General features: G+C 35.1%; 2 long non-coding RNA genes and 1 pseudogene across 4 annotated transcripts; 2 read left to right on the forward strand and 1 right to left on the reverse strand.

Annotated features, from left to right (window-relative positions):
* Window positions 1–41660: 41660 nt before the first annotated feature.
* Window positions 41661–42070, forward strand: LOC139857315 (uncharacterized). Its single transcript, XR_011762478.1, has 3 exons — window positions 41661–41681; window positions 41773–41888; window positions 41974–42070. It is a non-coding gene; the product is annotated as an uncharacterized lncRNA (long non-coding RNA).
* Window positions 42071–42698: 628 nt separating this feature from the next.
* LOC139857314 (uncharacterized) lies at window positions 42699–52218 on the forward strand. 3 transcript variants are annotated; one of them, XR_011762476.1, is made up of 6 exons: window positions 42699–42763; window positions 42868–43105; window positions 50535–50620; window positions 50777–51431; window positions 51527–51670; window positions 51903–52218. It is a non-coding gene; the product is annotated as an uncharacterized lncRNA (long non-coding RNA). The 3 variants fall into 3 exon arrangements; XR_011762477.1 differs by having other exon boundaries at window positions 51238–51431; XR_011762474.1 differs by having other exon boundaries at window positions 50535–51431.
* Window positions 52219–53442: 1224 nt separating this feature from the next.
* Window positions 53443–55885, reverse strand: LOC139856963 (putative receptor protein kinase ZmPK1; annotated as a pseudogene).
* Between the last annotated feature and the right edge of the window lie 16204 nt (window positions 55886–72089).

Raw genomic sequence — 72089 nt, forward strand, 5'->3', positions numbered from 1 at the left:
CATGAACAACATCTTCGTCTAGTGTTGAAACTCTTGAGACAAGAGCAACTTCATGCAAAATTCTCCAAGTGTGAGTTTTGGTTGAAGGAAGTCCAATTTCTGGGTCACGTTGTGAGTGATCAAGGTATCAAAGTTGATCCCGCAAAGATCGAAGCTATCAGCAAGTGGGAAACCCCCACTACTCCGACTCACATCCGCCAATTTTTAGGCCTCGCCGGTTACTACCGAAGATTTATTGAAGGTTTCTATCTGATTGCGCGTCCTTTGACCGCGCTGACTTACAAAGGGAAGAAGTTCATTTGGGAACCCGAACAGAAATCAGCATTTCAAACCTTGAAAAAGAAGTTAACCACCACACCTATCTTATCACTTCCTAAAGGCAGTGACGATTTCGTCATTTATTGCGATGCTTCAAAAAGTGGTTTTGGTTGTGTACTGATGCAACGAACAAAGGTTATCGCTTACGCCTCTCGTAAATTGAAGATTTACGAGCGAAATTACATAACGCACGATCTCGAGCTTGGAGCCGTTGTCTTTGCATTAAAGCTGTGGAGACACTATCTTTATGGAACTAAGAGCACTATTTTCACCGATCATAAAAGCCTCCAACACATCTTCGATCAGAAGAAACTGAATATGAGACAGCGTCGATGGATCGAGACGCTGAACGACTATGATTGTGAACTTCGTTATCACCCTGGCAAGGCCCATGTTGTAGCTGACGCTTTGAGCCGAATGGAGAGGATGGCACCTCTTCGTGTTCGGGCTCTGAACATCACCATTCATTCGAATCTCAATGGCCAGATCCGAGCAGCCCAAGAAGAGGCTCTCAAAGAGGAGAATATATCTCATGAATACTTGAACATTCTCGTTTCTCGATTCGAAGTTAAGGAGACTGGACTCCGATGATATGCCAGAAGAATATGGGTGCCTCGTTATGGAGATTTACGGAACCTTATACTAGATGAAGCCCACAAGTCGAGATATTCGATTCACCCAGGAGCCAGTAAAAAGTACAACGACCTCAAGGAACAGTATTGGTGGCCGAATCTTAAGAAGGATGTTGCAACTTATGTTTGTAAGTGTTTGACTTGCTCGAAAGTTAAGGCCGAACATCAGAAGCCCTCTGGATTATTTCAACAACCGTAAATCCCGCAATGGAAGTGGGAAAGGATAATAATGGATTTCATTACGAAGTTACCAAAGATGGTGGGCGGATACGATACCATCTGGGTTATCGTTGACCGTCTCACTAAATCTGCACACTTCTTAGCCATGAAGGAAACTGATACAATGGAAAGACTAGCTCAACTATACATAAAAGAGGTTGTATCTCATCATGGCGTGCCCTTATCAATCATCTCAGATCGCGATCCCCTTTTTGCTTCCAGATTTTGGCGTTCTTTGCAAGAAGCCTTGGGGACCCGTCTCGACATGAGTACTGCGTATCACCCACAGACCGACGGGAAAAGCGAACGCACGATTCAGACTTTGGAGGACATGTTGCGTGCTTGTGTTATTGATTTCGGAAAGACTTGGGAAAGGCATTTGCCACTAGCCGAATTCTCTTACAACAACAATTATCATTCGAGTATTAATGCCGCATGAAGTGTCCCATTCATATCGAATATAAACGTCACGTACTCATTGGTGTCATCGCGAGGTATTGACCTCTATATGTGACATTTTTCAAAATCTGCATACGTTTTTATAATACAAACCATAACCTTTATTATAATCAAAGGTTCAAACAGCATAATAATGATTATCGTTTAGCGATAATCTTAGTTTTACAAACTTTACATTTGATAATAACAATACGATTTCCAACATATTTCACATTACAAATCTTCCGATATGCAGTTTTATTTTTGACACAAATATGCATACTCCAAATCCTTCTTAAATTCGGCATAATGCAGCGGAAGCTTTTAATTATCACCAGAGAATAAACATGCTTAAAACATCAACATAAAGTTGGTGAGATATAGGTTTAATGCTAGCAGCGTTATAAATATAGACCACAAGATTTAATATACATAAACGTTTTAATAAAAATATTCTAAGTGGTTGAGCACTTGATAACCATACTTAACATTTAATCAACGTCGCATATTCCCTTTATTATGAAATCTCACTACACCGTACCAAGTGTAGTCACCGAAACAAAGTACTGTGCAACCGTTGAATACTGGTCGTCCAGTCCGGTTGGGGTTGTCAGGCCCGATAGATCTATCAACAGGATTCGCGTTTACAATACCTCATGTAAATAGTAGTTACCAAGTTACAAGGAAGTATGCCAGTGGTACAACTCAACGTAGAATATATATTTTTAATCACTTGTGTCCATAACGTAAATCATAAAATGCATGTATTCTCATCCCGAAATATTTAGAGTTTAAAAGTGGGACTATATACTCACTTTTGCTTTGAAGATATTTAACACAACTTGGTCTCCGTTAGATATCACGAACCTAACCATATATATAATATATTAACATATTTTCTTTTCAAATAATCGTTACATATATACTTATAATACTTTTAATATCTATTAGTTCGTAGTTAGTAGTCCGATATTAGTGGTCCACAATTAGTTGCTCAATAAAATAAATAAAGACCCCATCGTATTCGTATTGATCAGAATTAATCTTGACCCATGGTACCATGTTGTCAAATGACGTGTTGCGTACATAAAGTACCGTGTTGTCAAATGACGTGTTGCGTACAATCATGAGGTCTTATAATTAATCTTCTCGTGTTGTTTACGGGTGGTCCTGAAATATATAAAATCAATCATAAGTAAATATATATAAAATATCATATTAATTAGCAAATATATGATTAGTTTAGTTTTACTCTAATTAATTTCGTAGCTAAACTAGCTTCGAATACCCAATTTTGTTTTAGCCGTAGTTTCTTCAATATAACTCCGTTTTTGTTGGTTCAACTTGCCATTCCCTTGGATCGAGTTATTATTTATGAATATGAACTGTAAATACCTTAGTTTGCATTCGAAATCATAGGTTATAGGTCAAACTTTGGTGAATCTTATGAAAGTGATCATTTCCGTTGTAAAAACAACATCTAGATGATCATTTTTACAAAAATACTTACACTTTGAGTTACACCATGAGATTTTTATATATTAACATATTCATAAGAAATATCATTTTTCCAGAATATAAACTTCTAATTCAAAGTTTAAGATGGTTCTTAATTATCCAACCCAAAACAGCCCCCGGTTGCACTCCAACGATGTAGATTCAGTTTTAAGGTGTTCTTTGTAAAATCAAGTTGTATCTTGGTAAGTTAGTATATCATTATGATATATTACAGGTCTTGAAGTGTTTTAAAAGTCAAGTTAGAAGGATCTATTTAGTTTGTGAACAAGTTTGAAATCATTCAAACTATGTTCTTGTTGTTATAATTTGTATATTCTTAGTAAGATAGTTATAATTGAACAAGATGATGAACAAAGGTTATACCTCAAGTATGATGAATAAAGTTACTGAATAAACAAGATATGAACTTGTTCTTGATGACTTGGAAGATTAAGAAGTGAAATCATGAAAGAAACAAAGGTTGTAAGTAAGTTTATATCTTGATTTAAGATAATTAACTTACATGAATTGAATCAAAGTTTAAACATAGTTTTACCTTGATTATGAAGCTAGAAACTTATGAAGACCTTGAAGAACACTTGAAGGTTGAAGATGAGAGAGTTTAGAAGATCATTTATCTTAAAATAAAGTTGATATGGAAGTATATGTATGTATATAAAAAACGTTTATATGTATGTATATATATAGATTTTAAGTTTTGATTTTTAGCTCATAAGTCTTCCTAATTGATCCCACATGTTGTTGACTAACAACGGCTGCTAAGAGAAGATAATTGAGGTCTAATAATTGGTATTTATCAATAGTAAATACATCTAGAAGCTACGTATAATACGGGTACATATACCCTAGGTATACGTGTAGAAATCTTGAGAAAACGGAACGAGAATTCAAATATAACTATCTTTTGTGAATATACTTATATTGTTTTATGTATTTAAGTCCTTTAAAGTAATTAAATACGTATTTATATGATACTTGTATAAACATTATAGATTATAGGTATATATGTCAAAGAACGTTACGTATAGTTACCGTTTTGAAAACTTAAGTTAGTAATCTCAAAGTATACTTATAACTCATTGTTATTAGTACACAATAACATGTTAAACCATCCTTAGATCATGTTAAATATGTATAAATACGTATATGTACACAATCGTATAATTATCGTATGTTATATAGTTCGTGATATCATCGGTCAAATTGGACGGTCAAACATTGTGTAAAACTCTTTTCAAAAACACAAGACTCAACAATTTGGATTGCTTATCATGTTGGTAATGTTTAATTTATGTAAATATTAATCTCATATGTATAAAACGTTCGGAAAAATCCGGGTCGTTACAGTACCTACCCGTTAAATAAATTTCGTCCCGAAATTTTAAAGTTGTACCTATTTTGCGTTCTCGGGAAACAAATGTGGGTACTTTTGTTTCATCTGATCCTCTCATTCCCAAGTAAACTCGGGACCCCTTCGAGCATTCCAACGAACCTTAATGATTGGTATGTTGCTCTTCTTGAGCTGTTTAACTTCACGATCCATGATTTCGACTGGTTCTTCTATGAATTGTAGTTTCTCGTCGACTTGGATTTCTTCAAGAGGAATGGTGAGGTCTTCCTTTGCAAGACACTTCTTAAGGTTTGAGACGTGAAACGTATTATGTACTCCGGTGAGTTGTTGTGGTAACTCGAGTAGATAAGCTACCGGTCTAATGCGTTCGATGATCTTGAACGGGCCTACATACCTTGGGTTCAGTTTACCCCTTTTGCCGAAACGTATTACACCTTTCCAAGGTGACACCTTTAGCATAACCATGTCACCGATCTGAAACTCTAATGGTTTCCTTCGGACATCGGCATAGCTCTTTTGGCGACTACGGGCTGTTTTCAATCTCTCCTTGATTTGTATTATCTTCTCAGTAGTTTCGTGTATGATTTCGGGACCAGTTAATCATCGATCTCCTACTTCATTCCAACAGATAGGGGATCTACACTTCCTTCCATACAGTGCTTCGAATGGTGTAGCTTTAATGCTCGCATGATAACTATTATTATACGAGAATTCTGCTAATGGTAGATATTTATCCCATCCGTTTCCAAAATCGATCACACATGCCCTGAGCATGTCTTCAAGAGTCTGAATTGTTCTTTCAATCTGCCCGTCAGTTTGCGGATGATAAGCGGTGCTCATATCCAAAAGAGTTCCCAGGGCCTCCTGTAGTGATTGCCAGAACTTTGATGTAAATCTACTATCATGATCGAATATAATGGAAATAGGTATTCCATGCCTTGAAACAATGTCCTTTATGTATAATCTTAATAGTTTCTCCATTCTATCCGTTTCCTTTATAGGCAAGAAATGTGCAGATTTGGTGAGACGATCAACTATTACCCAAATGGTGTCATAACCTCATGCAGTCTTGGGTAACTTCGTGATAAAATCCATGGTAATACCATCCCACTTCCATTCTGGGATTTCTGGTTGTTGAAGTAACCCTGACGGCTTCTGGTGTTCTGTTTTGACTTTGGAATAAGTTAAACATTCCCCGACATATGTTGCAACGTCTGTCTTTAAATTAGGCCACCAATAATGTGTCTTAAGATCTTGATACATCTTTCCAACTCCAGGATGTATCGAGTATCTTGTCTTCTGTGCCTCGTTCAATATCAACTTCCTTAATCCACCCAACTTTGGTACCCAAATACGTTTTGAAAAACATCAAATTCCGTCTTCCCGTATAACGAGTTGCTTCCCATACTTCTTCATTATTTCATTTCCTATGTTTTCCTTAGTAAGAGCTTCTCATTGAGCCTCTTTGATTTGTGAGTTGAGATTCATGCGAATTTTTATGTTCATTGCTCGTACTCGAATTAGCACTCGTTCCTTTCTGCTTAGAGCGTCAGCCACTACATTCGCTTTCCCGGGATGATAGCGAATCTCACAATCATAGTCGTTTATCAGTTCAACCCACCTACGTTGCCTCATGTTCAGCTGTTTTTGATCGAAAATATGTTGAAGGCTTTTATGATCGGTAAACACAGTGCATTTAACCCCATATAAGTAGTGTCTCCATATCTTCAATGCAAACACTACTGCTCCCAATTCTAGACAATGCGTCGTATAATTTCGCTCGTGAATCTTCAATTGTCGGGATGCGTACACAATAACTTTCTTTCGTTGCATAAGGACGCAACCAAAACCTTGTCGCGAAGCGTCACAATATATCTCAAAATCATCGTTCCCTTCAGGTAACGATAAAATAGGCGCCGTAGTCAACTTCTTCTTCAGTAATTGAAATGCACTCTCCTGCTCAGAGGTCCATTCGTACTTCTTCCCTTTTTGCGTTAACGCTGTTAATGGTTTAGCTATTCGGGAAAAATCTTGAATAAACCTTCTATAATAACCGGCTAAACCCAAAAATTGACGTATTTGTGTTGGTGTCTTAGGAGTCTCCCATTTTTCAATGGCCTCAATTTTAGCTGGATCAACCTGAATTCCTTTGCTACTAACAACGTGACCAAGAAATTGCACTTCTTTCAACCAAAATGCACACTTAGAAAATTTGGCGTAAAACTGTTCTTTTCTTAACAATTCTAATACCAACCTTAAATGCTGCTCATGCTCTTGCTCATTTTTAGAATAGATGAGAATATCGTCAATGAAAACGATAACAAACTTATCTAGATACGGACTACAAACTCGATTCATGAGGTCCATGAATACAGCTGGCGCATTCCTTAATCTAAACGGTATGACCAAAAATTCGTAATGACCATAGCGTGTCCGAAAAGCAGTTTTCAGAATATCTTCTTCTTTGACGCGTAGTTGATGATAGCCCGATCTTAGATCAATTTTTGAATAAACACATGATCCTTGCAGTTGATCAAATAAGTCATCAATTCTCGGTAGTGGATACCGATTCTTAATAGTTAACTTATTTAATTCACGGTAATCTATACACATTCGGAAGGATCCATCTTTCTTCTTGACAAATAAAATCGGAGCTCCCCACGGTGAAGTGCTCGGTCGAATGAAACCACGGTCCAGTAATTCTAGTAACTGGCTTTGTAACTCTTTCATCTCAGATGGTGTAAGTCTGTATGGAGCACGAGCCACTGGTGCAGCTCCTGGTACTAGATCTATTTGAAATTCTACAGGTCTAAATGGAGGTAATCCCGGCAACTCTTCCGGAAAGACTTCAGGAAAATCTTTTGCTACAGGCACGTCGTTGATGCTCTTCTCTTTTTCCTTCGTTTCGACTTTATTAACATGTGCTAAGATTGCATAGCACCCTTTATTCAAGCACTTTTGGCCTTTCAAACAGCTAATGAGTTTTAGCTTTGAGTTACCCTTCTCTCCATAAATCATTACTGGCGTTTTATCCTTACGAGGAATGCGAATTGCCTTCTTGGCACACAACTTCAGCTCCTATTTTGGACATCCAGTCCATGCCGACTATTACATCAAAACTTCCTAATTCTACGGGTATCAAATCAATTTTAAACGTTTCTCCGGCTAAATTTATTTTACAATCACGGCAAATTTTATCGGCTTTAATTAGTTTACCATTATCTAACTCAATCATGTACTTAGCATCTAGAGGTAATGATGAACAATTCAATTTAGCGTAAAAATCTCTACACATATAACTTCTATCGGCACCAGTATCAAATATAATAGATGCTGATAAGTTATTAATGGTAAACGTACCCGTAACAAGCTCCGGGTCTTCACATGCCTCTCTAGCATTAATAATAAATGCTCTTCCACGTGCAGGTCCGTTATTCTTCTCTGGATTCGGGCACTGGCTCTTATAATGACCCTGTTTCCCACACCCATAACAAGTAACAGTGGCCAAGGCAGTTCTATTTGCATTGGTGGCAGGAGTCTTGGTGTCATTTGTAATTGTAACGGGAACCCTACAATCTTCAGTAAGATGACCCCTTCGATTACAATTGTTGCATACCACATTACAATAACCAGAGTGATGTTTGTGGCATCTGTTACATAAAGGATTTCGTCCCTTGTAACCTGAGCTTGAACCACTACCCGCACCTTGCGTGGTTTCTTGTTTCTTGTTGGATTGTTGATGATTACCTTCCCACTTTCTTTTGTTTTCCGATGTCTTGACATCAGTGTTCTTATCCAGAATAATCTGGTCCATCAACTCGTTTGCTATGGTGATGGCTTCGTGAATAGTCTTGGGTTTCGATGCTGTAACATTTGCCTTGACATTTTTAGGCAAACCATCTTTGTACAGTTCTATCTTCCGTTCTTCCGTAGGTACCAATTCGGGACATAGCAAAGCTAATTCCATGAATCGTTGATTAAAGTTGGTGAGTTCAGTACCAACAACTTTCAGGCTTTGTAATTCAGCTTCCAACTTCCTAACCTCGTACCTTGGACAATATGTAACATCCCGCGTTTTTCCGTTAAATTTATTTTTAACACTGTCTTTTTTTTTAAAATAATATCTTTCGTTATTTAAATTCGTATTTTCCGTTGACTAACGTTCATAATATTCCCGTTATTTAATTATAACATCACTCGTTTACTCTAGCGTTTTAAAAATATTCGCTCTGTTAATTCACACACCCGCTTTGAAACTTGAGGGACTAAACTTGCCAAGTGGGCAAAAATTTGACTAGGTCAAATAGTCAAAGTGGCCTTCTCCTCCATCCATTCCACCTCCCTCATTCTTGCTACTTCCATATTTTCTTTCAAACCCCAACATCAAAGATTTATCATCTAAATTCAATCAAGGAAGTTCATCACAAAACAAATTACATATTCGTGATCCTCTCTTCATCCTCTACATTTTGGTACCAACTTCATCTCGTTTGGGTAACGTTTTTAAAACACTAGATTTCTCTAAATTCGTTTTATATACTTGAAATGGTGTTAGTTAATGTCTATGGCTCGTGTCTAGCATGAATACATGTTTTGTTTGCTCGATTTGTTGTTTTGAGTAACTAGTTTGAACATTTGAAATGGGTGTGCTTAATCTTGAGTTTTGGGTGATTAAATGTTGTTAAATTGTTAAAGTTCTTGTTTTAATCATGTTACTCGTATCACTAGCTTCGTTTTGATGTATAGGTTGATTAAGAAAACTTCAAACACGTGAATATTGATTTTGTGAGTTTTGATTAGGGTTTGATAGCTCTTAAAATGGACTTTTGATGATTTGAATGCCATGAAACATTGTTGATAAGTGTTTAGTTGTATTGTATGTTTCATTACCTTCAAAATGGCGTATCGTATGTGTAAATTGGATTCCCGAGTCAAGAAATGCGTTTTATGAACTCGAAACTTCGATTTTGAACATTTAACGATCATTTATTGAGGTTTTCATTATTGTTAATGATGGAACTGATTCATGAAATGTGTTTAGTTGTATTCCTCTTTAAATTACCTTTCCAACGATATAAGATACGTGTTTTGAATGTTAACGAGTCAAAAGTTATGATCGTTTGAAGTTGAAATCGTATAAGTGATAACTGCCCCAGAATTGTTGAAACAGATGCAGATGCGGCGCATCTGCCTCAGATGCGGCACATCTGAGGCAGACTGCCCAAAAATGTCAATTTTCGCTTAATTCTAAGTATGCTAAGCACCCCCGATCAACATGAAACTTGGCCAACATGCTCATATATGATTTCTAAGCTCAGAAAAATAGTTCGGGACCCGACCCGACCCCGTTGGCTTTTTCGTTGACTTTGACCAAGTTTGACTTTTAGTAAAACTTAACAAAACACTTATGCAATCGTTTTAATGTGCTTTTATACTTGATTCTTGCATGAAACTTGATAACGTGACTCACATGCTATATATTCGAGTCGTAACGAGCCATAGGACTAATTGAACACATTTCGCCCGACCTTGTGTCGTAACCAGTTAATTGATACAACTTACTTGTTTAGGTCAAGGCTAAGCAACTATCATGCACACGTTTACTTTGTGAAGTACCTTTATACTCGTGCACTCGAGGTGAGATCATAGTCCTACCTTTTCAAATACTTTTATACTTTTAAATTGTGGGCTGAGAAACATATACATTACATACTTATATACATTTCATTTGTATACATTCTTTTCATACTTTTATACTTTAAACAAATACGAATACAAGAGCAAAGATACCTACGAGTTAGAACAAAAATCCTCAAGTCCAATTACCATTAGTTACACTTGTAGGGTGTGAGCGAGAAATTATGTTGTGTGGCCATACGGGTATGACAAACCCTCATCTGACGGATGAAACGTATTTTTGGTGTATAGTGTAGGTTCTAACACTATTATGCAGAGGTAGGATTCAGTTAAGTTTTGGTAATTGGGTGCTCGTGATACATACAACATCCTTTGGGATGTATACGCTTGATATTCACTTTATACTAAATCTTGTGGTTTACAAATAACATCTTTTGAGATGTATACACTTTAATACAAACACATCTTTTGAGATGTATACGATTTGATACTAAACCTTGTGGTTCAAAAACATACTTTTCCAAATACACTTATGATCTCACCAACGTTTTTCGTTGACAGTTTTCTACATGTTTTCTCAGGTTCATATTTGGCTATTTGATACATGCTTCCGCGTACATTCATACTTGCTTGGGGTCGAGCATACATGCATACACTCTGATTACTTTCTTGGAGTCAAGCATGCATACATACTTACGTTATTTATAGCAACTGTGATTTTCAACTTATATTATGTCGCAAGTTATTTCATTTATACTTTATACTTTTGTAAGCTTAAACTTGTTGTCCATTTGGTTTGTAAACTAAACTTTGTAAGTCTTGTACTTTTCAAATGAATGCGACATAATTTTGGTCAAACGAGTCTCAGATAGGGACTACGACCACGTAACGGGACCTAAGTTAGCGGCGCCGTCAATGACGATTTTTTCGGGTCGCTACAGATGGTATCAGAGCATTGGTTGTAGGGAACTAGGATATGCATTAGTGTTTCTGACAGAGTCGTTAGGACGCATTATTGAATCTAGACTACAACCGGATAGTTAACCATTGCATTCTGACATACATTTGCTATAGATAGAGCTTACTTGACTACTTGTGCATTATACTTGAATCATTCTTAGGCAAACTTCTTAATGGTACCAAGTTTTCATCTTACGAACTCGTATTCTGCAACTTTCTGGTAACACACGTAAATTCAAGATTCATACGCGTAAGGATGACGACGACTTCATTAGTCACACTAGTTCGGGAACTATGTCTCCCACGTTGTTATTCGCCAACCGTCTCAACTTACTATCGTTGTCACACCGGTGTTCCTTACTATCTACCATTTCGTGTTACTACCACCACTACTCTAGGTGAGTCTCGTCATATTATCACTACGGTTGCGTACTATTCGTTATCATGATTCGTTACACTTCTCGTACCGGAATACATTATTGTTTGACTTGAACCGCATTGACGTGACAATCATTTATACATTTCCCTCGAGGAACGCTTCTTTAGAGTTGCACTAATTATTTCGATTCAATACGAGTCACGTTAGAGACATCGTTACACTTTATTCATTTTAAATTTTCACGATTACACGAACTTGAATCTATGGAGTGATGTGGGAATGGAGGTATGAGATAGCGTAATATAACAACACTCGATCAACGTGGTTATATTACGGTAATTCATACCAAAGTTCTAATGACACGTGATGGTGGTTGGACTCGATCAACCTAATCACCACCATGTGCCATGTACATGATTTCATTTTTCTTGTTTGAACATCTGACAACTCCGAGAATACTGATAACAACCATACCCGGGACACATCGTCGATTATTGTCGAACCATATTTATGCTTCCAAATGAATGGCAAATTCTTTCAACATCAGACGTATGTTACACGTGTATACTATCTCGTTTTCACACAGTTTTATCGACGAACTACAAACTGCTTGTTATGCTCACATCGAGGCAGAAATTTCTCTCACATTACACTCGTACTTCCATTTAAGGAAATCTTTATTCTACATTCTCAATTGAGAGAGACTCTTCACGTTATACTAGTATTCACTGCAGGGTGAATAGTCCTAACGAATGTTTTCGAAAACCGATAAATCTTCCGTGGCGCGAAATTCTTGAGAAACGAAAACTTGTTCAAAATATATCTTAAGGAGATATACTTCGTTTCAGATCGAGATCCTCGTTTCACTTCTAGATTTCGGAGTGCCTTACAAAAAGTCTCGGGACCACGTTTAGACATAAGTACTGCGTATCATCCACGCACCGACGAATAAAGCAAATGTACGATTCGAACCTGGGGAACCATAATACGAATTTGTGTTATCGACTTCAAATATACTTGGGAAAAGTCTTTGCCTTTAACCGAATCCTCTTACAACGATAATTATCACACGAGTATTAACGCCACACCTTCCGAAAACTCATATAGCCGCAATTGTCATTTTCTTAATCGTTGAACCGAAGTAGGTGACAAGCAAACCACCGGACCCGAACCCATTATGAAACAACCAAGAAATTGTTCAAATCCAAAAGACTCAAAACGACCGTAGTCGCCAAAGGAGCTATGTCGATGTTAGACGTAAACCTCTCGAATTCTAAGTGAGTGACCGAGTAATATTAAAAGTCGCACCTTGAAAAGGTGTAATCCGTTTCGGGAAACATAGAAAGCTACATCTGCGATATTTTGATCCTTTTGAAATCTTGGAGCGTATTGTGCCCGTTGCTTACCGTTTCGAACTCCTGACTCAATCGAATTCCGTTCATCCTACATTCTGTGTATCAAACTTAAAGACGTGTCTTGCGAAACAAGAACTTGTTATTCTTTTCAATGAGCTTGCTATCGATGATAAACTTCACTTCCTAGGAGAACCGGTTGAAATTATGGATCGTGAAACCAAACTCTAAACAACGTAAAAACCCCGATTTTGAAGTTCGTTGAAACGCCCAAAGAAGTACCTTCACTTACTCGTAGAATCTGCAACGCAAGGTTTCGAAGAAAAAACAACAACTACTACTTCCAACTAAATTTCGGGACGAAATTTCTTTTAAGGTGTAGGTAATGTAACATCCCGCGTTTTTCCGTTAAATTTATTTTTAACACTGTCTTTTTTTTTAAATAATATCTTTCGTTATTTAAATTCGTATTTTCCATTGACTAACGTTCATAATATTCCTGTTATTTAATTATAACATCACTCGTTTACTCTAGCGTTTTAAAAATATTCGCTCGGTTAATTCCCGCACCCGCTTTGAAACTTGAGGGACTAAACTTGCCAAGTGGGCAAAAATTTGACTAGGTCAAATAGTCAAAGTGGCCTTCTCCTCCATCCATTCCACCTCCCTCATTCTTGCTACTTCCATATTTTCTTTCAAACCCCAACATCAAAGATTTATCATCTAAATTCAATCAAGGAAGTTCATCACAAAACAAATTACATATTCGTGATCCTCTCTTCATCCTCTACATTTTGGTACCAACTTCATCTCGTTTGGGTAACATTTCTAAAACACTAGATTTCTCTAAATTCATTTTATATACTTGAAATGGTTTTAGTTAGTGTCTATGGCTCGTGTCTAGCATGAATACATGTTTTGTTTGTTCGATTTGTTGTTTTGAGTAACTAGTTTGAACATTTGAAATGGGTGTACTTAATCTTGAGTTTTGGGTGATTAAATGTTTTTAAATTGTTAAAGTTCATGTTTTAATCGTGTTACTAGTATCACTAGCTTCGTTTTGATGTATAGGTTGATTAAGAAAACTTCAAACACATGAATATTGATTTTGTGAGTTTTGATTAGGGTTTGATAGCTCTTAAAATGGACTTTTGATGATTTGAATGCAATGAAACGTTGTTGATAAGTGTTTAGTTGTATTGTATGTTTCATTACCTTCAAAACGGCGTATCGTATGTGTAAATTGGATTCCCGAGTCAAGAAATGCGTTTTATGAACTCGAAACTTCGATTTTGAACATTTAACGATCATTTATTGAGGTTTTCATTGTTGTTAATGATGGAACTGATTCATGAAATGTGTTTAGTTGTATTCCTCTTTAAATTACCTTTCCAACGATATAAGATACGTGTTTTGAATGTTAACGAGTCAAAAGTTATGATCGTTTGAAGTTGAAATCGTATAAGTGAAAACTGCCCCAGAATTGCTGAAACAGATGCAGATGCGGTGCATCTGCCTCAGATGTGGCGCATCTGAGGTAGACTGCCCAAATATGTCAATTTTTTCTTAATTCTAAGTATGCTAAGCACCCCCGATCAACATGAAACTTGGCCAACATGCTCATATATGATTTCTAAGCTCAGAAAAATAGTTCGGGACCCGACCCGACCCCGTTGACTTTTTTGTTGACTTTGACCAAGTTTGAATTTTAGTCAAACTTAACAAAACACTTATGCAATCGTTCTAATGTGCTTTTATACTTGATTTTTGCATGAAACTTGATAACGTGACTCACATGCTATATATTCGAGTCGTAACGAGCCATAGGACTAATTGAACATATTTCGCCCGACCTTGTGTCGTAACCGGTTAATTGATACAACTTACTTGTTTAGGTCAAGGCTAAGCAACTATCATGTACACGTTTACTTTGTGAAGTACCTTTATACTCGTGAACTCGAGGTGAGATCATAGTCCCACCTTTTCAAATACTTTTATACTTTTAAATTGTGGGCTGAGAAACATATACATTACATACTTATATACATTTCATTTGTATACATTCTTTTCATACTTTTATACTTTGAAAAAATACGAATACAAGAGCAAAGATACCTACGACTTAGAACAAAAATCCTCAAGTCCAATTACCATTAGTTACATTTGTAGGGTGTGAGCGAGAAATTATGTTGTGTGGCCATACGGGTATGACGAACCCTCATCTGACGGATGAAACGTATTTTTGGTGTATAGTGTAGGTTCTAACACTATTATGCAGAGGTAGGATTCAGTTAAGTTTTGGTAATTGGGTGCTCGTGATACATACAACATCCTTTGGGATGTATATGCTTGATATTCACTTTATACTAAATCTTGTGGTTTACAAACAACATCTTTTGAGATGTATACGCTTTAATACAAACACATCTTTTGAGATGTATACGATTTGATACTAAACCTTGTGGTTCAAAAACATACTTTTACAAATACACTTATGATCTCACCAACATTTTTCGTTGATAGTTTTCTACATGTTTTCTCAGGTTCATATTTGGCTATTTGATACATGCTTCTGCGTACATTCATACTTGCTTGGGGTCGAGCATACATGCATACACTCTGATTACTTGCTTGGAGTCAAGCATGCATACATACTTATGCTATTTATAGCAGCTGTGATTTTCAACTTATATTATGTCGCAAGTTATTTCATTTATACTTTTTACTTTTGTAAGCTTAGACTTGTTGTCCATTTGTTTTGTAAACTAAACTTTGTAAGTCTTGTACTTTTCAAATGAATGCGACATAATTTTGGTCAAACGAGTCTCAGATAGGGACTACGACCACGTAACGGGACCTAAGTTAGCGGCACCGTCAATGACGATTTTGTCGGGTCGCTACACAATACTCGTTGATTAGCATTGTTTTGAATTCTTCCCATGGAGTATCATAAGCTACATCTCCTCCTACGGCCTTCACATAGTTTTTTGATCACGTGAGTGCACTATCTTGTAGGGTGCACGATGCATACTTGGTCATGTCCTTCTCAATACAACCACTGATTTTAAACAAAGACTCAATCTTTTCGATCCACCGGGTTAAACCGACCGGTCCTTCTGTTCCACTGAATGATGAGGGCTTGCAACCTTGAAAAGTTTTGTAGGTGCATCCCACACGAGGATTTGGGTTAACTGCAGCACCTCTTGCAGCCTCGACCCATAACATGCTGTCGTTCACTCGCTGATTGATGAGTTCCTCGATTTCTTGTTCCGTCATTCGGTTCAATCGCGCCATAATCTTCAATAAGAATGAAAAAAATAATTATTCACATGGAATATTATAGATGTAGTGTGTATTTACAGTACATCGTAGCTTATTAATAATATTAACCAATTATTATTATAAAAGCCTTTTCTTCTTATTAGCGTTTTATAATTATATCTAGGGTAGTACTGTAACGACCCGGATTTTTCCAATCGTTTTATACTTATGAGATTAATATTTACATAAATTAAACCTTACCAACATGATAAGCAATCCAAATTGTTGAGACTTGTGTTTTTGAAAAGAGTTTTACACAACGTTTGACCGTCCAATTTGACCGATGATATCATGAACTATATAACATACGATAATTATACGTTTGTGTATATATATGTATTTATATATATTTAACATGATCTAAGGATGGTTTAACATCTCATTGTCTACTAATGACAATGAGTTATAAGTATATTTTGAAACTACTAACTTAAGTTTTCAAAACGATAACTATACGTAACATTCTTTGATATATATACTTATAACCTATAATGCTTATACATGTATCGTATATATAATGTATTTAATCACTTTTTAAGGACTTAAATACATAAAACAATATAAGTATATTCACAAAAGATAGCTATATTTGAATTCTCATTCCGTTTCCTCAAGATTTCTATACGTATATCTAGGGTATATGTACCCGTATCATATCCAGCTTCTATATGTATTTACTATTGGTATATACACATCAAATCAACATCCTAATCAACATTATTACTGCTCTAGATATGAGGTAACTAGGATTTGTCAAGTAGCATGAATTATTAGTAAGAAAATAAAATTAGGAATCCTTTTCTTTCTTTATAAACTAAAAACATTTTTATGAATGAACACCATTTCTTCACTCCATTTTCTCATACCTACACCCTCATTTCTCTCTCAAAATACTCCTAACTTCATACTTGATCATCTCCAAGCATTTTCCCCATCATTTAGCTTCAATTACAAGCCTTAAACACCATAAGAAAACTCTTTCAAGAACATATCAAAATAACCACCCATTTGAAGAAGTATACTTCCAACCTTTTGATCTAACTCCACCACTCTTTGATTCCAAGATTTTTTCTGATCTCTTACAGTAACTTTGTCCAAGTAACTTGAGGTAGTAACCTTGTTCATAATCTTGTTCGATTCATAATTATATAGCTATCTTATTTTATGTTGTAAAATTTTAACAACAAGAACATAGTTTGAATGATTTCAAACTTGTTTGCAAACTAAATAGATCCTTCTAACTTAACTTTTAAAACACTTCAAGACCTTTAATATATCATAATGATATGCTAACTTAACAAGATATAACTTGGTTTTACAAAGAACACCTTAAAAACTGAATCTACATCGTCGGAGTGCAACCGGGGGCTGTTTTGGGTTGGATAATTAAAAACCATCTTGAACTTTGAATTGGAAGTTCATGTTCTGGAAAAATGATATTTATTATGAATATGTTAACACATAAAAATTTCATGGTTTAACTCAAAGTGTAAGTATTTTTAGAAAAATGATCATTAAATGTTATTTTTATGATGGAAAATGATCACTTTCATAAGTTTTACCAAAGTTTGACCTATAACCTGTGATTTCGAATACAAACTAAGGTATTTTCAGTTCATATTCTTAAAATTTGACTCTATCCAAGGAAGTGGCAAGTTGAACCAACAAAAACGGAGTTGTAATGAAGAAACTACGACTAAAACAAGATTGGGTATCCGAAGCTAGTTTAGCTACGAAAATATTTGGAGATAAAGTAAATTAATCATATCTTTTCTAATTAATATGATATTTTATATATAATTACTTATGATTTGATTTTATATATTTCAGGACCACCCTTAAACAACACGAGAAGATTAATCATAAGACCTCATGATTGTACGCAACACGTCATTTGACAACACGGTACTTTATGTACGCAATACGTCATTTGACAACATGGTACCATGGGTCGAGATTAATTTTGATCAATACGAATACGATGGGGTCTTTATTTATTTTATTGAGCAACTAATTGTGGACCACTAACATCAGACTGCTAACTACGAACTAAGAAAATATTAAAAGTATTATAAGTATATATATATATATATATATATATATATATATATATATATATATATATATATATATATATGTAACGATTACTTGAAAAGAAAATATGTTGATATTATATATATATATATATATATATATATATATATATATATGGTTAGGTTCGTGATATCTATCGGAGACCAAGTCGAGTTAAATACCTTCAAGGCAAAAGTGAGTATATAGTCCCACTTTTAAACTCTAAATATTTCAGGATGAGAATACATGCATTTTATGATTTACGTTATTGACACAAGTGAAAAAAAATATATTCTACGTTGAGTTGTACCACTGGCATACTTCCCTGTAGCTTGGTAACTACTATTTACATGTGGTATTGTAAACGCGAATCCTGTTGAGAGATCTATCGGGCCTGAAAACCCCAACCGGACTGGACGACCAGTATTCAACGGTTGCACAGTACTTCGTTTCGGTGACTACACTTGGTACAGTGTAGTGAGATTTCATAATAAAGGGAATATGCGACGTTGATTAAATGTTAAGTATGGTTATCAAGTGCTCAACCACTTAGAATATTTTTATTAAAACGTTTATGTATATGAAATCTTGTGGTCTATATTTATAATGCTGCTAGCATTAAACCTATATCTCACCAACTTTATGTTGACGTTTAAAGCATGTTTATTCTCAGGTTCCTAGAAGTCTTCCGCTGTTTGAATATATGTTAGAGAAACCATGTGCATGGAATCATACATGTTTTATTCGAGGAAGCATTGCATTTACAAAATCATCACCGTGTATTTATTTTGACTGCATTGTCAACGGAAGTATTCTTGTAAACTGTTATTTACGGTGATTGTCTATATGTAGAAATCATCAGATGTCGAAAACATTGAATTTTAAATATTCATTTATGGTATATCTTTTCAAAAGAATGCAATGTTTATAAAACGTATCATATAGAGGTCAAATGCCTCGCGATGTACTCATATGTTATTGTATTCGTCCCTATGGATTGGGTCGGGTCATTTCATGTAGTATCAGAGCGGTGGTCTTAGCGAACCAGGTCTGCATTAGTGTGTCTAACTGTTAAGTCGTTAGGTTGCATTAGTGAGTCTGGACTTCGACCGTGTCTGCATGTCAAAATTTTGCTTATCATTTTGTGTTAAAAATCATCTACTTATCATCTGTAGGAAATTACCTGCTTATCATCTTAAGTCTAAATGCATCTTACTGCATTCATTGCATGAATGGTGTATAGACAAAATGCATATCTTAGCGTATTTGCTAATTCATATCTACGCGTATCTGTTACTGTAAACTTTGTCTGACATATTCCGTAAATCCCCCCGTAATCTATGAGATCTTTTGTTCTATATATGTGAATATTCTATATAATTAGAATACCACCCGATAGCCGGAAAATCATTTCATATCGAAAAATCCTTTATTCAATCATATGAAATGGAACTCGTCACTAGTTGAAGTCCCTCGGATTCCGATATGGAATACCACTCAAGCTCCGAAAGCAGTGTGACCGGAATTGATCAACCAATCAGTCATCATCTATTTTGGATGGATTGGGGATGGTTTCGTAGCCTCCTCAATCATTGGAGACAAGAAGAAGGTGATCCCTTCCATCCACCAAATTGCCCTCTTGACGATGAACCTGAAGCACTTACCGGCGTACCTGTTCGAGAAACCATTTTCTCTCTCATTTTCAGAGTATCTCGTCACGATTATATACTACATCAAATTCTAGATTTTATTTATCCACTCGTCCGAACCGACAATCACCCCGGTGTAATAGAAGAAGTCAACGAGCTTCGCACTCAGGTAGTGGCTTTGGAGAATACGGTACGAAGGTTACAAACACCATCAGCAGCATCAGCAGCATAACCAGTACCGTCAATAACATCAACATCGCAAGCCTCAATACCCTAAGCACCAGCAGCATCACCAGCATCAACGTTATCACCATCATCAACATCAACAGGATCATTACCACCACCAACAATCACATCCGCATCACACGCCTCAATATCACCATCCGTACCTCGGATATCAACGTCACACGCACCATAGATACCAAGAAGTACCAACAACAACAAACGATGAAGTATTGATTCATAACTTCATCGGAGGAACATTCTATGGTGATTATGTAATCTCTAAAGACATAGAGATTACCTATTTCTGCCTTAACCATAAATCAGATGAGTGGACAGAAATTATAAAAGGAAGAGTAGAAACTCCGACAAGAATGATGCGTAAGGTACAAGCTAGACTTGTTTTACCAACAGCATCAGCAGTACCCTTAGCCTCACCAATACAGTCAGTGCTGTCAACATCGTTAGAATCGTCAGCAACTTTAACATCACAAGCTCCACCAGTTCAAGAATCACCGTGGACATCATCAATAATGCGTATATTGCATCAACGAGTTATGAAGTATTAACTCATTCTTCTGAAGAATTTATATAAATATTTTATATATATGAATTCGGAAACCAAAATAAATCTTTTCGTACTAAGCTATTAAGTATGAATTGAAAAAGGGTAGATACTACTCGTTTAAATTCATACTACAAATATGCAATGATGTACGTCCTTCATCAGCAACTTAATCATCGTTAACTACAATCCCTGTTTCAATTCAATGAATTTCGTTTTATAATAAACCAAGTGTATTATTCAATAATATGTTTGATTTTACACTTTCATCTTCAATGTACTCGAAGCTTACTGGGAAACAACATTCATATCTTGCGAAGTTAGCAAGAGTTCAATGAGTATCAGCATGATTCACTAAGGAAGTATATATAAGAATAAATAATGAAGTATTGATCCATAACTTCATTAATATTCTGTGAAGAATATGTGGTTCCTAATCGTTTTAGAGATTACTTATTCTAGCTCAAACCGAAAATCAAATGAGTCTAATATTATATTGACTTATTAAATTCATGATTACATCTGAAGAAGATATATATGTACGTATATTTTCATAAAGATTGTAATAAAATTCTCTGGTACAAAACATTACTTGTGAAATTTTTTTAACGGGTAGATAATACCCGAGAGATATATAAATTCACAATTAATATGATTATATTCTTCGAATCTGATTCAACAATCATCAACTATACTCACTACCTTCACAATAATATACATTCTTTCATAGAAATCAAAACAACCATTCTCATCCAAATTTGATTACGACAAAAAGAAATCCAAGTCAAGACTTAACAGAAGACATCACTCTTAGGACTCTTACATCTTTCAAAACTATACTTTGACTTCAAAACTATGCTAGAACATCATTCGATTCTTGGAACCCAGAAAAATATTTGTATCATTCAAAGTCCTAAAACATCATATGTATATTAACAATTACAATCTATGATCAAACCCTTCGAAATTCCTGAAGACACTTTAAATAATGGACAATCGAGATGATGATCCAACCACACATTACCTGCAGTCTTGCACCTGAAAAGCTCTCGAAACCAAGGACATAATTTAACACGTATCCGCGTTAAATCTTTTAGCATTTATTAGCAAAAATAACTTTGCGATTCCTTTTCAAAATAGCAAATTTTGTCACAGTTTCAGCAAGTCAACCTCGACTTTCCATTCAAAGTAGCCTTATTATAACCTGTAATACATACGATTACCCTTTTGTTACCAGGGAACCTTTTATATTCCACGACATTATCAGCAGATGTACCAGCAACTCGTTACCCCTTTGGCGGAATCAACAATTGGTATTTTGAAATCTGGCAGCATTTCTATTTCGGCAGTTATATATATATATATATATATATATATATATATATATATATATATATATATATATATATATATATATATACAACGTCTATCCCCAAGAATTACATATTTCAAATGTGAATTTTCTGAAAAATGCTCCAGAATACGAATTAGTGCTATTAAGTTTTGGAAAAGACTGATAAAGTGGTAAAGACAGTAGACAACAATTACGGTCAGAAGTTTGACAATAAAGAATAATAGATTGGAAAAGTTCGAACGAAAAATTTGGTACTGAAAAACGGATTGAGCAAAGTATAAAGGAGGTCGTGGACAAATCACGATGATGAAATCTACCTTCAAAGGATTCAAATGATTCAGTGTCTGCTGAAACCGTTAGTAAGAACCTTACTCCTTATTCTAAACCTTCACAAACAGATTTTCCGCGTCATTCCCTGATCTTAGATATTCTAAGATATCATCGTATTTTTCATTATAAATATCTCCGATATTACTGAAGATATATTCCCAACTATCCTCATCAAAAATCATTTATCTCTTCACAATATTTGCGTTGCAACATAAAAGAAACTGTGTTAGTTTCTAAATTCTGAAAAATTCGAGTTTAAAATATGAATGTTTTGAAGTAGTGTTGGAAACTGAAGCATGAATTAGTATAATATAATGACACTTGATCAACGTGATTATATTACAGTAATTCATGCTGAGTTTCTAAATGGAACATAATGATTCACAGATCATAACATCATCATGTGCCATGTTACACAACTCTTACATTCTACCCAATCTCCAAACATATTAAGAACATATCTCCTTGATAATTCTATCTTTTCGGACATTCTGGTAACTTACCAAATCAAGATCGTGCAATTACTATTTCCTTCTTAGAACATTAACTATGTTTATTTCAAAATCCATACCTACGAATTCCGGAACATTATTCGCTTGACTCGAAGTCGGGAAGAGGAAACAGAAGTATGGAACTGTTGAATATAAAAGAAAATATAAAGCTCGACAACAACAAATAAATTACAAACCGTGTATATCAATACGTATTGCAACGTAAAGGCACGGGAGAATTAACAATACTATAACCCCAAGGTAATAGTAGAAATAAATAAAATCCTCCGGAGGTAGATGAAAAAGAAGAATGACAGAGATGAAAGTTAAGAGTATATCCAGGATCAGTACTGGATGAAGCATACTGATAAATGTTTTAAAGTATGAATTGAGGGAGGAAGAATAGAAGGTATGAGTTGTAAGGAAATGAAGGGAGGTGGATTTATAGTAAAAGATCCGACAGAGCAATCAAAATAGATGATCGCATTTAAAGCGGATTCTAATTTCCTTGATTATCGAAGAATTAAATCTCATTATGAAGATTTTACTCCAAATCTCTTGAACTTGGAAATCAATCATATCTACGTCAAAAGATATGACGAATCTATACCTACTCATTTCACCCTTTGGTGATAGCCTCACTCGTACTCTTCACAAAAATCAAATTGCTTTATCAATATTACTTGATGATAATAAAACTCTAATTTCCAACTCGTATACGTCATGAAAACATACTTATTGTCAGCCATGACCATCCCATTCAAATTTCGGGACGAAATTTATTTAACGGGTAGGTACTGTAACGACCCGGATTTTTCCAATCGTTTTATACTTATGAGATTAATATTTACATAAATTAAACCTTAACAACATGATAAGCAATCCAAATTGTTGAGACTTGTGTTCTTGAAAAGAGTTTTACACAACGTTTGACCGTCCAATTTGACCGATGATATCATGAACTATATAACATACGATAATTATACGTTTGTGTATATATATGTATTTATATATATTTAACATGATCTAAAGATAGTTTAACATCTCATTGTGTACTAATGACAATGAGTTATAAGTATATTTTGAAACTACTAACTTAAGTTTTCAAAACGATAACTATACGTAACATTCTTTGATATATATACTTATAACCTATAATGCTTATACATGTATCGTATATATAATGTATTTAATCACTTTTTAAGGACTTAAATACATAAAACAATATAAGTATATTCACAAAAAGATAGCTATATTTGAATTCTCATTCCGTTTCCTCAAGATTTCTATACGTATATCTAGGGTATATGTACCCGTATCATACCTAGCTTCTATATGTATTTACTATTGGTATATACACATCAAATCAACATTCTAATCAACATTATTACTGCCCTAGATATGAGGTAACTTGGGTTTGTCAAGTAGCATGAATTATTAGTAAGAAAACAAAATTAGGAATCCTTTTCTTTCTTTATAAACTAAAAACGTTTTTATGAATGAACACCATTTCTTCACTCCATTTTCTCATACCTACACCCTCATTTCTCTCTCAAAATACTCCTAACTTCATACTTGATTATCTCTAAGCATTTTCCCCATCATTTAGCTTCAATTACAAGCCTTAAACACAATAAGAAAACTCTTTCAAGAACATATCAAAATAACCACCCATTTGAAGAAGTATACTTCCAACCTTTTGATCTAACTCCACCACTCTTTGATTCCAAGATTTTTTCTTATCTCTTACAGTAACTTTGTCCAAGTAACTTGAGGTAGTAACCTTGTTCATAATCTTGTTCAATTCATAATTATATAGCTATCTTATTTTATGTTGTAAAATTTTAACAACAAGAACATAGTTTGAATGATTTCAAACTTGTTTGCAAACTAAATAGATCCTTCTAACTTAACTTTTAAAACACTTCAAGACCTGTAATATATCATAATTATATGCTAACTTAACAAGATATAACTTGGTTTTACAAAGAACACCTTAAAAACTGAATCTACATCGTCGGAGTGCAACTGGGGGCTGTTTTGGGTTGGATAATTAAAAACCATCTTGAACTTTGAATTGGAAGTTCATGTTCTGGAAAAATGATATTTCTTATGAATATGTTAACACATAAAAATTTCATGGTTTAACTCAAAGTGTAAGTATTTTTAGAAAAATGATCATTAAATGTTGTTTTTATGATGGAAAATGATCACTTTCATAAGTTTTACCAAAGTTTGACCTATAACCTGTGATTTCGAATACAAACTAAGGTATTTTCAGTTCATATTCTTAAAATTTGACTCGATCCAAGGAAGTGGCAAGTTGAACCAACAAAAACGGAGTTGTAATGAAGAAACTACGACTAAAACAAGATTGGGTATCCGAAGCTAGTTTAGCTTCGAAAATATTTGGAGATAAAGTAAATTAATCATATCTTTTCTAATTAATATGATATTTTATATATAATTACTTATGATTTGATTTTATATATTTCAGGACCACCCGTAAACAACACGAGAAGATTAATCATAAGACCTCATGATTGTACGTAACACGTCATTTGACAACACGGAACTTTATGTACGCAACACGTCATTTGACAACATGGTACCATGGGTCGAGATTAATTCTGATCAATACGAATACGATGGGGTCTTTATTTATTTTATTGAGCAACTAATTGTGGACCACTAACATCGGACTGCTAACTACGGACTAAGAAAATATTAAAAGTATTATAAGTATATATATATATATATATATATATATATATATATATATATATATATATATATATATATATATGTAACGATTACTTGAAAAGAAAATATGTTGATATATTATATATATATATATGTGGTTAGGTTCGTGATATCTATCGGAGACCAAGTCGAGTTAAATACCTTCAAGGCAAAAGTGAGTATATGGTCCCACTTTTAAACTCTAAATATTTCGGGATGAGAATACATGCATTTTATGATTTACGTTATGGACACAAGTGAAAAAAAATATATTCTACGTTGAGTTGTACCACTGGCATACTTCCCTGTAGCTTGGTAACTACTATTTACATGTGGTATTGTAAACGTGAATCCTGTTGATAGATCTATCGGGACTGACAACCCCAACCGGACTGGACGACCAGTATTCAACGGTTGCACAGTACTTCGTTTCGGTGACTACACTTGGTACAGTGTAGTGAGATTTCATAATAAAGGGAATATGCGACGTTGATTAAATGTTAAGTATGGTTATCAAGTGCTCAACCACTTAGAATATTTTTATTAAAACGTTTATGTATATGAAATCTTGTGGTCTATATTTATAACGCTGCTAGCATTAAACCTATATCTCACCAACTTTATGTTGACGTTTAAAGCATGTTTATTCTCAGGTTCCTAGAAGTCTTCCGCTGTTTGAATATATGTTAGAGAAACCATGTGCATGGAGTCATACATGTTTTATTCGAGGAAGCATTGTATTCACAAAATCATCACCGTGTATTTATTTTGACTGCATTGTCAATGGAAGTATTCTTGTAAACTGTTATTTACGGTGATTGTCTATATGTAGAAATCATCAGATGTCGAAAACATTGAATTTTAAATATTCATTTATGGTATATCTTTTCAAAAGAATGCAATGTTTATAAAACGTATCATATAGAGGTCAAATGCCTCGCGATGTACTCATAAGTTATTGTATTCGTCCCTATGGATTGGGTCGGGTCGTTTCAAGTACCTACCTATTAAAGTTCATACTTAATAGCTTAGTACGGAAATCAATTACTACCACCCAAATAATACTCAACCATGGAAAATTATTGCATTTCACACTTCACTATTTTACATATGCTTATCTTACATCAAACATCAAGCAAACCACACTAGTAATATTATACAAAACGTTATATGATCCCATGGTTTAAAACAACAGCGCATCATTTAGCCTATATCCCAAAATGTTTGTGTTCAGGGAATCACTTAACGCTAATCCTAGCTGTCTCCCTACGTTTTGGCTGAGGGGCCGAAGAACTGGATGCCTGGATAGAACTAATAGGAATAGCGGGAATAGGAGTGGAAGTGTCTGGTGGAGTTGGTGCCACAACATCCTCACTAAACTCGGGATTTGGATTTTCCAATTCAGTAGCCTTTCGTTTCTTTCCTCGTTTGAACTTGTCTTTCGTAATTTCCTGTATTTCTTCCTCCTCAGGATCACTTTCCGATTCCTCTTCAATTGATTCATCCGGAAATTGTGAGTCTTCCCCAAAGGTGTCGTTTTCATCGTCGGATAGGTTAATGACTGGAACAGTATCTGAGGATTCTGGTTCGGAGTCGCTGAATGTGATAACAAGTTCTAAGCTAGACATCTATCACACAACAACTAGCATGTTAGTACCACATATTATTTACATATTAATTTTTAACCAACAAGGATAAGCAATAGTTTTCGAAATCAAACATGGTCAAAGTCCAGACTCACTAATGCATCCTAACAAACTCGATAAGACACACTAATACAAATTTTTGGTTCTCTAAGACCAACGTTCTGATACCACCTGATACGTCCCGTTCATATCGAATATAAACATCACATACTCATTGGTGTCATCGCGAGGTATTGACCTCTATATGTGACATTTTTCAAAATCTGCATACGTTTTTATAATACAAACTATAACCTTTATTATAATCAAAGGTTCAAACAGCATAATAATGATTATCGTTTAGCGATAATATTAGTTTTACAAACTTTAAATTTGATAATAACAATACGATTTCCAACATATTTCACATTACAAATCTTTCGATATGCAGTTTTATTTTTGACACAAATATGCATACTCCAAATCCTGCTTAAATTCGGCATAATGCAGCGAAAGCTTTTAATTATCATCTGAGAATAAACATGCTTAAAACGTCAACATAAAGTTGGTGAGATATAGGTTTAATGCTAGCAGCGTTATAAATATAGACCACAAGATTTAATATACATAAACGTTTTAATAAAAATATTCTAAGTGGTTGAGCACTTGATAACCATACTTAACATTTAATCAACGTCGCATATTCCCTTTATTATGAAATCTCACTACACCGTACCAAGTGTAGTCACCGAAACGAAGTACTGTGCAACCGTTGAATACTGGTCGTCCAGTCCGGTTGGGGTTGTCAGGCCCGATAGATCTATCAACAGGATTCGCGTTTACAATACCTCATGTAAATAGTAGTTACCAAGTTACAGGGAAGTATGCCAGTGGTACAACTCAACGTAGAATATATATTTTTAATCACTTGTGTCCATAACGTAAATCATAAAATGCATGTATTCTCATCCCGAAATATTTAGAGTTTAAAAGTGGGACTATATACTCACTTTTGCTTTGAAGATATTTAACACAACTTGGTCTCCGATAGATATCACAAACCTAACCATATATATAATATATTAACATATTTTCTTTTCAAATAATCGTTACATATATACTTATAATACTTTTAATATCTATTAGTCCGTAGTTAGCAGTCCGATGTTAGTGGTCCACAATTAGTTGCTCAATAAAATAAATAAAGACCCCATCGTATTCATATTGATTAGAATTAATCTCGACCCATGGTACCATGTTGTCAAATGACGTGTTGCGTACATAAAGTACCGTGTTGTCAAATGACGTGTTGCGTACAATCATGAGGTCTTATAATTAATCTTCTTGTGTTGTTTACGGGTGGTCCTAAAATATATAAAAACAATCATAAGTAAATATATATAAAATATCATATTAATTAGCAAAGATATGATTAGTTTAGTTTTACTCCAATTAATTTCGTAGCTAAACTAGCTTCGGATACCCAATTTTGTTTTAGCCGTAGTTTCTTCAATATAACTCCGTTTTTGTTGGTTCAACTTGCCACTTCCTTGGATCGAGTCATTATTTATGAATATGAACTGTAAATACCTTAGTTTGCATTCAAAATCACAGGTTACAGGTCAAACTTTGGTGAATCTTATGAAAGTGATCATTTCCGTTGTAAAAACAACATCTATATGATCATTTTTACAAAAATACTTACACTTTGAGTTACATCATGAGATTTTTATATATTAACATATTCATAAGAAATATCATTTTTCCAGAATATAAACTTCCAATTCAAAGTTTAAGATGGTTTTTAATTATCCAACCCAAAACAGCCCCCGGTTGCACTCCAACGATGTAGATTCAGTTTTAAGGTGTTCTTTGTAAAATCAAGTTGTATCTTGTTAAGTTAGTATATCATTATGATATATTACAGGTCTTGATGTGTTTTAAAAGTCAAGTTATAAGGATCTATTTAGTTTGTGAACAAGTTTGAAATCATTCAAACTATGTTCTTGTTGTTATAATTTGTATATTTTTAGTAAGATAGTTATAATTGAACAAGATGATGAACAAAGGTTATACCTCAAATATGATGAAGAAAGTTACTGAATAAACAATATATGAACTTGTTCTTAATAACTTGGAAGATTAAGAAGTGAAATCATGAAAGAAACAAAGGTTGTAAGTAAGTTTATATCTTGATTTAAGATAATTAACTTACATGAATTGAATCAAAGTTTAAACATAGTTTTACCTTGATTATGAAGCTAGAAACTTATGAAGACCTTGAAGAAGACTTGAAGGTTGAAGATGTGAGAGTTTAGAAGATCATTTATCTTAAAATAAAGTTGATATGGAAGTATATGTATGTATATAAAAAAACGTGTATATGTATTTATATATATAGATTTTAAGTTTTGATTTTTAGCTCATAAGTCTTCCTAATTAATCTCACATGTTGTTGACTAACAATGGCTACTAAGAGCAGATAATTGAGGTCTAATAATTGGTATTTATCAATAGTAAATACATCTAGAAGCTGTGTATAATACGGGTACATATACCCTAGGTATACGTGTAGAAATCTTGAGAAAACGGAACGAGAATTCAAATATAACTATCTTTTGTGAATATACTTATATTGTTTTATGTATTTAAGTCCTTTAAAGTAATTAAATATGTATTTATATGATACTTGTATAAGAATTATAGATTATAGGTATATATGTCAAAGAACGTTACGTATAGTTACCGTTTTGAAAACTTAAGTTAGTAATCTCAAAGTATACTTATAACTCATTGGTATTAGTACACATTGACATGTTAAACCATCCTTAGATCATGTTAAATATGTATAAATACGTATATGTACACAATCATATAATTATCGTATGTTATATAGTTCGTGATATCATCGGTCAAATTGGACGGTCAAACGTTGTGTAAAACTCTTTTCAAAAACACAAGACTCAACAATTTGGATTGCTTATCATGTTGGTAATGTTTAATTTATGTAAATATTAATCTCATATGTATAAAATGGTCGGAAAAATCCGGGTCGTTACACCGCACCTTTTGAAGCGCTGTATGGCCGCAAATGCTGATCTCCTATTTGTTGGGCCGAAGTAGGCGAAACGCAAATCACCGGACCCGAGATAGTCCATGAAACAACTGAGAAGATTGTCCAAATTCAAGCGAGACTCAAGACGGCCCGTGATTGTCAAAAGAGTTATGCCGACCTTAAACGTAAGGACTTCGAATTCAACGTGGGTGACCGTGTAATGTTGAAAGTCGCACCTTGGAAAGGTGTGATCCGTTTTGGAAAATGTGGGAAGCTCAACCCGCGATACATTGGTCCTTTTGAAATCTTGGAGCGTGTTGGATGTGACGACCCGGGAATTTCCGTTCAAATTTAAACTTAATCTTTATATGATTTCGACATGATAAGCAAAGTCTGTAATGTGAAACCTTAAAAACTTTGAACTATTTTCATAATTGCATTTGACCCTTGAACTATTTATATGGATTCAGTAACCTTTGACTAGTCCCGACGATTCACGAACAATTGCTTGTAATTGAATATGTACATATATATATAAATGTAAATACATACAATAATTTAAAATTATAAATTATAATTTAATCATTAGAAGTAAATATGGAAAAATAATATAAAGGATAATAATTTTGTAATTTAAAATGAATCTATAAATATATATATATATTCAATACATAAATATTATTATATATATTGTAATAAATAAATATTAAATAATTCAATATAATATAATTTAGTAAATATGATATAACTAATAAATTGTATTATATCAAATTTAATTACAAAATTGAATGTAATTGTTATATTAATATTATATCAATACTTTCATTATTGTTATTTATAAAAGTGATATGCATAACTTGTTATACTATTATTAGTATTATTATGAGTATTGTTATCAATTGTAATATCATTACTAATGTAACTAAAAAGTGAAATTATAATTTTAGATATTGTGATTAATATTAGTATTATTATTATTTATTGATATTAGAGATTAATATTGTATGATCAATATTATTATGTTTCCTTAAATATTTAATATACAAATATATATATATATATATATATATATATATATATATATATATATATATATATATATATATATATATATATATATATATATTTTAGATACAACTATATAAATACAAACATATATGTAAATTCATATAAATATAACTGAGCTATATATATATATATAATTATATATATATATATATATATATATATATATATATATAAATAAATAAATAAATAACGTATTTATATATTAAATACATAAGAATCAGTATTCTGTTTCAAGTCATTTTCAGAGCTCCTGATAATTTGCCTTTCTGTTTAATCAATCGTACTACTTGTAATAAAACATAAAGATAATCCAAAATTTCTTTAACCACCAATTCCTATTTTAGTTCTTTTAATATATTTATGTACTATCGAATATTTTCATGTCGACACAAATCAATATAGAACATTGGAATTACTTCTTCCTTTCAATATGAATCACAACCCACCATCTCTTATCCTCGAACCATGTTAACCACCATCAACCTCCAACTACAACGATCACCTTAACCACATATGTATTAACACAACTCATGAACGATCACCATATCTTCATGCTATTATTTGATTTCTTGTTACTACTCGATAAAGACTTTGCTTTATGAATCATTATGGTACATCATCATCGTAACATCATATTCATCAATCATTACCATCGAAGCACATTTAAACACCATCACCACTGCAGCACTATCAGCACCTTGCACCCTACAAAGAAAATCCTCCTCACCATACAAACACCTACACACACCCATGTATATTTCATTTTATGCGTAGGATCGTAAAACAATCACCACCCAATCGAAACCCACATGGATGTTGCAACTTTTCGAAGGACAAAGCATCATCAACACTAAAACACATTTGATCACCCCATCAAACCACATGTTGCTGCTACTGTTTTAATCCGACACCATTCATCACCTTTGATTACTCTTGTATCCCTAAACCGAAATATGAACTAGTAGAACAGGTATATATTACTCTTCTTTTGACCGACAACTATAAAGTAAATAAAACTCCACTTGCTAAAGTTAATTAAGATGTTGGTCACAATTGGTTAAACTAGTCCATCACCACCGAAAGCTTTATTTTTTTTTAAAACCGACAAGCAAAGCCACCTCTTCCACTTATTGGTTAATAATGATATTATATTGAGGAAAGTGGAATGGGTACTTACAAATTTTTTTTATATACGCATGTCAACAAATGTAATTAGTGGCCATCGAAATTTCCTTTATTTTTATTTTGGGTCGAGACTTTTTGGGCATGTATTCCGTTTTTTTTTTTTTTTATATAGAGTGACGAAAAAGTGGAAAAGCTTGTGTGACATCTTTTCCTTGTTGGTCACCTGCCATTCGTTTTTTTTTTTTTTTTTTTTTAAAACAAAACCACAACTTGTAAATTGAATATAAGAGTGGTTGAACTTGTCTCCCACTAGTGCTGTTTACAATCATTTACCAAAACCCCACTAGAAAATTTTTTTTGTTGAGCTAATTTATCATATACTGGCCGATTTTTTTTTTATTGTCACTAAAGTTCTCATTGTGGGACATGATGATAGAAGCCAACTCTTTACAAGCCACCGAACATATTTTTTTTTACAGATTATCTAATCAGACCATATAGAATCTAAACATATAATATGGGTCGTGATGTAGGATATTATGGGATTTACTTAATCTAGCCTGGACCAAGAAACCGTTTTGTTTATTAGGCCAAAATTCAAGTTGGCAAGATAATAGACGAATATTTGGTGATGACGTATTGGATGATCGTGTTCGGTACATAGGTTATGAGTATGACAGAAACTAGTTAAAGGATAAAAAAAATCCTAATCAAGTCAGACTAAAATAGTTGAGCACTGGTTTAGGAGTTGGATGAATGTGAGGTCTCGGGTTCGAGCCCGGCTTGAGGCATTTCTTTTTATGAAAGGTTTATGAGGTAGTTTTCTTTTTATTTATTATTTATTATCTATTATTATTATTATTATTATTACCATTTTTATTATTATTATTATTGTTATTATTGTCATAATTAATATTAGAATTATAATTAGCATTAGTATTATAAGTACTATTAGTATTATCATAGTTATAAGTAATATCATTATTATTATTAATATTATTATTATTATTATTATTATTATTATTATTATTATTATTATTATTATTATTATTATTATTATTATTATTATTATTATTATTATTATTATTATTATTACTATTACTATTATTATTATGAAAATAATACAAATCATTATTGTTAGTATTAGTATTATATTTATTATACCATTAGTAGTATCATTATCTTAAGTTGGAATTAGCAGTAAAATTATTATCTTTATAGATAAAATTATTATCAGTATTATAACTATCATTAACAGTAAAAATTAATATTTTTACAATTATAATAATTAATAGCATTATTATTATCATTAAAAAGATTATTAACATTATTATCCTATTAGTAATGTTAAGTGTTATAATTATTATCATTTGTATCACTATTAAAATTATTTTTATATTATCATAACTACTATACACAAATATTATATGTATAACTAAGAATATATTTAATAAACATAACATAATGAAAATTAATATTTTATTTACCAAAATGAATATAAGAAATATATATATTATCAATATAAAAAGGATATAACTAATAAATTTATACATATATAACTAGATATATTTATTTGATTACGAGTATATGTTTTAATACATATATGAATGATATAGGTTCGTGAATCCGAGGCCAACCCTGCATTGTTCAGTTGTTCAATATAGTCATATGTATTTTTACTACAAAATACAATATGTGAGTTTCATTATTCCCTTTTTTTAAATGCTTTCGCAATATATATTTTTGGGACTGAGAATACATGCGCTGTTTTTATAACTGTTTTACGAAATAGACACAAGTAATTGAAACTACATTATATGGTTGAATGATCGAAATCGAATATGCCCCTTTTTATTAAGTCTGGTAATCTAAGAATTAGGGAACAGACACCCTTATTGACGCGAATCCTAAAGATAGATCTATCGGGCCCAACAAGCCCCATCCAAAGTACCGGATGCTTTAGTACTTCGAAATTTATATCATGTCCGAAGTAGGATCCCGGAATGATGGGTATATTCTTATATATGCATCTTGTTAATGTCGGTTACCAGGTGTTCAATCCATATGAATGATATTTTTGTCTCTATGCATGGGACGTATGTTTATGAGAAATGGAAATATGAAATCTTGTGGTCTATTAAAATTATGAAATGATTATTTATGTTAAACTAACGAACTCACCAACCTTTTGGTTGACACTTCAAAGCATGTTTATTCTCAGGTATGAAAGAAATCTTCCGCTGTGCATTAGATCATATTAGATACATTACTTGGAGTCATTCATGGCATATTTCGAAAGACGTTGCATTCGAGTCGTTGAGTTTATCAAGATCATTATTAAGTCAATTATAGTTGGATATATTATGAAATGGAATGCATGTCTGTCAACTTCAGATGTAATGAAAGATTGTCTTTTCAAAACGAATGCAATGTTTGTAAAATGTATCATATAGAGGTCAAGTACCTCGTGATGTAATCAACTGTTGTGAGTCGTTTATAATCGATATGGACTTCGTCCGGATGGATTAGGACGGGTCCTTTCATTGGACCCGTTGATTACCGTTTGGATCTTCCAACTCAATTGAGTTCAGTTCATCCTACCTTTCATGTATCGAACTTGAAGAAGTGTCTTGCTGAACCGGAACATGTCATACCATTGGAGGAACTTACAATTGATGATAAACTCCACTTTGTGGAAGAACCTGTCGAAATTATGGACCGTGAGGTCAAAACTTTGAAACACAACAATATTCCGATCGTCCGAGTACGATGGAATGCAAAACGAGGACCTGAGTTTACCTGGGAACGAGAGGATCAAATGATATAGAAGTATCCTCACCTTTTCCCGACTCCTCCATCTACCTCAGCTTAAAATTTCGGGACAAAATTTTCTTTAACAGGTGGGTAATGTAACGACCCTGGTTTTTCCAACGTTTAATTATTAATAATTCATTATTAATGCTTGTGTTTTACTAAACGTGTTCTTATACGTGTTACTTGTTACCGTATTTAACTTTTCATGGCCCGACTTGTCTTTGTGACACACGTACTTTTCACGAATAATATTTTCGAATATTATTTACATTCATGATTAATTATTATTAGTCATTTTAATTAACTAATGATAGTAGTTAATTACTTGGGCTTTTATTTAAATTGTTGATTACTTGGACTTGGACTCATGTTAATGGACTTGGAAGCCCACCCTACTTCTCTTAATGGATTAATTAGGAGTCCATTTTGTTACTAGTAACTCATTAAGACAAAACTAGATTGGTTAGTGACATAAAGAGACTAGTTACATGTATACTTACACCTCTTTCCAATACCATTTAACTTTAATACCATCTTGAGCTCACACCACCTCCCAACACAAGAAAGTGAGCCATTGACCTTTCCCCTTTGAGCCTTGGCCGTAGGTTTTGGGTAATGGGAGGGAGGAGTTCAATTTTTTTTTTGTTTACTTATTTACTTGTATTACTTCCTCATTTCTTCACACACACATACTAACACTTTCTCTCAACTTTCTCTCATCTTTTTTTTTCTCTCAAATATTGTAAGTAACAAAACTTTTTCTTCTTCTTTTTCTTGTTCCAAAACCGAATACATCATCATCATTTTAATTACTTGCTTTGTTACTTGTTTCTTGTTTATGTTAAAGATCAAGTTTTCTAACTTGTATCTTCATGTAATCTTGGTTACTTCCATCTTTTCTTTGATGAAGAACCAAGAACAAGAATCTAAACTTTCTAGTTTATGGTTCTACACTTAAATGTTTTAAAGATTTAAAGTTCATAAGTTTCATTATCATACTTTTGTTCATGTTTGTAAACTTAAGGTTTACTTTCTTAAAGATCAAAGCCTTGGCTTGAATCTTTCTAAGTATGAACAACCATGAACTTATTACTTGTAGATTTAATTTATTTCTTCTCTTGTACATGTTTTCAATTCGTGATTCTTGTTATGGTTGATCAAGTATTACTAGTTAATCTTGATCTCATATTTCTTGAAACTAAAAGTTAACTTTATAAGTTCAAGAACATGGAAGTATAACTTTTTAGTTATAACTTCATATACTTATGTTGGATCTAAGTTTCTATAGCTTATGGTCTTCCAAATTTTTTGTAAACAAGAGCTTATAAGCTTATATACATGTTACAAGTTGAAAATCTAAGTTTCATAACTTATGGTTTCATTAAAGTGTAGATCTAAGTTTTGTAACTTATGATCTAACTTAAGAACACTAGATCTAGACTTTCTAGTCTAGGATCTTTAAGATCTAAGTTCTACAACTTAAGATATTGTTTATTTAGTTTACTTTCAAGTTTGTAGCTTAATATTACTAGTAGAACTCATGTATGTGTCGGATCTAAGATCTTGATGTAACTTTGGTTCATCAAACTACATACAACTCTTAAGTGAGTTGTGCTACATATCTTAGACTTACACTAGTTTTATGATGGTCAAACCTTGGTTAAGATGATACAAGCCCATCAACGAGTTGTACACTAGAAGCTGTAAGCATCAAGGATGAGAACCGTGATGAGCATCAAGCACCAAGAACCCACCGGAACACCTTTACTTACTGTTTCTGGAACTGATCAGACTACCTGGGCTACTGGAAAGTTAATTTTCAGTTATTTCGATTCGAGTAGATGATTTTCCGTTTAGACCTCGTCTTAATCCGAGTTACGGTTTAGGATTTATGGCCATCCGAAAGTCACTACACCCTATTAGCGTTGTGCTGAAATTTCTGACCTACTCGCACTTAAACCGTCACCACGGTCAAAAGAAGACGATTTTGGTTCTGGAAATTGGTCAGTACCTAGGGGACTCATATACGGAGCCATGGCCACTGGTCTCACCTTATTTTAGTTTGTATAGAGGTCGTGGCGACTGAACGAAGTCAGCCTTTATTTCAAACCCTAGTCTTGACTTAAAACTTACTTTACACTTTTTGTTTAATGATGAATGATGATGGTACTTAGGACCTAATTTACATACTTTTAAACCTTCGGGAACTATTTACTGACTTAGTAACTTTTGACTTAGGTTGAGAACCTTCCGGACCAACCACTTGCTTACTATTCCCGCGTATCGACTTTTACTACTTTCCACTGTGAGTTATAGCATCCCTTTTTACTTTAACTATTTTGGAACTGAGAATACATGCGCATTTTACGTTTTACATACTAGGCACGAGTACTTAAACTTTATATATGTGTGGGTTATACAATGGTATAAACTTTCCCCTTAGCTCGGTAACGTTTAGTCATTGGTCTTTGAACCGGTGAACGCGAATCTTAGATATGGATCCATAGGGTTTGACATCTCCACTCGGGCTAGTCGCGCTAGCATTTAACGGGTGTTTAATACTTCGTAAACTTATGCACTCGCCAAGTGTACTTTTAGGGGGTGTTATTTACGTTAAGTTAGTTACCAAGTGCCCACGGTTATACATATACTTTTCATACTGTTTTGAAAAGCTGTTGAAGCACTGAAATCTCGTGGCCTACCTTACATTACTGTTATACTTAAACTATAGCTCACCAACCTTTGTGTTGACGTTTTTAAGCATGTTTTTCTCAGGTGCTTAAGGTTTGCTTGCTTCCGCTGTACTAGTCATGCTTTATAGACACCCGCTGCGCTTATTAGAGATGTCACCGCATGAAACGTTTATTTTGCATTCAAACTATATTACTTTTGAAATGATGTATTTGTAACGACCTATGGGTCACGTACTATTATTGCTTGCTATTCGTAGAAGCATACTTTTGGTTGTTAAACATTTGACGGTGGTTAAAACGTCACTTCATTTTATGAATGCAAACTTATTTTGAAACCGCATATAGTGTTTGACCTTGTAATGATCCTGTTGTTGATGGTTCGTACATGTTGATTTAGTACGGGGCATCACATATTTACACACACAAATTTTAAAATTTAATATTTAAATGCATAAAGTACAGTTCGATTAATCCCTGATTAATCTATGTATTACCGATTAATTCTTTCAAAGTCCTGACCGATTAATCTCGAATAGCGAATTTTACAACCTCGTTTATGTATACTCTATTAAGTAGTATGTAAAAAAAGAAATAAAAGAGTAAATAATGTGATATGTCCTTAAAAAATAGTAATACGGAGTAGTAAGTCGTAATTATTCACGCGCTTCATCGGTAACCAAGTATGGGCCAAAGCCCATTTAAAAGATGAAATTAACTGGATCACCATTAAATATTTTGAAGACTAAGGTCAATGCTGAAACACTTGTGATGGACAAGATAAAAATCAAAATGGTGTGGAGTTAAATGTTCTATGTCATCCTTTTTCCTCCCCAAATCCCATCTTCAAATCTCAAAAATCACTTTAACCTACGTCCTTAAATTAACATTTAATACGTGTATTTTTTGTTTCACCGCCACTACCTTTTAACACGAATTTATTTTTCGATCCAAAAGCATCAAACTTTTCCGTCATCCATGAAGGCACGCGCCACCTAGGGCACTGCCGGAATTTTATCGTTTCGGCCACTTAACCATTTTTTCCGGCAATATATTGACGGGTATCGATTGCCAATTTTTCTTCTTTTTTCATTTTATTTTTCAAACAGGCTAAAGCTCTATTTTTTAGGCGGTGGTGGCCGATGGTCACGGCCAACGGTGGCGGTTGAAGGTGGTGGTCGATGTTGGTGGCCACGGTGGTGAAAGTCCTGGACTTAGATTGTGGTGGTGATGGAGGTTGATGGGTCGGTGGTGGCTGAAAGTATAGTCTGTATGGGAGTTAGGTAAAAAAAAAGTGTAAAAGTGAGAGTGGGTAACGTGGCGGGTCCCTATTGAATTTCATTTACGTGATTTAGTATATATATATATATATATATATATATATATATATATATATATATATATATATATATATATATATATATATATATATATATATATATATATATATATTATTAAGGGTGTATTTGGTTTTTGTTCATACCAATCCCTTTCACTCCAAATCTCACCAAAGAAACATCCCCTCAGGTCCCATGTTTCGGATTATACAGTTTTTGGTGAGATTTTGGGTCTAAATAATTAGTCCAAAATAGGCCGACCCTAGAGCCTGATACGAAGACATAAAATTTATAAGTTGGGCTACTAGGTGACGGTCTGCTACTGATTTGGGGAACTTTAAAACCCAAGTTATTTGTAGTTTTTGCTTCATGAACACATCTTCTATATTACTAATTCGGTAAGTTAAATCCACGTGGCGCCACCAGATTCATCCTCAACAAATCCTTTTTTCTCCTAATTTTAAATTAAAAAAATCTCTAATTATGTAGATCTGACGCGTGTCCTCTCTTGGGGAACCCATTTTCTTTCTCCTTCTTCAATTGAATTCCAAATCTCTTTCTCTTTCTATACCGACGTTCATCCACTGCAATTAGATTAGGGTTCCGATTTTTTCAATCGGGTTAATCAAGCGCTTTCAGAATCTTTAATCATGTGAATCGCAGATGGTTTAATCGGGTGAATCGTGATTGGTGATGTGATTGGTTCCCGATTGAGACGATTGTGACGATGATGCTGAAACGAACATGGCAGATAATCTCAATTCGAAACGTTATGAACATGATTGAATAAAGGTATTTCTAAGGTTCCTAATTGGGTCAATGATGCAGTTATTTTCAGTTTTTTTTTTTCATCGATTTGGATACTAAAACACATGTAAGTTTGATTACTATACGATCTCATTAAAAAAATCCAATAGCTGATCAATTGCTTTTGAGGTAGTTTCAAATTCTTGGTTTTCTTCATGTATGTGATAATTTGGAAATGTTTGGTGCTTTTTAAGCTAATATCAATGGGTCTTATGGGTTTGTTTGTTTTTTATAGCATTTTAATCAATTATGGATTTATATAAGAAATTGCATAGTAAGTCTTACTATCTTGATAAAGATATCATTTTTACCATTAATTTTACATCCAACTGTTAATTTCCCTGTTGTGGTTTCTAATTAGATTGTATAATGATAAGCTAATATTTGAATATGTGTTGAAAAACTGTATTTGTATGCTTCTATTATAATTAAAGTTGCTTATATTAGCTTCTCTCTTGCAGAAGATCAATTGCCTTATTTTCTATTGGGGTTTTTAGGTTACTAAGTTTATGTGATGTTTCTTTCATCATTTTACTGAATTACTTAGGGGTGTGCATTAAATGGTTTCGCCCATGAAACCGACCAAACCAAAAGGATTTGGTTAAAATGGTTTGGCTTATTTGGTTCTGGTTTGGTTATTTGGTTTCACCCGAAATTATTAACGGTTTACGGTTTGGATTTGGTTTGTAAAATACACATTTGGTTTCAAACCGAAAAACCGAAATATACATCTATTTATGGTATATATATTAAATATTAAATATTTTATTTATTTACATTTATATTAATTTATATTTATACCGTGTAAAATCAAACCGCGTACGTATTATTTTTACTGATTCTTCTCAGTCAACTCTCTAAGGCAAAATCTTCTCAATTATACCAATTAACCTAATTTTATTCATCAATCAGTTCAATTTTTTCTCTCAAACCAAAATCAATTCCATATTTGTGAAGATTGTTTTGCTATAAATTGTGTTGTGAATTTTTATACTTGGAAGGCTGAAAACTAAGTTGTTGATGAACTGCTTGTCCCGTTTTTTGATTATGATAGGTACTATGCTCCAACCTCCATGCCTCCAATGGTGTTTATCACTTTATATAGTTCATTACTTCATTGATATTTGATATAGTTTAGTATACAACTTGTATACTCTTGGACCACTTATAGTTTAGTATACATGTAGTTTAATCAATAATATATGTTGTTTTTTTTTTAAAAAAAAAAAAAAAAACACATTTTTATATCTATAAGTTTTAATTTGGTTTAACCAAAACCAATCCGTGTAAGCCGATTTCTTATTTGGTTGGATTGGTTTGGTTTTGTCAACTTTGGTTCGGTTATTGGTTCTAAAAAAAATTCTTAAAAACCGAAAAAACCAAACCGAATAAACCCATTAAACCGAAAACCAACCGAATGATCACCCCTAGAATTACTTAATATGATGATGTATTCATGTTTGTAATGTTTTCTATACGACAGATAGTAAATATTGAAGCATAATTAGGCAAATGGTGACTCGAAAAGATTATGGGTTGTTTCTCTTTCTTTTTTCTTGGGGGAACACACCCACCAAAAGGCTTTCCTGCTTTCCTGAATTTGAAGATGGTATAAAGCGTGCAACAATTATTGAATTATTATGATCTACCTTGCTAATGCATTTGTACCCTAACCGTTTTTAATGGTTTATCATGTGCAGAATTGTCCGATGTGCAGAATCTTAAACTTTACACCTACAAGGAGCTAAAATTCGCTACCGATGATTTTAACCCCGCCAACAAGATTGGGGAAGGTGGATTCGGTCCCGTTGTACATGTGTGTGCGCGCGCGTTCGCACTGTGATAATTTAGGAACATATTCATCAATTGTTATTAACGTGTAACAATATTGTGATCTTTAGGGTAGACTAAGGCATGAGAGTTTTTAACAGAAATCCAAGAGATTTGTGATATCGAGCACGAAAATTTAGCAAAACTTTGCGGATGTTGTGTTGAAGGGAACCAGTGACGGAGCTTGAACAGTAACGTTGAGGGGGCCAAAAAATTCAAGCAAAATATATAGTGTTTCTTATAGTAAATACTCTTTAATACAAACATTTAACGATATGCTACCTCCGTCCCACCAGAAGTGTCCACTTTGACTTTTGACAGTCTTTATTTGTCAACTTTGACTATAAATATTTATGTTCTTGTTATATAATATTTGATGAAAATTATATGAATGGATTGAATTTTTATTATGTTTTCATTGATATAATTTTCATCAAATATTATATAACACTAGTAAAAATATCTAAAATCAAAGTTGAATAAGGAAGACTGGAAAATTCAAAGTGGACACTTCTGGTGAGACGGATGGAATACAATTTAATATATAAAACATTTTTTAATTGACCATGTAAGTTAAAATTGAATAACATATGCTAATTATGGAAAATGGTCATAAGCCCAATATATTTATAATTAAAAAACCGATGATCCACGTCCTAACTTTTATTTAGGGGCCGAGATTACAACTTGTCTCATATATTAATCCCTAAAACTAAAGTAAATAAGTAATTGCTACTAAGAAGATAATCTTTTGGGGGGACCATGGCCCCCTCCTGCCCCAATGAAGCTCCGTCGCTGAAGGGAACCATAGGATATTGGTATACAATTACATTGAGAATAACAGCTTGGCTCAGACCCTTGGTAAATTCACAATTCCAATCTTTATAAATTGTTTCTTAATAACAATGTTGTCATGTTTGCATGCTTCGTTTTTGGTGTTTAATAAAAAAATGGTACTCATTTAGGTGGAGGTCACAGTTCAATACAATTAGATTGGCAAACAAGAACTAAGATTTGAATTGGAATTGCACGCGGTCTTGCTTATCTTCATGAGGTAGTGCGTCCGCATATAGTTCATCGGGATATTAAAGCAAGCAACATTCTTCTTGATAAAGATTTAACACCCAAGATATCGGACTTTGGTTTAGAAAAATTAATACCGGCCAATATGACACATGTTAGCACACGAGTGGCTCGAACAATGTAAGACCCGCATCTTTAATTAATATCTTTTGATAAACAATTCTTTCTACCAAATCAAATGATATTGATTGAAATACTGGCGCTAAAATTGATCCAATCAGAAATTCAAGTTAATTTTGGTCATTCTTTATATTAGTGGGTAATGAGTATGGGCAACTGGAAATATTAGCTAAAATAACACAGGTCAATTGGGTCTATGAATTTGGGACCTGAATTAACTAATAATAAGCTACCCATTTTTTAACTCCGTCAACAATGCTCCCAATCCCTACCTCCCCTTTCACCCCCAATCCCCCACCGCCACCAAAGAACACCGACGGTCACCACCACAAACCGCCACCTCCACCCTTCACCTCCAACAACGACAGCCATCTCCCACCACCGCCACCTATACCCGCCGTCAACAATCACAATAACCCTCCAACAACCTCCCCTTTCACCCCCAATCCCCCACCGCCACCAAAGAACACCGACGGTCACCACCACAAACCGCCACCTCCACCCTTCACCTCCAACAACGACAGCCATCTCCCACCACCGCCACCAATACCCGCCGTCAACAATCACAATAACCCTCCAACAACTACTGCAGCTGAAGAAGGTGTATGGGTCGAGGTCACCCGAAAAAGACGATCTACATCCATCTCAAAACACAAGAGCAACTCTAACCATCCCTTCTTGCACGATCCCAACATCATACCTAATACCTCCATCTCCCAGGCGAAGGATCTGATCAAAAAATATGGATCTGGCCATCAAACCTATCAATCGCCGATTAAGATTAATACCCCAAAATCACATCAACACAACTCAAACCTACCATCGAACCTCACCTCTTTTATGTTTCACAATTTTCCAGAACACCTAAACATCGCTGGACTTTGGAATATCTTCAGACCATTCGGTATCGTTAAGGAAGTTTTTGTTCCCTTCAAAAAGCTTAAAAGTGGCCAACGATTTGGGTTTGTTCGATTCGAAGATGTCAATGACAAAGAATTCATGGCAAGAAAACTAAACACCATTATTATCGATGGAAATCACTTCAAAGTTTTTATTGCCAAAGAGAGAAACTCAAAGCAGCAAACTCAAAACCCACTGCCGACTAAACCTAGACCCTTCAAAAAGATCTTCATGAACAACTCTTACGTGGATGAGAGGCTCTTCAAAGAAGTAATTATCGACAACCCAACTATCCATCAACAAGGGCAGGAAATAAAATCAAAAACAAAAAGAGTAACTCAAGCAAAGGATTGCGAAACCAACGTCAAATATCTTGAAAACGCCATCGGTGGTGTGGTCAAGAAGATTGAAACACTTGAATGCATTGAAGAAGTCTGCATTGCAGCGGGTTTACACGACTGTAACATTAAGTATTTAGGTGGAGTCTCTGTGTTACTAATCTTAAACAACAAGGCAGTGGTTACCAATATTTTGGAGAATGAAAATCATCCCATTCGTGATTGGTTGGATTCCCTTAAACCTTGGAATATCCAGGATAGCCCCCCGGGTCGACTCACCTGGGTCACGATCACAGGCGTCCCAACGATATGCTGGAATGAAAACACTTTCAAATCAATTGCTTTATGGTGGGGAGAACCCCTCGACACACAAAACTGCAACCTTTTAGAAGCTAAGAATCTTGTTAAAGGTAAAGTCCTCATCAAAATTTGGGATCCAATGATTGTTAGTGGGTATGTCAGACTTTTGGTAGGCACTCAACTCGTCTATGTCCATGTTATCGAAGATACTAACGACATTGTGGAAATTGTCTCGGATTCGGATTCATACACGTCGGATGATACTTCCAACTCTAGTGAAAGTGATGGTTACACGTCTAGTAACGATGATGGGATAAAATCGGTGAATGATTCCTTTCCGCCCCTAAATCCAGATTCCGATAACGTCAACATTGAAGGTCATGGTTCTTTTTCTGATTGCAACAGTCATACTCCGGCACCGGTCGAAACAAAGCACAATAAAGGTGGAACAAACGGTTTGTCTTCCGAATCAAAACGCCTCGAAACTAACAAGATTTTTTCACAGAGCAATAAATCCCCTCATGTTCCCGATACCTTCATTAATGTCGAGAATAACGGTAACCAAAATACCCCTGACCCTTCAACTATTTTTAACACGGTGACGAGCCCAATCAATACCTCCAGGCCCATTACTCCCCCTAAACCCAATTCACCTCATCAACCCTCTAGCCCAATTCCTGAGCCCATTATTACACCAAAGTCTACCCAACCCATTATTAATATCCCGGATCAACCCGCAGCTAATCCCAGTAATGATATTCACAATCCCATTTCAACTGCCGAACCTATCCCCGATCCAAACTCAGTTAACCCAACAATCCCTAATCCCAACCCCGAGCATAACTTAAACACTGACACTGTTTTGGCAACCAACGCTGCATCAAACCAATCACCAATTATTGACCTTGATCTCCAAAAGCTCTCAGATGCTTTCAACTCTATCAAGAAACTCCCTACCAACAATCGAAAGAAATTGAAAGATAAAAACACATCATCGAAACACATCAATGAAGCTTCTTCCAATGGTCTCTCTCGTTCCAGGAAAGGTAACTCTTCGGGATCCATCGGCAGCCTCAACCATAAAGAGCTCGGAAAAGAGATCGGCATTCGTTGGAAAGCGGATCAACATTGTTGATCTACCTCCAACCCTCGGTAAGTCATTGTTTTCATAATGAATATCTTATCTCTTAACATTCGTGGTATTGGACAGGATGATCGAAAGGATTGGATTCAAAAACTCTGTAGACAAGAAAAACCACAGGTGCTAGCACTCCAGGAAACCAAGTGTGGTGAGATCGAAGACAAAGTAATAGAGAATTTTTGGGGTTCTGAAAACTTCAAGTACATACAAAAACATGCAGTAGGTTTCTCGGGTGGGATGTTGTTAGTCTGGAACACTGATGTTTTTAATGTCAATCAAGCGATCGAAGGCGAATTCTTTTTAACTATCAAAGGACATTGGAAAGGTATCGATGAAGAAATAGCTTTTGTCAATGTCTACGGACCACATAACACCGCCAAGAAGAAACTAATGTGGGAAAGTTTAGAAAATCTTCTCAACTTTAAAGACATGCCTTGGTTACTTTGCGGGGATTTTAACGAGGTTAGAGGTTTAGACGAAAGATTAAATTGCGACTTCAACAAACCCTGGTCGGATATGTTCAACGATTTCATCAATAAGTGCTGTTTAATTGAAATACCTCTTGGCGGCCAAAAGTTCACGAGAATCAGCGGAGACGGTTTAAAATTCAGTAAGTTAGATCGTTTCCTTGTCTCCAGCAAGTTTCATAATATCTGGCCAACTCTTTTCGCAAACACCTTGGATAGATTCACCTCCGACCATTGCCCAATAATTCTCCGAGACCGAATCATCGACTTTGGCCCAAAGCCAATTAGAGTATTCAACGCTTGGCTCGATGATAAGGGTTCGGTGGAAGTCATTTCAAATGCATGGAATTTACATGTCGGTGGTAACCGTGGTGATTGCATACTTCGAAATAAGCTAAAAAACGTGAAAAAAGCACTCAACGATTGGAGCAAAACAAACTTTGGTAAACTCGATATCGAGATCCAAGAACTAGCAGATTCGGTTAGCGAGTGGGAAAAGAATGCTCAGATCAGAATTTTATCTCAAACCGAGAGGGATACGTGGTTGAACGAACGTAAAGCATGGATTGAAAAAGAGAAAATCAAATGTAAAATGCTTAAACAAAAAGCCCGCATCAAATGGTCCCTTGAGGGAGACGAAAACTCAAAGTTCTTCCACAATTACGTCAAAAGGAGAAACACGAAAAATAATATTTTCGGCATTTCAATTAATGGTTGTTGGTCGGAGGAACCAAACGCAATTAAAGATGAAATCTTCAACCATTACTCGAACATCTTCAAAGCTAATAATGATTCTTCATGCTCATTCAACCTTCAATCAAAGATCTTAAACGACAATGATAATGAGATGCTCGAAAACCCCTTTAGTGAATCCGAGATTTGGGAGGCAATTCGTTGTTGTAGTAGCTCTAAAGCACCCGGTCCGGACGGTTTCAATTTGAAATTCTACAAAAAATATTGGTGGTTAGTGAAGAATGATGTAGTTAACGCTTTCAACTGGTTTTGGTCAAATATGGAATTCTCCAAGGGGTGTAATGCTTCCTTTACCACACTCATCCCCAAAAAACATAACCCGCTAACCCCCAGTGACTTTCGCCCCATTAGCCTTATCGGGTCTTACTATAAAATTGTGGCAAAAGTTCTTTCAAAGAGACTCGAAAAGGTTATCCATAAACTCGTAGGTTCCGAACAAAGTGGATTCTTGAAAGGAAGATTTATTCTCGATGGGGTTCTCATCGCAAACGAAACTATCGATGAACTCAAACGACAAAAAAGAAAAGGTTTCATTTTCAAGGTAGATTTCGAAAAGGCTTTTGATTGCCTAAAATGGGACTTCTTGATGGAAACCATGGAGAATATCGGGTTCGGTAATAGATGGAAAAAATGGATCTTCGCATGCCTTAGCTCCGCCTCAATATCCATTCTCGTTAACGGATCCCCAACCCGTGAATTCACCCCGGAACGAGGTGTTAGGCAAGGTGACCCACTCTCCCCCTTTTTATTCATAATTGCGGCGGAAGGTTTAAACCTCCTTGTAAAGCGTGCCATGTTGTCGGGGCATTTCAAAGGGATAGAAGTCGGTAAAGAAAAAGTCATAATTTCGCACTTACAATACGCCGACGATACCATCTTTTTTGGTGAGTGGTCCCGTCACAACATATTGAACACCATGAAAATTCTCAAGTGCTTTGAAGATCTCTCGGGTCTAAAAGTTAACTTCCATAAAAGCAATCTATTCGGTGTTGGTGTTTCGAATGGGGACTTGGAAAGTATAGCTCTAAGAATCGGATGTAAAGCGGGTGATTTTCCTTTTACCTACTTAGGTTTACCCATAGGAGTTAAGATGAACAAACCCACTCATTGGCTTCCGGTGGTGGACAAATTCAAAAAACGACTCGCGGAGTGGAAATCAAAAACTTTATCTTTCGGAGGTCGGCTCACATTGGTAAAATCCGTTCTCTCTAGTCTTCCACTTTATTACTTTTCACTCTTCAAAGCCCCGTCCTCTATCTTAAAACAACTTGAATCGCTTCGTTGTAATTTTTTCTGGGGCGGGTCCGGGTCGGGTAAGAAAATATGTTGGGTTAAATGGGATGACACTTTACTACCTTACGACTCGGGAGGTTTAGACATTGGATCGCTTTCCGCCAAAAACCTAGCCTTGCTAGGAAAATGGTGGTGGCGGTTCAAATCGGAACCTTGCTCACTTTGGACTAAAGTGATTTCTAGTATTTACGGTAGGGACGGTGGGCTTGTCACTAACGACTTTTGCAGGTTTAAGAAACTCGGTGCCACTTGGTTTAACATCATCAATATCACTAAGGATTTCGAGAAAGCTGGATGGGATTTTTCGCATATTTTTTGCAGGTTTCTAAAAGATGGAAAACGCACAGCTTTTTGGCACGACCGTTGGCTTGGGAGCTTCATTCTGAAAGAAAAATACCCCCGATTATTTGCACTTGATACTGATAAAAGTTGCACCGTCTTCGATCGGGTGGACTTAGCTGGGTCATCCTTTTCATTCAATGGCAGTTGGCTCCATTCTCCAAGGGGCAGAAGCGCTAGCGATATGGAGGAGCTATCAAGTTTGATCGAGAACTTTACTCCACTTCAGAATACTAATAACGTTACCGAAGACTCGTGGCTTTGCACCCTAACAGATTCGGATAACTCTTTCACCAAACAAGTTTCGGCAAAATTAGACATGCTTCGTCTCCAACCTTCAACTGTAAAACCACCTACAAAACGCAACAGATCTGTCCCATTAAAAGTTGAACTTTTCGTTTGGCGAGCAAAACTTCATCGACTTCCAGTTAAACTCGAACTTGACAAACGTGGTTTAGACCTCGGTTCGGTTCTTTGCAATATCTGCCAAGACTCGTCCGAGACAACCGAACATATTCTTGCCACATGCCCCCAGGTTAAAGCTATATGGTTGGATTTTTACAAATGGTGGAATTTTTCTCCCCCGGCAGAACTAAACGTCGCGGATTTATTTTCAAGTAGCTGCAGCTCCAGTCTCTCATCGATAGGTTCAAAAATATGGGAAGCCACCAAGTGGGTCTGCGGTTATTCTATTTGGAGATATCGCAACCTAAAAATCTTTCAAAACCAAATCTGGGACATACATTCAATTCTAGCGGATATCCAACTTTCATCCTTTAAATGGATTTCGGGTCGAATAAAGAAAGCTCAAATTCAATGGTCACAATGGCTCATTAACCCGAGCTCGTATTGCGTTGTTACATCAAGAGTGGGCATTGGCTAATACCCCACAGCATCCCCTATGCTTCTCGTGGCTAACCTACTATAAGGCAAGATCTTCAGGGGTTAAACGGGCCTTGGAGTTTATGCTTTGTCGCTGCTCGATCAGCACTGTGTACTACTTCGTGTCCCTACTCGATTCGTTGAGTCCCCTCTCCTGGGGGTTTTACTTATAGTCGGTTTTTTATTCCATTTGTCTAGTAGTTATAATCGTTGGATGTTTGTTACTTTTCGGGGATGTATAATGTACATATATTTATATATTAATAAAATTATTTTGCCTTTCAAAAAAAAAAACTAATAATAAGCTTATTATTTGCCTCTATTCATTTTCCGTTTCTTTAATTTTTTGCTTTTAGATATGGCGTGTAGCTAAAAAATAAACTAATATATATCGAAGATGTTTGCAATTAGGTAATTGACTGATCAAACACCAACTGCGTATTAAAAATGTTTTGGACTAAACATGTACTGTAGTTGTTTAAACTTATACAACTTGGATATTTTGTTTTTGGTCGTGTTTGACTCACTGCAATCCTTATTTTTAGTGATTTGATTATCTAATCTTATTTTTTGTCATTGTTTGTTAGTGGTATGATAGTTTTTGTTGCACTTTTTTGTGTGGGTTTTGCATATATGTTGTATATAAGAAATAAAGATGGTGATAAGTCGACTCCCCCAAATAATTTTTTGTCCTCCCGAATTGTAGGATGACAATTACATACACAATTATCAAATTATTTAATTTTAACTCTAAAGTGTGTTTTCAGTCACAATCAACTTTATGTTGTGATTTCTAGACTTAAGGCTAAAAGAGGTCAGAAATTTGTGAATCTAGACAAAGAGAAACAACTCATGAAAGTGTCTAAAACGTAATAAGTATAGAAATAATTGTAGGTTCACATTTTTTCCTCTAAAGTTGCATTACTTGATATTTAATGTTGTGAGTCTTAGTATCATTTTTATTTAATTTAATTTATGGTTCATATCATTTTTTTTTTTTTTTGTTGATTCAAAAGTTATTGCCTGAGCTGAGAGAAAAATCGGCCATACCCCGCCTGTACCGGTTGTGTTTCATTTGAATTGCTGAAAGATTTTATCACAGGTACGCTTCAACGCTTTATTTTGTTATTGAATTGTTAAATGTTTTTTAAATTGTAAAGTCACTCTGTAATTTCAATTTCGTAAAAAAAAAATATCACTGATAGTTAATATGTGTTCAGATTTTCGTATCGTTGTTGCTTTTTGTGTTTCTTTGCAGGATTGCTATCGTGATTGATTTTTCATTCGGTAGGCGTTTAGTAAGTTTTGTACTCAGTTGTGTTTTGTAGAAAAAAATTTCGATTTGCATTCTATTAATCGAATAGCCGAAGTTTTGAAATATAATGGTAGTGTTTGTGGGTTGTAAATTCAGCCTACTGATGATTCTATATGAACTGATCCTAAGCTACAATTTTGTAAATGCAGAGTGAATTATTGGTCGCCCATTTAAATATGAGTGAAAATGTAGTGTCAAAGCCCAGGTCTTAACTCTTAGTTAGGAAATATATTTAGGCAAGAAAATATTTGTCTTAATTAATTTAGGCTTTTGATAGAGGGTGTTGGATCAAAGATGTATACAGTGTCAGGGTTTATTTTAATTCACTTTATTATTATTTAATCATAATTTAGAACTTTAATATTGGATTCTTTTGTTGACTATATATTGTCGTTGTGTGACAGGTGAAATTTTGTTGTTTCCTGTTTGCTCTATGAGGCATTGTGCTTCAAGTATATATGTTAATAGAAATTTTTAAGCGAAGTTCGAAGGGAGGTTTTCTTCAGTTGTTTGACTGTAATGTTAAATCTCGGAAGAAACTTTTCTCTAATATTTGTGTGTAGGCTTTTTGAAGAACAATTATATATAGCTGATGATGGTAAGCATGTGTGTATATTGCATCAAATGTCTCTAAGAAATGCTCTATGATTTTACATTTAAAGTTTGAAAGTCTATTTTTGTTTTTGTTGATAGCTTCAGGCGGCCAAAGGCTTCTTCTCAACCACAAAGCTACAACCATGTTTGTTCTCTACTTTTATCTCTTCATGGAAGCCAAGTATGATGTGCGAATGTTTAGATATTTAAGCTGCTAATTCGTTCTGAAGGTTTTTTTGGAAGGTAAGGTAATATCAAAGGTGCTTATTAGTTGTTTACGTTGTCGATTCGTATTATTATTATAATAATATTTTTTTTCAGTTGCGATTTATTTTTCTGTTTGTACGTTATTTGCATGTATATTGTATACAGCTGCTAAAGGTAAGCATGTTTGTACATTGGATCGAATGTCCATAAGAATTGTTCTGTGATTTTATATTTATATGTTCAAATATTTTTTCCCACATGTATGCAGGTGGTGGTGTTACTCCATATGTTTCAAATGACCTTCCAAATTTGCCAAGTGTTATTTTTTATCACAAGATGGGTCAAAGTCTTCTTTCTGGTAATGTTGTTGGTGATGTGGCCTCCCTATCATTGTCTCATCCATCTATCCCGAAGTTCCGATTTCTGAGGAGGCTCATCACAGGTTTGAGTATCCTAGCTATCTGTGGCCTCACCAATATATCCTCAGTTCATGTGACCATGCTTCATAAGTAAATAATCTCTTAAAAATTATTTTAATCATGTATATGTATTACATTCGTTTAATAGTGGCAAAACTACAACTATATTTCAAATTGCATAATAGTACTAATGAAGAAATTAGACGCATTTCTTGATTGACACACATATGTTCGTTGATGACAACTACGGAGTATAACGTTTTTAATTCTTATGATTTATATACTTTTGATACTGTCATTATATAAATTTTGACATTTTAGATTTACTTAACTGAGGAGTACCCGTGCAGCGCACGGGCTCATAAATCTAGTTTATTTAACAAAGCAAAGATGTGTTTGATGAATAAGAACTGCTAAACGCTGAAATGGTTCATAATTTTGAATAATTTAAAGAATCTGAATTATAATGACTTATTTGATAATTATAATAAATTTAGAGAAATATTCAAATGAATTCAACTTTTAAGTTGAGATCCAAGTGATCAATCAGAGTGCGACATGTGGCGCGACAATAAATTTCGAATTTTTTTTTCGATTTTTTTTCAATCACATGTGATTGTAAACCCGTGATTCTGCATGTAAAATCCAATCACATGTAATTGAAAAAAAAAATTCAAAATTTTTCTTTTCAAATTTTTTTTTTCAATCACATGTGATTGTATTTGACATGCTAAATTTAAAAAAAAAATAAAAAAAAAAAAAATTTCAATCACATGTGATTGGGGCGCTCTGATTGATCCATTAGATTTCGCAAATTGTTATAAATTTATGAATAAACAATATGAATCTGGATAAAATTATGTTAACCTTTTACATTAATAAAAACCTCATTGTGTGTGTGTGGTAAATGTTCTTGACATAATATAAAGTGGATAATGATATTACGTAAAATTTACGTTCTTAATAGTTAAAAGAGTTTTTGAATGGTTCAACGCTTAAATACTGAACTATTCAACATTATATGTCAAATGGGCGGAATACTCATTATTCAGTACCAAACCATTTAATTAAGAGGTGAAGAAACACACCCGAAACAAGCCTTGTTAGTTCAGTTGCGTAGATTCTTCTTTTAATAAATATTTAGTAGCTTCGCAATATCAAATGTAAACAGATCTTCACTAACATTTTCTCCAATTTAATTGTTTTCAAATAAAAAGTACGTAAAATAAAAAATATCAATCTCTATTTACTTTAAATTTTACACATTACTTTTTACGTTTTACTTATGTTTTTGCCATTATACTTAAATTAAGTGTAAAAAGCTTTACTTTTTTATTATTATTTATTTATAACTTATAAATAAAGTGACGATTAATTAAAGAGTGTACAAAAAGAAATACTAAACATTAAAATTGCGACGGAGTAGTAAATATGGAGACTAGTCATACATGCTAGGGTTGCAAAGTATTTTCACTACCTCACTCATGGTTGGTCTTGCATCTTTATCTTCCTCAACACATTGTAAAGCTACTTTCAAAAGATTTTTCATCTGAAATTTGTCATATTCATCCCCTATCATAGGATTCATTATCTCCATCATCTTTGCATCTAAGCTAGGCTCTTCGAGCTCCTCTCTCACCCAACTTACAAGCCTTTTTTTCTCAACCCTTTCATTATGGTTGGTTTCTTGATCACAAGTGGCACTCCGCCCCGTTATCATTTCTAGCACCACCATTCCGTAGCTATAAACGTCCACTTTTGATGTAATTGGAAGATTAAACACCCATTCAGGAGCCATATACCCTCTTGTCCCTCTAATCCTAGAAAAAATAGAATTGTCTTTTACATCTTGACGGAATAGTTTGGACAAGCCAAAATCAGCCACTTTAGGGTTATAATCTACATCTAATAATATGTTATGTGGTTTAACATCACAATGCAATACCCATTCCAAGCACTCTTCGTGTAGATAAGCTAGTCCTTTAGCTACACCTGTTGCGATTTCCAATATCTTTGCCCAATCTAGCTCGTTATTACCTAACTTCTTTGCTAACGAACCATTCTCCATGTACTCAAATACCAAGATCCGATGCTTTCCTTCTGAACAATAACCATACGTCTCGATCAGATTCTTATGATTAATCCTCCCAATTGTGCTCATCTCCGCTAGAAATTCATCTTCTCCCTGCAGAGCCTCATGGAGTACCTTAATTGCTACCACTCGATTATCAGGAAGTAAGCCTTTGTACACAACACCTCCGCCACCTCTCCCTATCTCGTCTCTGAATTTAAAAGTCGCCTTAATTATCTCATCGTATGTGAACCTTCTGAATCCGGTAACAATTGCAAGGTAAGATTGGGTTGTAGCACCTGCTGATTGTTTGGTAATATAATAGAACACTATAAAGCATGTAGCTTCAATTGCACCAATAATGATGCTAAACCACAACATGAACTTTATAGACCCATTTGCGCTCTTTTTGGCATACATTCGTGCTAGCTCAATCGTAGAATTTGTGCATTCCAAGCGAGATTCCTTGACAAGCTTTTTGATTATTATACAATAAAGCATCCTTCTTAGGTATCTTAATATAAGTGTTGAAGCGTGTACCTTTATAGATGCCATTGAACAACAAACTCTTGGTATAACATCTAAAGAATTTATCACCACGATCAAAGTTGTATTGAACGGCTTTGCAGTTAGGGTCATCTAAGCAGGCCTTCTTGCATTCTTTAAAAGTGATGTTTTGAATGAACAAAGTATCAAATCCATAAAACTCCACTAAGGGGAGCTTTATAAAGTCATAGTTATCATTATGGTGATTAAACGTGAATGTAGGTTTACACCCTAATGACAAATCTGAGTGATTCTTGGGCTTATACCTTTGCATACAAGAACAACTTCTTCCTAGTTTAAAATTGTATGTACAAAGGCTGTTTGGCCCACAAATCCCATGAATCTCACAACTTGCTAAGATTGCTTGCCATGAAACAATCCATCTTCTTTCGTTAAGCGTATAAACTCGAATATTTCCATCAACATCAAGTGTTAGTTTTCTTTGTAATGTACCTCCATAATCGCTCGTATTAAATTTAAATTTGTCGGAGGACTTGAAATGGCCTTTGGAATTTAACATAGCAAATCTGCTATTGTTGTAAGTAGTCCTTCCTGCATCCCATGACATTTTCCAAGGATTAGGCCAATAAACGCTCGTTACTTCGTCACTTGTGTAAACAAGTCGAAGTACGTTGTCATTATCGAAAAAGAGTTTGTAGAAGCCAGAAGAAAAATTTGTTAAACTTCTTGATGATATGAGGACAGTATCTTTGGTAAAAGGCTGATTAGGGAGGAGGGTATCAGTAGGAAAACTAAAACTTTGCCAAAGATATGATTTTTCGTCTGATTGGTTAAGAATAAGGTTACCCGAATCAAGAAGTTTCAATTGTAAAGGCGAAATGGATTTGGTGTCGGTCTTCCAATTAATTTTTCGACTAGCATCCGTTAAGACAAGATTTCCGGTTTTAGTTAAGGAAAACTTTGAGTGCTTTCCATTAACTGGTTCTTCTCTATTTGCCATCCAGATAATTGTGTGATTACCGTCGATTAAGGGTTTGGAAAACCATATTGCAAAGGTGTAAGCGTTTTGGCCGATTAGATAAAACCCTGCTGAGAAGAGGCCATTTGGTGAAACCAAATGATTCTGTTTTTCAACAAAGAGTGACGAACCTTGGTTTAAGATATCATTTGATGAAGAGAAATTTGTTGCAACGAGTGAAGAATAAGAGAGGATGAGTATTAAAGGTAAGAGGAGTAGTAATTGCAAATGCATGATGAAATATGGTTATGAATAAACATGATCTACTTTGTGTGTCTATTTATATTCGAAGATATGGGACCTCAAATCGTATGATAGACCCACATCTTGACCTTTAGGAAAAGTTTTTGTTGACCTTCAAATTATACTTCTTATCATTGTTATTAAGATTAAGATTAAGATGGAGCATCTAGATATTTATAAGCTTTGATATCCTTTCATGCTATTGTCTAGTGTATACTTTGGTGAGATTTTTTTTTATATTTTAGTTCGTTTATCCTCTAACACTATTATTCTAAATAAACCATGGAGACCAAGATATGGTGGAGCTTGGGATCCTCTTGCTCGAGTACCTGTTTCATTCTTACGTTGGCATATCCTGAACTCGTTATATGCAAAGATTATGGTGCTGTTTGTTTTTGTAAATGTTTTTATCTAAAGATCGGCAGACCATATCTGTAAAAAAGATGTGACATAAAGGTTTGTATGTTGAATAGTGAAGATTGTTTTTTTTTTTTTTTTTTTTTTTGAACGGCAATTTTATTAAAAACTCAAAATACAATATTGTTACAAGATGAAAACGAAAGTTACCGAGCTAGAATCTTACGCTACCATCTAGTAACATCTCAATCTAAACTCGATATGAAACAAAGATACAAATTACAACGCAAAGATACAAATTACAACACAAATAGACGCGGGTTTTGCAACCAATCAAGCCACTCTAAATGCTTCGAATTGCATCTTCTTGAGATCCATTCAAAGCTCTTCACTTGGATTTCGTTCAACGCGACCGGTGGTGTCCAACATGCTTTTGAGAATACCATTTGATTTCTATTGTTCCAAATTAGGTACAAACTTGTCCACATAATTGTTTTCCATAGTTTCTCACCTAAGTCCGAAGTTTGTAGTCGAGAGTTCCCACATATAATGCTATCAAAGTCGTAGCTAGTTGGGCAAACCCCCCACCAATCTAAAACTCTATCCCAAATTTCTCGAACCTTTACACACGAAAATAAGGCATGCTCCACGGTTTCGACCACATTGTTGCATAAAGGGCAAAGGACGGTATGTAAGTCCACTCCCCTTTTGTCAAGTTCGGACAAAGCGGGAAGTCTATTCCTCTTTGCCCTCCACACAAACACCCATACTTTTTTAGGAAGTAAGGAGTTCCTTTGAGTTGCCACATTACTCGCAATCGGAGGAAACCGCAATGACATGATTAGCTTAGTTAAAAAATGTGTAGTGAATTTACCGGTACCGCAAAGTCCCCACTTCCATCGATCCTCTTTGTCTGGATCCATGCAAGCATCCAAAATCAGTAGTTCTAGATCCCTTAATTCCCCTTGCGTTCTACCTGACACATCTCGTGTCCAAGACCAAGTTGAAGTGCATTTTTGACCATCCCATTGTAAATGATCCACAACTAAAGCACTTGCATTAGATTATAGCCGCACCAATCTCTTGAAAATGCTCTTCAACGGAGTTTCTTTAATCCACACTTCATCCCAAAATATTGTGTTTTTACCGTTGCCGATCACCTTTAAGAATGACTTTGAGAAGTTTACGCCAAGTCCATCAATCTCGAACCCTGTTTTAACAATTTTGCTCCAAATAGAGTTAGAACAAGAAAAAGACCCACCCGAAGATAAAAGCCCCGAATCCCCATAAATACTTTTAATAACTCTAACCCACAAAGAAGTGGATTCGGTAAAAAACCTCCACCACCATTTGCCGATTAGAGCTAAGTTGATGCAATTAAGAGAACCAATATTGAGTACGCCATCCGTCCAAGGGCGAATAACATCATCCCATTTGACCCACGAGATTTTCGACTCGTCACCCACCCACCCCAAAAAAAATTTCTACGCACACACTCAAGATATTTAAGCACACTAGGCGGGGCACTTTAGAGTGAAAAGTAGTACAACGGTAGACTATTCATGACCGATTTCACGAGTGTCAAACGCCCACCAAAAGACATCGCACGCGCTTTCCAATCCACTAATCTTTTCTCGAATTTATCAAATACCGGTTTCCAATTTACCAACTTGTTCATCTTTGCCCCAATAGGTAACCCGAGATAAGTAAACGGGAAGGAACCGACATTACACCCGAATAGCTTAGCCATGTCATCCACCTCAACCTTATCAACACCCACACCAAAAATGTTACTTTTGTTATAATTAACCTTTAAGCCCGAACACAATTCAAATCACTTCAAGAGTTTCATAAGATTCTCAACGTTTTCTATACTCCAAGTCCCAAAAAGATGGTATCATCCGCATATTGAAGGTGAGAAAGAGGTATTTTATCCTTACCAATCGCCACCCCACTATATAGATTATTCGTAACCGCCGCCTTCGTTAACCAATTAAGACCTTCCGCCGCAATGATAAAGAGGAAAGGGGATACATGATCCCCTTGTCTCCCACCTCGCTCCTTAGTGGGTGTTCCATTCACAAGAACCGAAACCGAAGCCGTTTTCAAACACGAATTAATCCATCCTCTCCACTTCGCCCCAAAACCCATTAAGCTCATCATATCATCTAGGAATTCCCAATTAAGGCAATCAAAGGCCTTTTCAAAATTGACTTTGAAGATCATGTATCTCGAGCGACTGTTCTTTAAAAATTCATAAGACTCATTTGCGATAAGCGCCCCATCTAAGATATTCCTTCCTTTAATAAATGCACTTTGTTCGAATCCCACAAGGTTAGGAATTACTTTTCGGAGCCTAATTGAGAGTATCTTCGCAATGATTTTGTATAGGCTTCCTATTAGACTAATAGGCCTATATTCGTTTAAGCTTACCGGATCCGATTTTTTGGGGATGAGAGTGATAAAGGACGAGTTACATCCTTTAGAGAGTTCACATGATGACCAAAAGCCATTGATTGCCTCCACTAACTCGACATGAATTATCGGCCAAAACTTTTTAAAAAACCCCATATTAAAACCATCCGGGTCGGGAGCTTTGTTGCTAGCACATTCTTTTAATGTAACGACCCGGCAAAATCGTCATTGACGCGCCGTTAACTTAGGTCCCGTTGCGTGGTCATAGTCCCTATATGAGACGCGTTTGACCAGAATTATGTCGCATTCATTTGAAACGTACAAGACTTACAAAGTTTAGTTTACCAAACGGATCGACAACAAGTTTAAGTTTACAAAAGTTATAAAGTGTAAATGAAATAACTGGTGACATAATTAGTTTAAAATCACGGTTTTCTATAAATAGCGAAAGTATGTATGCTTAAAGTTTGAATCCAAAAGCGCTATCCCTAGCGTATGCATGTATGCTTGACTCCAAGCAAGTAATCAAAGTGTGCGCGAAAGCATGTATCAAATAGCCATTCATGAACCTGAGAAATATATAGAAAACTGTCAACGAAAAACATTGGTGAAATCATAGATGTAGTAATAAACGTTATTTTTGAATCACAAGATTTAGTATTTCCATAAAATTGATCATCCAAAAGTTGCATTCCAAAAGTTTGTTCGCGAGCACCCAATTATCAATGCTTAACATTCCTTCCATAGAACCCCATCACAATAGTGTTAGAACATACACTGTTTCTCAAAAATATATTTCATTCGTAAACGGTAGCGAACCGTTTGAATGAGGGTTTGTCAAACCCATATGGATCCATACAACATAAGTTCTCGCTTACACCCGACAAGTGTAACTAATGATAATCGAATTGAGGATTTTGTTCTAAACTCGCAGTAGAATGTTTGTTTCATCGAACTTGTGTTCAAAACATAAAAGTAAGTAGTACAAGATGTAACAAAGTATATGTTTCTCAGCTCACGATTTAAAAGTATAAAAGTTGTTGAAAAGGTGGGACTATGATCTCACCTCGAGTGCACGAGTATAAATGTACTTCACAAAGTAAACATGTGCATGAAAGTTGCTTAGTCTTGACCTAAACAAGTAAGTTGTATCAATTAATCGATTACGACACAAGGTCGGGCGAAATGTGTTCAATTAGTCCTATGGCTCGTTACGACTCGATTATATAGCATGTGAGTCACGTTGTCAAGTTTCATGCCAGAATCAAGTATAAAATAAGATTAGAACGATTGCATAAGCGTTTGGTTAAGTTTAACTAAAAGTCAAACTCGGTCAAGTCAAAGTCAACGAAAAAGTCAACACGTTCGGGTCAGGTCCCGAATTATTTTTCTGAGGTTTTTATTCATATATAAGCATGTTATAACAAGTTACATGTGAATCGGAGGTGCGTAGCATAACAAACATTTTTCAAATTTTGACCATGTAGGTCAGAACCCAAACACGGCAAATGCCGCGCCGCGACCAAGGTGGGCCGCGCCGCGACACTTAACGTGGTCTGGTGCCTGGTCAGTTTCAATTGTCCAAGTCCAAATCCAAACTTCATTTAAACACAAAAAACAAACCGTAAGCTCTTACGACACGTAGCTTATATCATTGGAAAGGTAATTTGACAAGGAACACAACTAAACACGTTTCATCAATCGAAAACATCATTTGAACTCGTCAAGTGATCATTAAAGGTTCGTTATCAAGGTTTCAAGTTCGTAAAACGTATTTTATGATTCGGGAAACCAATTTACACATACGATATGCCGTTTCGAAGGTAATTAAACATACATTGCATCTAAACACTTACTAACAACATTAACAAGCATTCAATGCATCAAAAGTTCATTTTAAAGTCTATCAAACCCTAACCAAAATTCACAAAAAATCAATAATCATGTGTTTGAAGTTTTCTTAATCAACCTACGCATCAAAAAGAAGCTAGTGGTACTAGTAAAACAATTAAAACATGGACTTTAGCATTTAAACAACATTTAATCTTCCAAAATGCAAGGTTAAGCAAACCCATTTCAAATGTTCAAACTAGTTACTCAAAACAACAAATCGAGCAAACAAAACATATATTCATGTTATACACGAGCCATAGACACTAACTAACATCATTTCAAGTATATAAAACGAATTTAGAGAAATTTAGTGTTTTTAGAAAGTTACCCAAACTTGATGAAATTGGTACCAAAATATAGAGGATGAAGAGAGGATCACGAAAATATAAATTGTTTTGATGTTTGCCTATTGATCCGGATTTAGATGATGATTTTGTGAGTTGGGTGTTTAAGTTCCAAAAATGATAGTAGAGAAGAGAGAAAGAGGAGGTGGGAGATGAATGAAATGAATGGATGAGAAAGGTGGGTTGACTAGTTGACTAGAGTTTCCCACTTGATAACTTCGGTCCCTCAAGTTTCAAAGCGGGTGCTTGAATTAACCGAACGAATATTTTCAAAAGCGATAGAGTAAACGAGTGATGTTATAATCGAATAACGGAAATATCACGAACGTTAGTTAACGAAAGATACGAATTTAGATAATGAAAGATATTATCTAAAAAAACGGTGTTAAAATAAATTTAACGAAAAAACGCGGGATGTTACATTACCTACACCTTAAAAGAAATTTCGTCCCGAAATTTAGTTGGAAGTAGTAGTCGTTGTTTCTCCCTCGAGATCTTGCATTGTCAATTCTACGGATAAGTGAAGGTACTTCCTTTAGCATTTCAACGAACTTTGACAGTCGAAATTTTACGTCGTTTTAAAGTTTGGTTTCACGATTCATAGTTTCAACCTGTCCTCCTAGGAAGTGAAGTTTATCATCGATAGTAAGCTCATAGAAAGGAATATCAAGTTCTTGTTCGGCAAGACACTTCTTTGAGTTTGATACGTAGAATGTAGGATGAACGGAGACTCGAATGAGTTGGAAAATCTAAACGGCTAGTAACGGGTCCAAAACGCCCCAAGATTTTTAAAAGGATCAAAATATCGCGGATTTAGCTTTCTACGTTTCCCGAAACGGATTACACCTTTCTAAGGTGCGACTTTTAACGTTACGCGGTTACCCACTTGGAATTCGGAAGGTTTACGTCTAACACCGGCGTAGCTCTTTTGGCGACTACGGGCCGTCTTGGGCCTCTCTTGGATTTGAACGATCTTAACGGTTATTTCATGAATGAGTTCGATTCCGGTGGTTTGATTGTCACCTACTTCGGTTTAACAATGCAAAATGATAATTGCGGACATATAAAGTTTCGAAAAGGTGCGGCGTTAATACACGAAAGAAAATTTTGTAGTAAGAGAATTTGACTAAAGGCAAGTACTTTTTCTCAAGTAAATTTGAAGTCGATAACATGAACTCGTATTATGGTTTCCAAGGTTTGAATCGTATGTTTGCTCGGTCCGTGGGGTTGTGGTTGATGTGTTGTACTCATGTTTAAACGTGGTCCCGAGGCTTTTTTGTAAGGCACCCCGAAATCTAGAAGTGAAACGAGGATCTCGATCCGAAACGAAGTATATCTCCTCAAGATATATTTTGAACAAGTTTTTGTTTCTCAAGAATTTCGCGCCGCGGAAGATTTATCGATTTCCGAAAACGTTCGTTAGGACTATTCACCCTCGAGGCGAATACTAGTATAGTGTGAAGAGTCTCTCTCTCTATTGAGAATTTAGATAAAATATTTCCTTATACGGAAGTACGAGTGTAATGCGAGAGAAGTTTCCGCCTCGATGTGAGCATAACAAGTATATTGTAGTTCGTCTATAAAACGGTGCGAAAACGAGATAGTATACACGTGTAACATATGTTTGAAGTTGAAAGAATTTGTCATTCATTCGGAAGCATAAATATGGTTCGACAATAGTCGACGATGTGTCTCGGGTACGGTTGTTATCAATATTCTCAGAGTTTCCGGATATCCAAACAAGAAAAATGAAGTCATGTACATGGTACATGGTGGTGATTAGGTTGATCGAGTCCAACCACCATCACGTGTCATTAGAACTTTGGTATGACTTACCGTAATATAACCACGTTGATCGAGTGTCGTTATATTACGCTAACTCATACCTCCATTCCCACATCGCTCCATAGATTCAAGTTCGTGTAATCGTGAAGTTTTAAAATGAACAAATTGTAACGACGTCTCTAACGTGACTCGTATTGAATCGAAAGAATTAGTGCAACTCTAAAGAATCGTTCCCCGAGGGAAATGTATAATGATTGTTCACGTAAATGCGGTTCAAGTCAAACAATAACGTCCTTAGGTACAAAAAGAGTAACGATTATGATAACGAGTAGTACTCAATCGTAGTGATAAGTAGTGATGACGATACTCACCTAGAGTAGTGGGGGTAGTAACAAGAAGTGGTAGATAGTAAGGAACACCGGTGTGACAACGATAGTAAGTTGAAACTGTGGCGAATAACAATCTGGGAGACAGAGTTCCCAAACAAGTGTGACTAATGAAGTCGTCGTCATCCTTACGCGTATGAATCTTGAATTTACGTGTGTTACGAGAAAGTGGCATAATACGGATTCGTATGATGAGAGTTTGATACCATTAAAAAGTTTGCCTAAGAATGATTCAAGTATAATGCACAAGTAGTCAAGTAAGTGCTATCTATAGCAAATGTATGTCAGAATGCAATGGCTAACTATCCGGTTGTAGTCTAGATTCACTAATGCGTCCTAACGAATCTGTCAGACACACTAATGCATATCCTAGTTCTCTACAACCAACGCTATAATACCATCTGTAACGACCCAGAAAAATCGTCATTGACGGCGCCATTAACTTAGGTCCCGTTGCGTGGTCATAGTCCCTATATGAGACGCGTTTGAGCAGAATTATGTCGCATTCATTTGGAAAGTACAAGACTTACAAAGTTTAGTTTACCAAACGGATCGACAACAAGTTTAAGTTTACAAAAGTTATAAAGTGTAAATGAAATAACTTGCGACATAATTAGTTTAAAATCACGGTTTGCTATAAATAGCGAAATTATGTATGCTTAAAGTTTGAATCCAAAAGCGCTATCCCTAGCGTATGCATGTATGCTTGACTCCAAGCAAGTAATCAAAGTGTGCGCGAAAGCATGTATCAAATAGCCATTCATGAACCTGAGAAACATATAGAAAACTGTCAACGAAAAACGTTGGCGAAATCATAGATGTAGTAATAAACGTTATTTTTGAATCACAAGATTTAGTATTTCCATAAAATTGATCATCCAAAAGTTGCATTCCAAAAGTTCGCGAGCACCCAATTATCAATGCTTAACATTCCTTCCATAGAACCCCATCACAATAATGTTAGAACATACACTGTTTCTCGAAAATATATTTCATTCATAAACGGTAGCGAACCGTTTGAATTAGGGTTTGTCAAATCCATATGGATCCATACAACATAAGTTCTCGCTTACACCCGGCAAGTGTAACTAATGATAATCGAATTGAGGATTTTGTTCTAAACTAGCTGTAGAATGTTTGTTTCATCGGACTTGTGTTCAAAACATAAAAGTAAGTAGTACAAGATGTAACAAAGTATATGTTTCTCAGCCCACGATTTAAAAGTATAAAAGTTGTTGAAAAGGTGGGACTATGATCTCACCTCGAGTGCACGAGTATAAATGTACTTCACAAAGTAAACGTGTGCATGAAAGTTGCTTAGTCTTGACCTAAACAAGTAAGTTGTATCAATTAATCGATTACGACACAAGGTCGGGCGAAATGTGTTCAATTAGTCCTATGGCTCGTTACGACTCGATTATATAGCATGTGAGTCACGTTGTCAAGTTTCATGCAAGAATCAAGTATAAAATAAGATTAGAACGATTGCATAAGCGTTTGGTTAAGTTTAACTAAAAGTCAAACTCGGTCAAGTCAAAGTCAACGAACAAGTCAACACGTTCGAGTCAGGTCCCGAATTATTTTTCTGAGGTTTTTATTCATATATAAGCATGTTATAACAAGTTACATGTGAATCGGAGGTGCGTAGCATAGCAAACATTTTTCAAATTTTGACCATGTAGGTCAGAATCCAAACACGGCAAATGCCGCGCCGCGACCAAGGAGGGCCACGCCGCGACACTTAACGTGGTCTGGTGCCTGGTCAGTTTCAATTGTCCAAGTCCAAATCCAAACTTCATTTAAACACGAAACACAAACTGTAAACTCTTACGACACGTATCTTATATCATTGGAAAGGTAATTTGACAAGGAACACAACTAAACACGTTTCATCAATCGAAAACATCATTTGAAATAATCGAATTCTCGTCAAGTGATCATTAAAGGTTCGTTATCAAGGTTTCAAGTTCGTAAAACGTATTTTATGATTCGGGAAACCAATTTACACATACGATATGCCGTTTCGAAGGTAATTAAATATACATTGCATCTAAACACTTACTAACAACATTAACAAGCATTCAATGCATCAAAAGTTCATTTTAAAGTCTATCAAACCCTAACCAAAATTCACAAAAAATCAATAATCATGTGTTTGAAGTTTTCTTAATCAACCTACGCATCAAAACGAAGCTAGTGGTACTAGTAAAACAATTAAAACATGGACTTTAGCATTTAAACAACATTTAATCTTCCAAAATGCAAGGTTAAGAAAACCCATTTCAAATGTTCAAACTAGTTACTCAAAACAACAAATCGAGCAAACAAAACATATATTCATGTTATACACGAGCCATAGACACTAACTAACATCATTTCAAGTATATAAAATGAATTTAGAGAAATTTAGTGTTTTTAGAAAGTTACCCAAACTTGATGAAATTGGTACCAAAATGTAGAGGATGAAGAGAGGATCACGAAAATATAATTTATTTTGATGTTTGCCTCTTGATCCGGATTTAGATGATGATTTTGTGAGTTGGGTGTTTAAGTTTCAAAAATGGAAGTAGAGAAGAGAGAAATATGAGGTGGGAGATGAATGAAATGAATGGATGAGAAAGGTGGGTTGACTAGTTGACTAGAGTTTGCCCACTTGACAACTTCGATCCCTCAAGTTTCAAAGCGGGTGCGTGAATTAACCGAACGAATATTTTCAAAAGCGCTAGAGTAAATGAGTGATGTTATAATCGAATAACGGAAATATCACGAACGTTAGTTAACGAAAGATACGAATTTAGATAACGAAAGATATTATCTAAAAAAAACGGTGTTAAAATAAATTTAACGGAAAAATGCGGGATGTTACATTTAACGCACCCCATATTTCCTCTTCAGAGAATTCGACCTCAAGCAAACTTGCCTCCTGATCCGACAATCTGAAACAGAAACCTTGATTAGTTTCATGTGCCGAGCTCGCAATAGCACTGAAGGATTGAGCATTGATTCTTTGTTGCCCCAACAGCGAAGCAAAAACAGAAACAGAACCAGCAGATCCTGGCCCAACATTAGGCCTGGCAAGCCCATGAACATTCGACAAAGAGGGTTGCAGTCCACTTGTTGACAGCCCATCATTCCTATGTCCCAATAGTCGTGGCCTGTTCCCATAACCTTTTGAAAATTGCCTTTGGAAGTGCTCGAAAATAAAAATTTTAACCACCTCAGGCTCTTCATACCAAACTCCATCGACACTTATTCCACGGAAGTTGCTTTTATTATGTTTTCTATGAATTGACGCGTGAAAGAATTTTGAGTTTTCATCCCCCTCAATTGTCCATTTAATTCTTGCTTTTTGTTTCAACATGGCGGTTTTAATTTTTTCTTTTTCCATCCATTGGCGCCTACAATTTAACAACAAAGAACGGTCCGCATCACTTAGAGGTTGACATTCCGCTTTTAGTTTCCACTCCATTGCTTCCTTTTTTAGATGATTGATCTCGTTGTCAAGTCCACCAAATTTTGAACGACTCCACGTTTTTAATGCTAACTTCACATTCTTTAACCTATCACAAAAAATACAATCTTTCATTTCCCCCCGAATTGGTTTGTGCCAAGCTTCTTGAATAACCCCGATAATATCCTCACAATTAAACCAATCATCGAAAACTTTAAACGGCTTCGAACCATAATCTATAACCTTATCCCTTAGAACGAGAGGACAATGATCAGAGAGATTACGATCCAAAGCAATAATCGAAAGATCTTCCCAAATATTAAAGAAGTCGTTAGTAGCCAAGAACCTATCAAGTTTACTAAACTTCAAACCGTCATCGCTTATTCTAGTAAACTTTCTACCACAAATCGGGATCTCTAACAAATTATTTTTCCCAATAAAATCATTAAACCTATCGGCCCTCCCTTGATGAAACTGAGAATTAAGACGGTCCGAGCTAACCCTAACTTTATTGAAGTTACCACAAATAAGCCAAGCCGAATTGGAACTATTGATAAGCCTATCTAACAATTCCCACAACAAAATTTTCTTCCGATCTCTGTGCGGACCATAAACATTCACAATAGTTGTTTCTCTACCCGATCTTAACCACTTACCCCTGATAGCAAGAAAGAATTCACAACCTGTGTGGCATTCAACTTCAAACTCACTTTTGTCCCAAATGATTAATAACCCCCCGAATTTACCCACCACTTCCTTTTGAATGAAACCAAAGTTTGAATTCCCCCAAAAAGCTTGCACCCACGATTCCTTGACTACCTTGCATTTAGTTTCTTGAAAAACCGTTATGAAAGGTCTCTCCTTAACACACAAGCTACGCACCCACCCGAATTTACCTTTAACCGCGAAACCCCGAACATTTAAAGAAAGTATCTTCATAATAACAGGAAGAAAACGAAACAGAAATAGGACTTACTGATGGATTGAGGTGGACCACCTTAATCCGATTTGTTCTCCATATTTCCTGACATCCTCGCTATCAATAGACTTTGTAGGTAGGACCCCTTTTCTTTGCGATTGAGCCTTCTCCGATATTGATTTCCTCGATTTTTTCTTCCCAATCACCCCACAAGTTTTGCACTTAGTAGAATTACAGTCGGTGTCTCCTTTAGCTCGATTCCTGAGTTTCATAATCCTAGTAGAAGCCCTACAATTCGCAAAAGCCATCAAGTAACAATCGCTGCAGAATGAAGCATCAGCCCTCTTAGACGATTTACTGTTAGTCGAGATGCCACAATTCCCTTTTTTCCTATATTTGATAATTTGACACCACAATCACTCATCGAATCAGGCACTTCCCCTAAATGATTTTGTTGTTCAGATCCCGCATTACAGAATTCGGCTGCCTTATTGTTGGAAGATAGTTTGTTTTTATGTCTACAATATAACGTAATCCGTCTGCAGCACTTAGAAGTATATTTCTCTCTCCGCGAGATTGCAGACAAAATAAGACATTATTTTATCTTACGTCTTCATAAAAATAGTCAGTAAAAGCATTTGTTGGCGTTCAGACAAAAGACATAATAAGATCTGCAGACTGAAAAGCAAACAACACCTAAGATGTGTCCGAGCTTAATTAAGATCCTTCCATAGCGGTTTATTTCTACTTGGGCAATTTCCTAGTTCGACAAGATCTCAACGCATGGAGATCAATATGTGTTCGGTGTTTGAGTTTGTGGTCCTTTTTAGTAACAGGATTAAGAATGGCCACGTGTAGCTGAAGGAGGTCCCTCGGTTGGAGTCTGCTCAGAATAACCACAAATTGTTGACTTGGCAAGTCAAGATGAGGGACAAGGTGGGGTTGAAGTAAATGGGCTCACCAAATAATTCATGGCACAACACCATTACAGAACACCTCTTTCGTACGAATGGTTCCAACGCACAACACTTGCCCTTAAGACGACAACAAAGTAAACGGTTAACGTATAGACGTGGTAACGTGAATATTACAAAAGTCTTTACTAACCTATAATTTAGAGACGACCATGCATGGCCATATTTATGTGTACTATTAATTTGGGCATTTTTTTTTATTTTTTAGAACGGCAATTTTGGCATCGAATCCTCTCATTTGTCACTCACACACCCGTTAGGAAGAAACTCCTCGCATCCTTCGCGCAAAGCGTACCCGGAATGCTTTAGGTTAACTGCTTAGCATGCACATAGTGAAGGATACCAGAGGCACAACCTTGAAGAAAACTCCTCCCTCAGGATTTGAACCTGCACCTATTTTTTCAAGGATGCAGGCCCAAAACCAACTGAGACTTTTTACCACTCAATCAATAGGCCAGTTAACTAAGGTAAATTACTTCAATTGTTGGGTTGTTCTCTAACTTTATCTTTCATGTCATTTTCATTTTTCATAAATAAATAAAAGACAAAATTACACGACTAGCACATCTGATTTGATAAAAAAACACATGAATAGTTCAAACTTAATTTTTTTCAACTGAATAGTTCAGAAGTTTGCATTTTCGTTCGCTGATAGTCCAGCTATCTGACGGACGTTAAATTAATCCTTTAACCTCATACATGTGTCAGGCACACGAGAGTACTTTTGTCATTTTACACAAGTTTGAACTATCCTTGCAATTTTTTTTTTTTGGAATCAAAACTCATTTATTTTTTTAGACCGTAAAATGACAATAAACCCCCAATTTTGTGGCACAGGTTCATCTTCTACTTTACAGAATTAAACCCAAAATTCAACTCGCAATTAAAAACAAGCCAAAAATCATCTCCCTAAAACCCAAAAAACAACATTAAGAGATCTATCTTCCAAAACAATCCAACAATCATCTGAATCTGAAATATTTTAGGTGTGAAAAAATATGACGAGCAAATTTTTGAGCGTTATCAACTTTTTAATATTTTTAAGTTTCATTGTGACGCTTTTAAGTGTCAAAAATATTATGTCAAATTATAGAAGCGGCAAAAATAATGTATATGTCATACTCCAAAAAGAGTAAAATACTTGTTGGATGTTTGTGAATTTTTAAAGGAGATCAAGATTTAAAACTCCGTTAGATACACTTTGAGGTGTTCTCTTCCAAAAAAAAAATAATAATGTAAATGTAAAAACATAAAAGTTTTTGTAGTATTTGTAAGAAGTGTTAACAATAAAGAAAACTATCATCTAACTTTATGTTTTCAAGTGAACACGTGTTTGTTATTACTGTAATTGTTCGCAGTGCTTAGTTTTTAAGACTTGTTATATCGGTAGGGAAAAGAGGCGTGGCCTGCTTAGGTGGCAAGCACCAACGCTCCCTTTGGGCTGTATCAAGGCGTTGCCCAACCAAAATGGTGACGTTCCTTGCCCTGCAACGGGGATGGCAATGGTGTTGTTTACTTTTTTTAAAATTTTTTATTAATTTAAAAATTTGTAACGATCCAACTTCGTTTTACCAAAAACACGACTTAATTTTTTTTTTTTTACAAAGCAAGGGTGCGCAGCCTTTGTCCGAATTTTCCAAATTTTGATTAAAGATCACCCACTTCCCGACACTTTTAGGCGAAACGTTTTTCACAACATATAATATTAGATAAAACTAACACGTTCCAATAATAAAACGAGTTTTACGACACCGGGCCCACATCGGCCGTTTCACGACTTTCGTACAAAATTCAAGTTTCAATCCCAATTTACATTTAGACGAGTTAGGACTCTATAACCCAACCCGATACCAAGAGCATAATCCCGGGGACTACCAAATCCCCAATCCGCGTCCGTATATCCAAAAGCTACCCCATCGAGCCCAAGTGCTCCTACGCAACTAGTCTAACAACTAGCTAGCCTCATAACACAATACCTGAAAAAGGTAAACAACGAGAGGGTAAGCTAACGCTTAGTGAATGCAATAGTTATACATATACATATATAACCTACTTACTTGCAATCACGTAAACAAATACCTCATACACGCTAGCATTTTAAATTAGCATAACATTTCAACGTACAACGCTAAATCCACGATATCACGAGCTAGCACAAACGATAGCATATAACACGAACAATATAATATGCTATACTACAACACATAACCATGGTTAACCAAACGTACTAGGGAATGGTACTCGCAAGAGACCATCGGAGTTCACAACATCCGTTAGTATACTTAACACCGCGTATCACTAACCCTCGGGTGGTATCTTAACACCGCGACTAACCCACCCTCTATGACATTGTGGTGTCTTAACACCGCGACTAACCAGATATCATTAAATCCTGGAGTGGCGTCTTAACACCGTGACTAACCCACTCGTTACATATTATGTGGTGTCTTAACACCGCTACTACCCCACATTTCATTAATTTTCAGAGTGGCGTCTTAACACCGCGACTAACCCACTCGTTACGTATTATGTGGTGTCTTAACACCGCGACTACCCCACATTTCATTAATTTCTGGAGTGGCGTCTTAACACCGCGACTAACCCAATCGTTACGTATTATGTGGTGTCTTAACACCGTGACTACCCCACGTTTCATTAATTTCCAGAGTGGCGTCTTAACACCGCGACTAACCCACTCGTTACGTATTATGTGGTGTCTTAACACCGCGACTACCCCACATTTCACGCCACACAAATAAATACATTATATACATACATGCATAATTATTCCACTCACCTCGAAATGCCCGCACAAGTCATGTATGTAAATCGCCTCCAAAAGCAACCGAGCAAACCTTTTACCTATAATACGCATATAGGTATACAAACAATCAATATACATTCTCTACGAGAGAATTTGACTCCAACACCCTTAACCAAGGTTTTATAGGTACCTCCACAAACCGCCCATTTAGACACCTAAAGGGGACTTCACCAATTACCACTACGAGTGGTAATTTCGACCCATCAAACAAGTACAATTTAACATAAATTATACTTGGCACCATTTAAACCAACCTAGTTCTTAACACTAAATTACTACTTAGGTAGTAATCATTTTAAATTCCATTTAACACTTAACAAAAGTGCTTATCATTCAATTAATCCAAAATTAGTGTCATTACCAAATTTGACCCGAATCAATTCACCCATTTTGACATAAGTCCAAAAAACATCTTTAATCACTAACGGATAGTGATTAACTTTTCAAAACACCATTTAATACTTGAATCAAACACTTATAACCGCGATTCATCAAATCTTGACCCAAACCATAATTTGACACAATTTAAAGTCAATACTCATTTTGATTAGTACACAAGTTATTATGAACATCAAATTTACACACAAACTTCCAACTTAGTGATTTACACCCAAACCATGACCAAATTCGTCCTTGAACCCTAAACCCACAATAATCGGGTTTACTTTACACAATACATATAACAAAACCCCCCGATTTCAAGAGAAATGGGGTTTAGAACCCTAACTAGCTCAAACCCTAAACATGAACAAGAACCTTACAATTAAATTCGGAGTTAGAGCTTACCACCACAATCAAAACGTAGCCAAGAACGAGATGAACAACATTACACTTGAGCTTTCACCCGAA

This window comes from Rutidosis leptorrhynchoides, chromosome 7 (assembly GCF_046630445.1).
Source record: "Rutidosis leptorrhynchoides isolate AG116_Rl617_1_P2 chromosome 7, CSIRO_AGI_Rlap_v1, whole genome shotgun sequence".
NCBI classification, from domain to species: Eukaryota; Viridiplantae; Streptophyta; class Magnoliopsida; order Asterales; family Asteraceae; genus Rutidosis; species Rutidosis leptorrhynchoides.